Source organism: Capricornis sumatraensis, chromosome 21, assembly GCF_032405125.1.
Source record: "Capricornis sumatraensis isolate serow.1 chromosome 21, serow.2, whole genome shotgun sequence".
In the NCBI taxonomy this organism is placed as follows: domain Eukaryota; kingdom Metazoa; phylum Chordata; class Mammalia; order Artiodactyla; family Bovidae; genus Capricornis; species Capricornis sumatraensis.
Genome location: NC_091089.1, coordinates 56,267,321 through 56,339,409, shown reverse-complemented (window position 1 = coordinate 56,339,409; position 72,089 = coordinate 56,267,321). Strand labels below are relative to the sequence as shown.

General features: G+C 38.6%; 3 protein-coding genes across 10 annotated transcripts in view; 1 reads left to right on the top strand and 2 right to left on the bottom strand.

The window, feature by feature from the left end:
- C21H18orf54 (chromosome 21 C18orf54 homolog) overlaps positions 1-13,608 on the bottom strand; it is a 17,622-nt gene extending 4,014 nt beyond the window's left edge. Inside the window, exons 1-6 of one of the 3 annotated variants that reach the window (XM_068993944.1) lie at positions 13,332-13,608; positions 11,285-12,067; positions 10,798-10,948; positions 8,230-8,332; positions 1,693-1,824; positions 1,269-1,339 (exon numbers count right to left, since the gene is read on the bottom strand). In XM_068993944.1, the coding sequence (XP_068850045.1) occupies positions 1,269-1,339; positions 1,693-1,824; positions 8,230-8,332; positions 10,798-10,948; positions 11,285-12,067; positions 13,332-13,608 (1,517 nt within the window). The remainder of the gene's footprint in view (positions 1-1,268; positions 1,340-1,692; positions 1,825-8,229; positions 8,333-10,797; positions 10,949-11,284; positions 12,068-13,331) is intronic. The other 2 variants (XM_068993945.1, XM_068993946.1) reach the window with 2 other exon arrangements.
- A 5,968-nt stretch (positions 13,609-19,576) lies between these two features.
- On the top strand, positions 19,577-36,625 carry STARD6 (StAR related lipid transfer domain containing 6). Its single transcript, XM_068993668.1, has 6 exons — positions 19,577-19,666; positions 19,864-19,913; positions 23,129-23,255; positions 26,625-26,742; positions 30,236-30,329; positions 36,424-36,625. The coding sequence occupies exons 1-6, from the start codon at positions 19,577-19,579 to the stop codon at positions 36,623-36,625; spliced, it is 681 nt and encodes a 226-aa protein (XP_068849769.1).
- Positions 36,626-44,601: 7,976 nt separating this feature from the next.
- On the bottom strand, positions 44,602-68,112 carry POLI (DNA polymerase iota). 6 transcript variants are annotated; one of them, XM_068993723.1, is made up of 10 exons: positions 67,962-68,112; positions 66,012-66,134; positions 62,807-62,971; positions 58,909-59,061; positions 56,906-57,142; positions 55,814-55,992; positions 54,913-55,001; positions 52,420-52,550; positions 47,168-47,373; positions 44,602-45,573 (listed from the first exon to the last, which is right to left on the bottom strand). In XM_068993723.1, exons 1-10 carry the CDS (start codon positions 68,110-68,112, stop codon positions 44,758-44,760), a joined length of 2,250 nt encoding a protein of 749 aa, XP_068849824.1. In that variant the 3' UTR covers positions 44,602-44,757. The 6 variants fall into 6 exon arrangements, with proteins under 6 accessions (XP_068849824.1, XP_068849825.1, XP_068849826.1 ...); XM_068993724.1 differs by having other exon boundaries at positions 68,010-68,112; XM_068993725.1 differs by lacking the exon at positions 56,906-57,142 and having other exon boundaries at positions 68,010-68,112.
- Between the last annotated feature and the right edge of the window lie 3,977 nt (positions 68,113-72,089).

The following is a 72,089-nucleotide window of genomic DNA, read 5'->3' as shown; positions in this document are numbered from 1 at the left end:
ATGTTTTTAAGAACTGTGGAAAGCTTGAGGTCATCTACTTTAAATTTTAAAGCAGAACGAGGTCTTTATCCAAGATAATCAACTGAGGCACTGCACCACTATCATTAATGAGAGTAGTATTAGGAACACAGACTAGAATCTGTCTGGTCTGAATTACTAGCCAGGCAGCTTTGGGCAAGTTACTTTATTACTTGATCTGTATTATGAAACAAATAATAGTACTTACCTCACAGGGCTGAAAAAAATCACATGAATTACATACAAAAGCACTAAGAACACTGATACTTGGTAAATGTTCAATAAAGGTTAGTTATTAGTATCATTACTCACTGAATCCTATTAGATATGAAACATTATAGCCAAGACTATGGCAAGCAACAAAGAAAGAGGGATTATTTCTACCCAGAATAGAGGCAGAAATTCATACATATTTTTTAAAGTATGAAAACAAAAATGATATACATATCTTTCTCATGACAATTATAAATTTACATGTCTAGGGTTTCACTTTTTTACTGCTTCCTTACATAAGAGAATCCTAAGCAATTCTGAAAGGACAAAAGGTAGTCAGTATTTCTCTAGCCCACTTACAGCCAAGCAAAATAATGTTACAAAGTAAAAAATTTTAATCTTAGTGTTTACTAAACTGCATATTCCATCTTTTGAGGACACCTCATATTCACATAACCAAATCCATAAAATATAACCTTCTCGTCTATCAACATCATGACTATAGGAAAGACTGCATTCTTTCCAACTTTTAAGATAATGTAACTAAGAAAATAAGTAGATTAACACCTTAGGGCATCTGGACCTATCTTCCAGGCCATTATATTCCCTTTAGAATTCTTCGGAGACATTATCAAACAACGATATGATTACTTATCTCTTCTAGAGAGAACACAGGACAACTCGTTTCAAGCACAAGCTGTTCGTCCAGAATACCCACACCAATGCTCTCTCAAACTGTTGATGTTACTCAGAAGGGAAAAAGAAAATTTCTCCAGGACATTCCCATCTATTATATTTTAAGTGTCCACAGTTATCTCATTAAGCCCTAAGAATATTTTAAATAGAAAATAGCACACGTTTAAGAGAAAAGTCTCAGGGTTAAACAACATGCTCTAGGAAGCTTAAATATACCTAGTACATGTCTTCCTTCTTAGAGCTACTTAATTCCATCCTGTAACCTTCTGATTTCAATCAAAGCAATGACTAAAACAGATTTGTATTCATAGCATACTCAGAAATTAACAGAAAACACTTACTTTTGAAGTGACCTAGTAATAGGAGCCATACTTTCCTTCAACTGTAACTTAGAGAGATCATCTTCTGAGATCTATTATTGAAAACACCAAATATAATGAAAGAGTGAAAATATTATATAATTACAAACATAAATGTTATTTAATATGTGATTAATAAGAACACATTAAAAATATCATCTGTATTCCCAAAGAAATAAATTTAGTAAATAATTTTCAGTAAAGCTTAAACTTTTAATTCCAAAAATATAACTTTATTTTGCAACGGTCCTAAAGTATGCCTCTAAATGTTTGTTCACTATATACCATGCTTATTAACATAAAACTAGAGGGAAAAACTACAAAAAGATCTAGGAGGAAATCATATCCTTCACAGATCTCAATGTGCATCCATAGATTTCAATTCATAAATTACGTTTATGCTTACTTGTTTAATTTCTCCTTTTGGCTCTGCAGTTTTATTCTGATTGAAACTTTCTTGCACTGCTTGAAGATTAAATAACATTTGCTTCAGGGCTTCAACAGGTCCATGATGTTTCCCTCCAGAAAGGGTACAGCTCTAAAGTTAAAACACATGAATAATAAACCACTCAAATTCATAAGGGAAAAAGTTATATTCTGCATTATTTCCCCACAATATAAAATTAATGCAAAATCTAAATAATACATGTCAAAAAAGTGTTTTACCAAATCAAAACTGTAACTCAACTTCCTCTTTCCCAGTCCCCAGATGGAGTCACTTAAAGACAATCATTATTAAAATGTTGGCATATCCTTTCTAGCCCTTGTTCTTTTACAATGAATGGTGCGTGTTTACATTTGCAACACATTGATTTACCACATTTAAAATCATAGATTTTTACAAGTGAAAGGTCCTTAGAAGCAGGTAAGCCAACATGCTCCTTTCAAGTGTGTAAATGAAGCTGATATCAACTGAACAAGAACTAGCATTTCAAATACACAATGGTGTTCTCTTCATTCTAAGAAAGGAAGGAAATTCTGATACAACATGGATGAACCTTGACAACATTACACTAAATGAAATAAGTCGATAACAAAAAGAAAAATATAATATGATTCATCTTATACTATGCTATGGATTGAATCTGTGTCCTCCCCCCAGACCCCACCCCACCCCACCCCACCCCCGAAATTCATGACCTAACTCTGAATGTGGCTGTATTGAGAGATAGGGCTATAAGGAGGTAATTAAGTTTAGTGAGATCTTAAAGGTGGGACTCTGATATCTATAGGATTAAGAGACCAAGGAAAGGCCATGTGAGGACACAGTGGGAAGGTGGTTTGTCTGCAAGTTAGGGAAAGGGCCTTCACCAGTAAAATAATAAGTTAGCATCTTGATCTGAGATAATCCCACCTCCAAAACTGTGAGAACTGAATATCTGTTGTTTAAGCCATCTGGCCAATGGCATTTTGTTATGGAAGCCTCAGCAGACTAAAACATACATGGTTTCCAGAATAATCAAGTTTATCAAGAGAAAGTAGAACGGTGCCAGCAGAGGGTAGTAAATAGGCATGGGGGTAAACAGGCAGGGGTAGTTAAGTGTTTAATGTGTACAGAGTTTCAGTGGGTAAAGATGAAAAAGTCCTAGCAATAGATAGAGATGATGGATACACAACAATGTAAAGATACTTACCGCATGGAACTATATACTATACCCTTAAAAATGGTCAAAATATTATGAATACTTTACCAAAATTTTAAAAAAGAAGAAGAAAAAGAAACAGCATAAGGATTCAGTTTGGTTTATACTCCTACAACCTCGGAGACAGCACTTGAGGCGTTATCTCTAAACGATATGCATCCAGTCACTGGTTTAGAAGAAATTCTAGTTGCCTAATGCTAATCATAAAAGTTACAAAAGCTTGCCTCTGAAATTTGGTGTCTGCCTTAAGTGAACCTTTCAGGCAAAATTGTGGTCAGAGTACCAAAAACAAGAAAACTAAAAAAAACAGATTATATGAACTGTTCTGTGTCATTCATGAATGAATGTTTAATAAATGCTGTTCAGTATGTTTGATAGAATTTGTTCTGAGACTTGGCATTAAATCCTGGGAGTGAATGCCTCTGAGCACATCTTTTGGTATAGCTTTGACTCTTAGAACTATAGTAATATTTCACATATTCAAAAAACAACCACTTAAACCACACAAAATGTGGGAAAAACCCAATTTACACAATAAGAAAATGACCTAACAGTATTACAAACGAACAACATGACCACACTGAAAGGAGCTGAGCAGAAAATTATTAACCAAGGTAACTTTGGAAAAGAATACTTTGACTGGATATCATACGGCTAAAGACAAAAAGTGTGTGTGTGTTAGTCACTCAGTCGTGGCCGACTCTTTGAGACCCCATGGACGACAGCCCACCAGGCTCCTCTGTCCATGGAATTCTCCAGGCAAGAATACTGGAGTGGGTTGCCATTTCCTTCTCCAGGGCATTTTCCCAAGCCAGGAATCAAACCTAGGTCTCCTCCACTGCAGGCAGATGCTTTACTGTCTGAGCTACTAGGGAAGCCTCAAAGACAAAAAGCATCACACATAAACAATATAACATAGCTAGTAAATCTATTTCTTACAGCAATTCTGAAACTATGCATATGCTAAGCCTGAAAAAACAAGTAAATCTATTATAGATAATAAGGGCAGAGATTCTTACCAGAGGAGAAAGAAGTTACAAATAAAGAACAGAAAGGGCTAAAACTAATACCGTGGTATTGAACTGGAATTAGTATTAGTATGAACTCATGATTTTATTCCTACACACAAAATATATTAATACATATATAAATAGATATAGAAACATGTATACCTGTATATGTGGGTTAGTAAACATGTTTTCTAAGTCTACCTGCTAAGAAAGTCTAGCATAAAGAACAACCCAGGAGCAATAAGCACAACTCGCGCCTAGGTCTTAGTTTCTAAACACAGTTTCCAAATAAAGAGAAACCATGGCTCCTCAAAGAAGTCCTCAAAAAATGATAGGGACATGTCAAAAGGACACAAGAGCCAACTGAAGCAACTCTTATGGCCTAAACTGGAACAATTTAAGCAGCAAAATAATATTATATTGTAAACCTAGAAAATAACACCAGGCTTCCCTGGTAGCTCAGACTGTAAAGCATCTGCCTGCAGTGTGGGAGATCCAGGTTCGATCCCTGGGTAAAGAAGATACCCTGAAGAAGGAAATGGCAACTCACTCCAGTATTCTTGCTTGGAAAATCCCATGGACAAAGGAGCCTGGCAAGGTACAGTCCATGGGGTAACAAAGAGTCGGACACAACTGAGCAACTTCACTTTCACTTTTCTTTCTTTCAAACCAAGAATTAAATATCTATAAGTCCCCAGATTTAGAGAACGAACTTATGGTTGCTTAGAGGGTTGGGGGGGATGTTGGAGGGAAGAGATAGTTAGGGAGTTTGGATGGACATGTACACACTATCTATTTAAAACAGATAACCAACAAGGACCTATTGTACAGCACATGGAACTCTGCTCAATGTTATGTAACAGCCTGGATGGGAGGGGAATTTGGGGGAGAATGGATACGTGTATATATATGGCTGAGTCCCTTTGCCAGTCACCTGAAACTTTCACAAAATTGTTCATCAGCTATACCCCAATACAAAATAAGAAGTTTTAAAAAAATCTGAGTCCCAATAAAAAGTTTAATAAATGGGGAGGGGAGGAAGAGCTCATTACACAAGAATTTCAACTAATAATTGAGACAAAAAAACAAGATCCACCAATGATGCTAAAAACAGTGGATAGAAGTCTGAGACTATTAATACTTGCACAGTCTCATAGCATCTCCTCTAAGATATTTATTAATTACAAGGGGAAACTGTAATTTTACTAAAAAGAAAGCCAGTAGGCACCGTATGTTCAAGACTAATATCACCAGTACTAACATATTATTATAGTTTTATCTATAATAAATATAAATTATCTATAAATAAATATAAAAATAAATTTCTATGATAATTACGTATTATCGTATCAGTATACTACTCTGGACTGAATGTGTGTGCCCCCTACAATTCAAATGTGCAATTTGAATTAATCCCAACGTGACAGCACTTGGAGGAGGGGCTTCTATGAAGGAACTAGGTCATGAAGGTGGAATTCTCAAGAGTGGGATTAGTGTCCTTACAGGAAAAGACACAGAAAGCTTGCTCCCTCTCTGCTCTCTGCCACATTAGGATACCAGAAGATGGCCACCTAAAATCGAGGAAGCAGGATCTCATCAGACACCTTCATCTGAACTTCTCAGCCTCCAGAAACGTGAGAAACAAATGTCTGCTGTTAAGCCACCTGGTCTACAGCATATTTACTACAGCAGTCTGAACTAAGACGCATCATCAGTATTATCAATGACATCATGACCCCTCTGATATGATGCACTGAGAAGGGCACAGCATGACTTCTGTTGGATTCTTGCCAAAAACTCATAACTCCATTCTAATCACGACAAAACTTCAGATAAACCCCACTGAGGAACAATCTACAGAAAAAAACCAACTGACTATTAAGTCTTCAAAAGTGTCAAGATCATGACAGACAAGACTGAGGAATTGTCAAGACTGAAGCAGATTGAGGAGATATGACAACTAAATGCAATGCTACATCTTGCAACAGGACACTGGCAGGAAAACTGGTGAAATCAGAATAAGGTCTGTGGTTTCAGTAACAGTATTTTGCCAATGTGAAAATTACACTATGCTAAGTGAGATGTTAACATTAGGGAAGCTGAGAGAAGGGTGGCAGGAACTATCTGTATTATTTTTGCAACCTTCTATAGATTTAAAACTATTTAAAAATTTAAAACCACAGTGGTAGTGAGGTGGTGTGTGTGTAAAGGCAGAAGAAAAGGAATTGGCTGGTTAGTATTTAATGGTCTTCTCTGGTGGCTCAGAGGTTAAAGCGTTTGCCTCAAATGCGGGAGACCCGGGTTCGATCTCTGGGTCGGGAAGATCCCCTGGAGAAGGAAATGGTAACCCACTCCAGTATTCTTGCCTGGAGAATCCCATGGACGGAGAAGCCTGGTAGGCTACAGTCCACGGGGTCGCAAGAGTCGGACACGACTGAGCGACTACACCTTCCCTTCCTTCCCTTCCCTTCCATCTCAAACTTTACAAAATTCACACAGATTTGTTCCTTTACCAGAGTTCACTTCAACTAAGTAAACTGTACCACCCACTGCTTTAGTTGTTTGGCTCAAACATCTTGGACTTACTCTGAATCTTCTGTCTCCATCCTACCCAGTCACCTTAAGAACACATCACAAATCTAACTATATCTGACTACTTCTAACATTCCCACCTAACCCAAGCCTTTACAATCCCTATTCTGGAAGATGGCTAAAGCCTCCTAACTGGGTTCCTTGTCCTTCTCCAGCTCCTCTCAAGTCTATGTTCCATACCACTGCCACTTTATATTTTAAAATGTAGATCTGCTCATTTCATTCCTCCAAAGTACTCCAGGCACTTTTCATCTCACTTAAAATGTAAAATCTTCATTCCATTGCTTACATACCGACACGATCTGACTCCTGGTTACCATCTTATCTCTTTACCATTCTTCCTTGCTCATTCTGACTGAGCTACACTGACTGGACTCTGATTTTCCTTGAACATTTTTCTGCCTTGGGGTTTCTGTACTTACGATTCCCTCTAAATGAAAAGTTATTTCCCTATGAGTATATGTACGACTTACTCACTCATTTTAGGTTTGGGTGCAAACATCACCTCAGAAGAGAGGCCGTTCCTGCCCACTCCAGCTACAATTTCTCTGCCCTCGTTTCTCTATCTCAATCAGTTTTTCTTCACAACATCTGTAAGACTCTCCTTTATACATGGGCTTCCCAGGTAGCACAATGGTGTAAAGAATCCATCTGCCAATGCAGGAGACACAGGTTCAATCCCTGGGTTGGAAAGATCCCCTGGAATAGGAAATGGCAACCCACTCCAGTATTCTTGCCTGAGAAATCCCATGAACAGAGGAGATGGGTGGGCTGTAGTTCATGGGGCTGCAAAGAGTCAGACATGTCTGAGCATAGCACTTATGTATGACTGTTTGCTGTTGTTATTCAGTCACCATTGCCTATTTCATTTTGATATAGCTCCTCTGTCCGACTTGGAATAAAAAATCCAAGAGGCAAGGATTCTTCTCTTATTCACTATTAGGAGTACAATTCCTAGAAAAGTGTTTGGTACTCAAATTTATCTGGCAAATAAATATTTGATAATTAAGTTTCACTTACCCAGCATTTGCTATAGTATCTTATTAGAGCACTAAGGTCAGACATGTTCTGACAACCTCTACTTTCTCTAGTAAATTTCACTGAAGGAAAAGATATATATTAAAATTTTTAGCTAATTTTTGTCTGGAATGTTCAATCTCTCAACTCTTCCAGATGTCAGTATCTCAAAAGTGTATTCAATATTTAACAGCCGTGAATTAAAATTATAAATATTATAATCATTCCTTATGTATTTACAGTTTATTTCAGGATTACTTGCGAGATGTACATGTGCTGATTCTTTAAAGCTGAGTGATAAATTTCTCATTTTAAATTAAACAGATGTATAATTGTATCTTAGAAACACAACTGTCAATAAGCAACTGCCCTATGGGAAAATATAATTTACTCTGTAAGGTGCTGTTTTACATGTTTTCCAGGGGGGAAAAAAAAAGAAATCACTGTAATGACAATTTAGGCTCCCCAGAGAGTTCAATTCCAGGTCCCTCTACTTCAGAATACTAAAATTATCAGTAATTCTAGGAGTGATGGTCTCATGGATATGTGCTGGGGAAAAGAGGATTTGAGCCATTTTTTGTTTTAATTATAATTAATTATAATATCCAAATAACTTAAAGAAATTAATAAATTAGTCATAACTATTCCTTTAATAAGATAAAAAGATTTAATGTCACCCACCTGATTATCATCATTTAAAAAATCTTCAAGGAATTCATTAGCATACTTTGTCTTTGGAATTTCTTGAGGACTATCATCAGTGTTAACAGGAACAGGAGATTTGCTAGGATTTAAGGATACAAGACAGCATATAAGTTCCCAATTGATAAAAATTAGACAGTATATAACTGACTGTTATCATTTTAAATAGTCACCATGAAGTAACCATTATAGATAGGATTCCTATGGATGTTGCTTGATAATTTCTTTTTATCTTCTCCCTTAACTTCTTCCTTCATCACTCCCTATCTCCTTGCTTCTCCTGTAAAGCTTTAAGAAAAAGATAAAGAAACTGAAGACATTAGTCTTTAATTAAATAAATGAGCCTTCAAATATATGTATCCTCCAAAAGCACATTTGTTTGAAATAAGCAGTACATTTTCCAATTAAACATTTTTGGTAACTCAATATTAATACACAAAGCCCCCACAAATTTATAAGTTTCTATTAAGATGGAACTACATGCTTCTAATCAAAGCAACAGGAGAGACTTCTCCTCCAGGACTGGCACTAAGGACAGAGTGAAGTGGGAGAAGGGTTAATGCTGAAACTAAGATTCCTGTGCAAATCCCAATCCCACTCATGGGATGACTTCACAAAACTTCCCCTTCACTTCAGTTTCTACATCTGCAGTCCTTATCACATACACTACATAAATTTAACTCTCCATATCTGGGACATTTAAAAGAAGTTCAATAAATAAATGTTTTTTTCTTAATGTTCAAGGGGAAGAAAAGTGCATCCCCAGCAAAAGTAAAAATTTTCTCAAAACAAAATTCCATTAGCTGCAGAGAATAAACTCATTCTATCTCTCTCATTTATATATCAATATGTGTATCTAACTTAAGTATTCATACATCTAAGACTCTTAAAACACTTGAACATCATAATGCAAATTTTTTTCTCAGTAATTAGCTGTTCTTCATTATTCACTCATCTGATTTGTAATTTACTATGAACTTTTTCTTGTTCCCAAGTAGTTTTTCCTCCCATTCTTTACCAAAGAGTTTGTACATCCACCAACTATCATCAAAAAAGCATTTATCTGATTATAAAAAACGAGTGCTGGATATATATGGAATCATCATACTATTCCTCTACTTTTGTATGTGTTTGACATTTTCTATTACAGAAAGTTATACCAAAAAAACAAAAACAACTTTCTGGCTGTGGTTATTCTTTTAGCACACTATTACCTAGTCAATTTCGTTTTTGATGACAGATTAATAATTTGTCAATATCACACTGAAGTCAGATCTATACCTTATCATACCGTCAATAATTTTATATAAAACATATCCATCATAATATGATGGTATACAAATCAGAAGTCATAGTATCTAATTACAAAATACATCTAGTATATTCAAAAGCTTTACTCAATTTAAGCACCTCTGATATTTGCTCACCCTATAGGATTTTACAAATACAGACACAATAAAACCAACTGATAAGAAAATAAGAAATTAGTAAATATGAAAAATAAGAGAACTGTAAGAATTAAGCGAACTAATTATTAATCCTAGTTGTTGCTGATGTTTTTTTAAACACATTAATGAACCAACAGTTGAGAAATGAAGCTGAACAAACAAAAAATATTCTGGATGATCACCACCACTATTACAATTTACAAGGGAGTGTCATAAATCAGAAACTGTCCTAAGTACCTCATATTTATTTTCTAATCAACTGAATCCTCACAACCCCAAAGTAGAAGCAACCTGTACAAAATCTCAGCAAGGAAATGACAGAATCAAGATTCTAAACTGCAATTACAGTTAAGGTCCACATTTAAGAAAATAAGATGCTCAACTGAGAAGTAATCAAAGAAGGAGTCAGGAAATAAACTCTAAACAGAATGAAGGTTTAGACAACTATTAAATTATCAGAGCCTAGGACAGGATTTAGGATTACAAAGAATGCATTTCTGACATGGAATTAATATCACTGAGAAAAGCAGCTTTCCTAGATTCTTCCTCTATACTCACATTCATGGGTGAACACTTTTTAAATTATTCTGAGCAACTATATCACAGAGAGGTTTAACACACAAATGAAAACAGTCTTAGAAACTTCAAACATTTACCATACAAAAATTGTACCATCATTTATGAAAAATAATGATTGAAAAATATTAAAATGTAAATGATGAATATTCTAAAATATAAAGAGAATATAGAGGGAGATAAAACTTAAAAGTAAAAAAAGAAAGCAGTAAAATTTTAATAGCCTTCTCCATTTGCAAAATAGTTGCTTTGGGTTCTAATTCCTATTAAACATATATCAATATTTTATAGTGCAACGAAAGGATCATTTAACAAAGACAAGTTATATAAGGTACCTAAGGTTATCACCATCTTGTGGTAACTAATGAAAAATGCGATCTAAAGCAAACAACACTGGAAGTTATGCTCTATAAAAATACCATGATACTACCATTGTTAATTATCATTAAGTTACTTAAAGATGAAATCAGATGTGTACATGGCATTCTTCATTTGGAAAACTGAATGCTGCATTTTAACTTACAAAGTAACAGGAATATTTTCCCATGATCTTTCCGCTTCAAGTTTATCTAATGAACAAGGACTGTCATCCTTTTTCATAGACTTTGGTAACTCTTCAGTACAATGCTCTAGATTTCTCTTGGCCTTCAGGATAAGCAATTCAATTTTGTCACCTAATTTAAAAGATTACATTAATTCTTTAAGAAAAAAATAAATGCAAAGCAGAGTAAAATATTATAAAGGCAACAAGAATTTACATTATTTGGAATATAAACATATCCAAAATAGCAAGCTATGTTAAAATGTGACATCTGTTATGACACAAAGAAAAAAATAAGACATTTTTCTAGTCACAGAATACGACATAAATAAAGGTGATAAGAGTTCAAAACAAAAACATCATTTGAGCATTATATCAAGAATATAACAGATTCTAGATGCTAGTCAAATTTACAGCACTTTCTTTGGTTCTTAAAAACAGTAAAAACACAAAAAAACAGAACAATTACCACTGAATGGCTTTTTGGATCCTGGAAGAAGTGGATTCTCACACAGACATTGGCTAGGTTCAGGACCACATTTATATTCATTCAGTAATCCTTTATCCTCACTCAAGGAATGTGCAATGTTTGAAGGTTCAAAAGAATATTCAAAACAATCTAATTTATTCATTAGCTGAGAAGTTCTTTGTGCCTGGTAACTGTGCCTAGGAGAACACTGATCTTCTTTACACATTTGATGTATTCTTTGACTATCTGTATCAGGTAACAAGTCTTGATTGTAGAGCCAGACTGGGTACTTGAAGTCCGGTATACTAGTTATCCCTGAAATATTAAGGTCAGACTTCTGGCTAGTGAGCCATCTTGGGTAATTCTTTTCAAGATTGTGTTCTGAACTGTCCCTAAAAGATAATTTTTTGGAAAAAGATAAAGAGGGTACAGAAACGCTTTTACTAGCCCTATTCATGAGTTTTGGGTTTTTCAGCCTGCCACAATGCCTTCCTTTTATATTTGTGTATACAAGTGGGGTAACTAAGTTATCCTTGCCCTGGAGAGCAGTTGGTTCTCGAAAATTCTGATTCTTTTCTCTGTCAGATGAACTCAGTCTTCCAATGTGTTTCCTGTTTTTCTTGCTACTTCCGTGACCTGATTCAAAATAAGTGAAAGAAAATGATCCATCTGCTGGAAGCTTTAATAGATCATCAGTTGTTAGACTAATGGAGTCTACGTCATTAAGAGTCTGTCCTCTATAGGATAAGGATGAATGTCTTTTGTCATCAAGATTTTCAAAAGCTGAAAAACAAAGCAGAATTCTGTTTATCTTCCTGTATCACATATAAAAATACTTCATAATATTCAACAGTAAATGAGAATTGAGAATTAAGAATCATGTTTGCTGTTTTTCCTTAATCTTTACTCAAGCTTTGATTAAAAGCCTGAAAGGTATAGGTTTATGTAATAGGATGTGTTTTTTTTCCTTCACATCTCTTCAATTTAACCTTGATACACTTTTTTCTCTCCAGCCTCCTAAATATTCACGTATTCTTTAATTTACAGTTTCTTCATCTAGACACACCCAAAGCACTAATACACTCACATGAATACCAGTCACTCAACTGGCTGCAACACAGGAAAAAAACAAGTCATTAAATTAGATGAAAAAATAATTTGCTTTCTTGCTTGCTAACCCTGAAATAGCATTCACACACACAGAACAGCTGTTCTAATTCTCCTCTTCTGGAATATACTGCCCACTTCTTTCTAACAGTTGATGTAAACTTTTTTCACCCTAGGGGTCAGTCAAGTGTTAACTGGGTTATCAACAGATGCATTTCCCAAACTTGTTTTCATGGACCTCGATACCGTGCTGTGCTGTGCTTAGTCAGTCATGTCCGACTCTTAGCAACCCCATGGACTGCAGCCTGCCAGGCTCCTCTGTCCACGGGGATTCTCTAGGCAAGAACAGTGGAGTGGGTTGCCATGTCCTCTTCCAGGGGATCTTCCCAACCAAGGGATCAAACCCAGGTCTCGCGCACTGTAGATGGAATCTTTACCAACTGATCTACCAGGGAAGCCCCAATGGACCTCTGACCAAGGAATAATCCTTAACATCCTGTGAATGTTACCGCCCCAAGAATACAGACAAGAAGAGGAACACAGCCCTATCCTCTCAACTGAACTGATCAAGTATAAATTCTGAAAGGCTGAGATTTGTTTAAAGTCATTAAGCTAGGTAATGGAAGCTAGAACCACCAACTCAATGTTCTTTCCATTACACTGTAACAGAATGGCTTAAGGGTTTAGAATCAGCCATCTGCTATTACTAGTTGCATTTTACGAGCTTCTACTCCAAAGTCAAAAGAGGATCTTTACCCCAAAACTCCAGAGAACCAAAAAATCACAGAATCATTTAAGAAATATATACAGATCACAACATTACAAGTCATTTTTTACTCCAAAAGAACAAAATGAAGCATTTAGTTTTCTAAGACTACTATACATCTCTCAAAATGCTTTAAATCAACAGCAAAAAAGAAAACAAAGGATAAAAGCATACCATTGTTTGGTTTACAAATGTAATTGGAGAATTCCGGCATATTAGCAGGACATTTAACAATGTTAATCTTTCCAGTGCTTGCCCCAAGACACATTTGGCTTAGATCAAAATCATCAATATAGGCCTGTAGAGCCTGAGATGCAGAACTGTACAGTTTATCCTTATACTGAAAAGAGCCAGAGTTAGAGGAATTACTGCCATTCAGGCTGCAGCTTAACAGAGAAGATACTGAAGATTGCCGAGAACAAACTCTGTGTTTTGTATTTGATTTTGCCATGGCTTCCTCAAAATTGGTTACTTCTATTCATTTCTCCTAAAAACAACTATAATACAAAAAGAAAAGATTAAAGTTCCAATTAAAATGAGTAATAGGCCACACACAGAGAAACTACTAAATTTGTATAAGCTTTTTACAACTTTAAAAAATAAAACCCATTATCTATAAATTATTTTTAGGCAATGCACATTATATATTTTCCATTTTAATTACTGTAAATTCTTTCATCATCGATTTAGAAAACATGTACTGAGCACCTAATATATGCTCAATTATATATACAAAAACCATCTGATGAATGATGCAGGGAGCTCAGATCTGCTGCTCTGTGATAACCTAGAGGTATGAGATGGGGTGGAAGGTGGGAGGGGATTTAAGAAGGAGGGGACATATGCATGGCTGATTCATGTTATATGGCAGAAACTAACACAATATTGTAATTATCCTCCAACTAAAAACAAATACATTTTTAAAAAAATCATCTAAGACTATATAGAAAGTGTCAAGGGAAGAATACTCACTTTTTTAAAGTCCTGTAAACTACTGATGTAGTCTTTTATGCTGATACACTCTGTGACATCACAATACGTAACATTCCCCTATACAAAATATTGTTCAACTCATAAGCCCACCACCATACACTACACACAGTAGGTGCCTGATAAATTTTTAAAAGGCATCAAATGACATAGTTGAAACAAGAAGGAAAAATGGAGACTAATTATCCACTTTCAACATTTTAAATGCCAATATGTAACTTTAGGCAACTTTTTCCCAAAAAACTTAAGCAAACAAAATAATTTACAATATTCATCGATAAAGAAATAAACTGCAAGTCTTACCGTGAAACAAGCTGGCAAAATGTTCTTTTCCTAAAATAATGCAGTTTTAACAATCCTTTTCTGACATTGGTTTTTTGATACTACCCTATTTTCAATTCTCATGTAAAACAGATTCAGCCCTCCTCTCCAAGGAGACTTAACAGTATGGAAAAATTGCCTCAATGCCCTCATCTTTTTTTCCATTATTAAAACTGAGAGAATTTCAGTCTACATTAATCTAGCAACAACAGTATCTATATTTGAAAACCTAAGAAGTAACAGAATGAACAGGGACTACTTCAGTAAATAACATGATATTCTTTTAGTTAAATCAATGGATTTTCTGAAGTAAAAATGAAAGCTTAATGTCTAGGACTTATCATACGCTATGATATTATAACATGTTTCAGTTCAGTCACTCAGTCATGTCCGACTCTTTGCTACCCCCACGGACTGCAGCAGGCCAGGCTTCCCCTTCCATCACCAACTCCTGGAGTTTACTCAAATTCATATCCATTGAGTCGGTGATGCCATTCAACCATCTCATCCTCTGTCGTCCCCTTCTCCTCCCGCCCTCAATCGGGGGTTATAATTTTGGGAATGTTTATGTTATAACAATATTTAATGTAATCTTAATAGCTGTCAAATTTGATTTTAGAACACGGAGAAAGCCTTCAGTTTAAGACGAGAAAAAGGTCAGAGTTTACAGTAGTCAACTGAAGCATCAGTAGAACATAAGATAATTGTTATTTCCCCCAAATGCTCTGATACTACTGGTATACCTTCTAAAGACTGGCTAGACCAAGTCAGCTTTGCCCTTTCTTCACCCCTCTAATGATTTTAAATCTCAAGTAAATATTTCTTGGATGACAAACCTGACCAAACGTTTCCTCCCTTATTCCAACACAGCACAGATTACCAATTTTATATTTTCTTTTACAAAATCTTAAAAACAAAACCCTAAAAGGGAAAGCTCTTGGATTACAGTTCTCAGTGAGTGGGTAATAATATTTATCTTAATTCACAGGAAGCAAAAAGAAAACCCAAGACTGAATTATTACTGGGCAAAGTTTCCAAAAGTACACAAAAGAAAAAAGTTTAAGTCAACTCCTGGGCACCCATCATTCTGCATCAGTGACCAACACAACCACACTCTTTATCCACTCACTTTTCCTCACGTCCGCCACAGAATTATTTGGAAGCAAATTCGCTGTCTCTTACCGTTTCTTCCGTAAACATTTCAGCACACCGCTCCAAAAGGAAATCCATCATTCCGACGAATATAATGCTGAAACGACTGGCCAGTGGTTTCAACTACCTTTGATTCAAACGCAGAACGTACAGCGTTAACCAACCAATATGGTAATAGTTCACACGAAATAAATGACTGAGCGGCTCTGTGATTTATGTTAGGAAAATGAACGTTTGTAGTTGCCGCAAAAACAAGACTTAATGACCCTGGAAAGCGAAGATCGCTGGCGCCCCTGCTGAGGGGCATCTTCGGGTTCAAAGCTTGCGCCCTAAATGAACTAGGACCCACCTCCCTCGGCGATTCCAGCATCCCCCGCCCACCCACCGCCGCGGTCACAGACAGTTTCTCTAAACCGTTATCAGACAACAGGAGTGGGCGGGCCGAGTCTTTGCGAGGCGGCGGCCCCCGAAGCCCGAGAGCCTCCCTCCCCGCTCGCTTCAGCCTCCGGAAGCGCTCGAGGGCCAGGTCAGGCCCCCTCCGTCCCATTCCGAGCCTCTCCTCTTGAAGCTGCCCGCTTTCCACCCGGCCTCTCAGGCCGCGCCTTGCCTCGGAGACGCCGTCCCTCTCCCACCCCACCATCCTTCCCTTAGCCCTCCCCTCCCGTCCCTTCAGGCTGTCAAGGAATGGGCCGAACTCACCGACGAAGGGCCAAAAAAAAAAAAACACGAGAAAAGCGCACACGTCCACAACTCTCCACTGAAAGCCTTGAGCTGTCACCGGATGGGAGACGCAACAAAGCATCCCGACCGGGTTGCCGCCCTGCCTCCGCCTCAGCTCGCTCGGATCGCCCTCCGCCGTCACAGCCCAGCACTACGCCCGCGCTCGCTTTCAAACTTACCCAACATGGCGCTGACTTACGGTGCGCATGCGTGGTGCTCGGAAGAGGGCGGGGCGAGGGGCGGGGCGAGGGGGCGGGGCGGAGAGAAAGGGGCCGGATCGCGATCGCCGCTGGGAAATGTAGTTTTGCATTCCGGGGTGCGGCGATCCCAAGCTACCTCAGTGTTGCTGACCCGCACGCGCTAAGTCCTCCCCGTCTTGGTTACGGCTCGGTGCGGCCGGTCTCCACTGATGACAGGCTCAGCTTCCTTCGGCCAGTTTCCCGAGACTTCAAGAGGGGACTGGGCAGAAAGGGGGACCTGGAACCCTGGCGGCTTCTGTTTCAGTCTTTTGAGAACCAGCCCCTCTATTCAGTCCTCCCTACACGCTCGGCCTCCCTGCTTTCAGAAACCCGCTCCCAGGATAAGACAGCCACTCGGCCCGGGGGGCCGCTCCCCAGACCACGTTCTTCCCTCCCTCTGTCTGCGCCTTCCCCTTCCCTTCCGTGAACCCGGCTCCCCTGGTCTCCCCACCAGTTCCCTCGCGTTCAAAGCAGACGCGGAATTGGAGGAGGGAGTTGGGCCCGGGATGCGACTTAACAAAGTCCTTGGGGACCTTGATTCCCAGGGAAGAATGGCAGTGACCCAGCACGGATTGGGGACCCACTCAGGCAGCCCAGAAAGAGGGAGATTATACAAACAGATGTAAAGAGCCACTTAACAACATATGGGAACCTGTTTACAAGGCTGGGACAGGATGTGAGGTGCGAAGAATCCAGTTTCAACCGAGTGGTGTTATCAGAAAAAGATGCCATCTCAATATTGGTTTTTGTTTATTTTCCACTGACCCTGTGGGTGAAGATATCCTTGATCATTACCCCATCTGAACATGTTCCTGCTCAGCCAGTGTTACATCACCAGGTAATACTGTCCAACTGGAGTCTTGCCGTTGGCTCTTTTCATCTCGTCATCCTCTCTAGCCCACTAGGCTTAACCATCCCCCTTTTTTTTTCTTGGCAAACGAAAAGGTCCAGAAGCTATAAAATTTAGCTGAGTGGTTCAGTTAAGCACATGTTTGTTGTGTCAGTAAGCAGTGCTAGCGATTTGAAAATGAATAAGACAAAGTCCTTGCAGAAAGCTTATATTCTAGTGATATGTTGCAAAAAATCTGCAATTTCATGGTCCTTCAGTATCAAGTATGTTGTTGGTAGGAAATAAAGGACTGTGATATATACGCTGGGAGAGGCCCAGGTCAGGGACCAACCAAGGATTGTTAGTGGCATGAGCTTAAAAACTTAAGACATTTTAATCCACATTTCACACTTAAGTCTCTTTTAAGCCTGTCCTTTTAAAAGATAATTTCTTAAAAATTCTTTTCATAAACATTATCTTTATGTTCTTACTTTTTCTTACATTGAGGAAGCATAGTATATGTTTCCAAATGAGTACATAAAGTACAAATCAAAGACACTGAAAAAATATTAAGGAAATTATCAAATATATTTTCTAATTCATGGATCAAAATAATTCTGCTTCCACTTTTATTCCTTCACAGGTTAAAAGATATGGAGATATCCATCAGGATTTGGAGAAGAGTCCCAGTAGTTATTAAAAGTCTGGATTAGATCTACTAGGAAAGGTAAAGAAACCAAGAGTCTCCTAAGAAGAAGGAATTATAACAGTTTACCAACATTTTTCAAGTATAGATGTCAATTAGGTGCTACGCCTTGCTGAAGAACTAAAACAAGAGAAAAGTAGATTTATGATCCAATCTAAAGGCATTTAGGTGAGAGCTGGAAGACATGTGCTGATAATTAAACTGTGAGAAGGTTTATTCAGGCAGCTCTTAGGAGAGTTTTTGGTTGGTTGTTTTTAGCTAGATTTAAATATGTCCATTTAAAGAAAAAGCAAAAACTAACCTTTGCTCACCAAGAAGGGTCTGACACTGTTTCAATCACTTCTACATATATGAAATCACTTAATCCTCATAATAACCCCATGAGACAGGTATTACGATCCCCCATCTATAGAAATGAAAATTGAAGTCCAAAGGCTAAGCAGTTTACCCTAAATTATAAAGTTGGTGGTAAATGGCAAAGCCAAGATTTGAATCCAGTTCTGTGTTGTCATTCTTTCCACCACACCAGCCATCTTCCCTTAACTGAAAACTGGGTGATGGGCCAAAGGACCAATGAGACACCACCTTCCTGAGCTCGTTCAAAGCAGAAACAGGATCATACTCAACTGCTTTTGCCACAGATACCACAATATTTAACCCTTAGCAAGAGTTCAATACATCTGTTTGATCTGAATGGATATGAACTTGATCCTCTCTGAAGAGAATATTTAAGCAAAGACACTAATGAGGAGGAGTCAGTTGTGAACACACTGACGAAGAACATTACAAGCACAGGGAGCAGCAAGTACAAAGACCCTGAGGTAGGAAGTTGCTTGGTTGTATCTGAGGAACAACCAGGAAGCTCAATATGATTGGTGCTAAGAGGGAGAGAAGGAAACAGGAAGAAGTTGATTTTGCAGAGGAAGCCAGGGGTCAGGTCCTTCAGTGCCTCTGCCACTCACTTTAAAAGAGATAAAGCCCCAGTAACCCCTGATCAACAGATTATGTTGCTTCACAGGAGAAAGGAAGCAAGACTTTCTTAGAAATAATATGTGCCAGGTAAAGGGGAAAGATGTTTAAGTGCATTGTTTCATTTAATCCTCACATCAGTTCTACTGAGTTAGGTATTATCCCAGTTTTACAGTTTGATAAAATGGGGAAAGAGAAATATTTAAATAACGTGGTTTACAATTTGTCAGTGGCAGAGACAGGATTTGACTCCAGTCTCTGACTCCAAAACTAAAGCCTGCTCTTTGTAATATATCACATTTTCTCATTTGAAATACTGAATAAAAAAGAAGAGATGCATGCATGCATGCATTCAAAATAGAATTATTGTTCATTGCTATGTGACAGACATTTAGAAGTAGTATTAAAATGAAATACAGCATTTTAAAAAATCTTTGTATGATTTCTTTCTCACCAGTCATTTGCTTTTAATACTTTGCCTATTTGCAGGTAGATGGACTATAAGGCACTTGCCCAACAAACTGCTCAAGAAATTTTAGGTTACTATCAAGATACATCAGGCTGGAAAGTGGTTAAGAATTCAGTAAGAAAACAAGTTAAATATATTTCAAGAGTTTGTTTTTTAATGGAAAACAAATCATTGCAAAGACATTTTTTAAAATATTTTCTTTTACAAACCAAAAAAACATTTTACTTTCATTTTTTTGTTTGTTTTTTATATTTCATTTCTTTCTGTATCTGACAGCTAATTTATTTGTGGATTTTTTATTCCTCTTTGAGAAAAAAATAACTGTTTCCAGCAAGGCTTCTAAAAAATTCCATGGAAATCTGTGAGTACAATTTCCTATTTATAATCATGGTTTTGAATTCAATGACATTGATGTATCTAGAATTCATTGCTGCTGCTGCTGCTACTAAATCACTTCAGTTGTGTCCGACTCTGTGCAGCCCCATAGACGGCAGCCCACCAGGCTCCCCCATCCCTGGGATTCTCCAGGCAAGAACACTGGAATGGGTTGCCATTTCCCTCTCCAGTGCATGAAAGTGAAAAGTGAAAGTGAAGTTGCTCAGTCGTGCCTGACTCTTAGCGACCCCATGGACTACAGCCCACCAGGCTCCCCCTTCGATGGGATTTTCCAGGCAAGAGTTCTGGAGTGGGTTGCCAGTGCCTTCTCCAAGAATTCAGTGCTACTTCATTAGTAAGAAGACATTATTTGATAGTGAACAGGAAATAGAAATTACTTATAAAGTCACTTTGTTGAAACGTGGATTAAAAAAAATAGACTAATATGTGCCATCGAATTTTCAAACTTGAAGGTAGAAAAAAAATCACTTCTAGTGAATACTTCACAAAGCTAGGAAATTTACACTTCAAGAACTAATTACTATAAAAAGATTGGTATTTTCTTATTTTGTGGTCTTTTCAACATTTCACCTTTCCATTAAGTGAACCACTTAAAGATAAAGTTTATTTCCCCAATATGTTTCTCTTGCAAATAGATATTATTTTTTCTGTAAGTGCTTTTAAGGATATTGTGTATGTATGTGTGTACACATGTGTGCACATTTAAGTTGCACAGTTGTATCCAACTCTTTGCAACCCCATGAACTGTAACCCTCTAGGCTCCTCTGTCCATGGAATTTTCCTGGCAAGAATACTGAAGTGGGTTGCCATTTCCTCCTCCAGGGGATCTTCCTGACCCAGGGATCGAACTCATGTCTTCTGAGTCTCTTGCATTTGCAGGCAGATTCTTTTATAATTTTTTCTGTAAGCTGCTTTTAAGGATATTTTTTAGGAACCTGTTGTTTCAAATTCAAATACACTAAGGGAAATTGTGCAGACATTTTTTAAACCATATTTTTAAGAGTTGTTCATGTATTGATCATGATATGTTATTTAGAAAACCAAATTTGATTCAGTTTCTTTTGGGGGCGGGGGGCGGCGCGGGGGGCGGCGCGGGGCGGGGCGGGGCGGGGCGCGGGGCGGGGGGTGGTTGTTGTTCAGTGGCTCAGTCGTGTCCTACTCTTTCCAACCCCACGGACTGTAGCACGCGAGGCTTCCTGGTCCTTCAACATCTCCCGGAGCCTGCTCATACTGAGGCCATTCAACCATCTCATCCTCTGTCACCCCTTCTCCTCCTGCCTTCAATCTTTCCCAGCATCAGAGTCTTTTCTAATGAGTCAGTTCTTCCCATCAGGTGGCCAAAGTATTGGAGCTTCAGATTCAGCATCAATCCTTCCAATGAATATTCAGGGTTAATTTCCTCTAGAGTGGTATCATCTGCATATCTGAGGTTGTTGATATTTCTCCCAGCAATCTTGATTCGAGCTTGTGAGTCATCCAGCCCAGCATTTCACATGATGTACTCTGCATAGAAGTTAAATAAGCAGGGTGACAATATACATACAGCGTTGCCTTATTCCTTTCCCAACTTTAAAGCAGTCCATCACTTCATGTCCAGTTCTAACTGTTGATTCTTGTCCTGCATACAGATTTCTCAGGAGACAGGTAAGGTGGTCTGGTATTCCCATCTCTTTAAGAATTTTCCACAGTTTGTTGTGATCCACACAGTCAAAGCCTTTAGCAGAAGTCAGTGAAGCAGAAAATTGGAGAAGGAAATGGCAACCCTCTCCAGTGTTCTTGCCTGGAGAATCCCAGGGACAGGGGAGCCTGGTGGGTTGCCGTCTATGGGGTCGCACAGAGTCAGACACGACTGCAGCGACTTAGTAGCAGCACCAGTGAAGCAGAAATAGATGTTTTTCTGGAATTCCCTTGCTTTTTCTCTGATGCAACAGATGTTGTCAATTTGATCTCTGGTTTTCTAAAACCCTGCATTTTCTAAATCCAGCTGGTAAATCTGAAGTTCTCCGTTCACATACTGTTGAAGCCTAGTTTGAGGGATTTTGAGCATTACCTTGCTAGCACGTGAAATGAGTGCAATTGTATGGTAGTTTGAACATTCTTTGGCATTGCCTTTCTTTGGGATTGGAGTGAAAACTGACAGTTTAATTATAATACAGACAGGCCCATTTATTATATATATTGTCTATGGCTCTTTCACTGCTGCACTAATAAAGTTGAATAATTACAACATAGAACATGAAGTCTGCAGAGCCAAATTATTTACCATCTGGCTCTTTACTGAAAAGTTTTCTGACCTCTGCTTATATCATATTACATTCTTAAATTAAGAATAAAGGCCACAAGATGCTGCACAACCACACAAGCGTCTGTCTCATCAGTAACTTGAGGCTTATGATAAATAGAGCACGTAAAAGTTTATGAGAAAGAATTTAGAAAAATTATAAATGAAAGTAGTCCCTTTAAAAAGACAATGATAGGGACTTCCCTAATGGTCCAGTGGTTAAGCATCCACCGCCCTATACAGGGGACATGGTTCAATCCCTGCTTGGGGAACTGAGATCCCACAAGCCATAGGGCAACTACACCCACTCCCCATGACCACTGAGCATGTGCACTCTGGAGACAAGCCAGACCTACAGGGAAGCCCACACACACACAGCAACAAAGAGCCCACCTGGGTGCTGTGACTAAGACACGGTGCAGCCAAATAATTTAAAAAAAAGACAACTATAGAAACAGTACAAACAAAATTTGTTGAAAATGAATTTTTAAATAATTTATATTAACTATTGCAATGCATATTTAAATAAAACTTACTGGCTTCCCTGGTGGCTCAGTGGTAAAGAATCCGCCTCCCAATGCAGGAGACACAGGCTTGATCTCTGGGTCAGGAAGATCCCCTGGAGAAGGGAATGGCAACTTGTTCCAGTATTCTTGCCTGGAGAATTCCATGGACAGAGGAGTCTGACCGGCTGTAGTCCATGGGGTCACAAAAGAGTCAGACATGACTTAGCAACTAAGCAACAACTTACAATTGAATATTAGTATTTTAAATTGCTAATATTACCTTCAAATTTTCTTTATATTGTTAAATTAGTATGCTTTATACTGTGATACCATATTTTCAACTTAGGCTAAATTCAATTAAATTTTGAATTTTCTTTATTTTGTTAACCATAGATATCGTGTTGAAGGGATGATTCCAGAATCAACATCTAAACTATCTGATTTCCTCTTCAAACCTGAAAACAGAGTCAGATGGGACAATTCATTGAAAATGTACAACATGGTACTAAAGATTGATTCGGTAATTTATTGTTTAATGTTGGACTTTTACTGTATTAATGCACTTTTAGCTTTTATATCGTAGTGATTTCAGTTTATTACATCTGTATTTTATATATTCAAATCAAGTTGAAATCTTTATAAAAAGCTTAAAACTTTTTTCTTTATTAAGAGTTCAATTCCAGTTAGCTTTATTCTATTTTTAGTGCATGCCACATTCTGAAACTGGTCAGCTCTCCTGCACACGTGTGCCTTTGGTTATTGAGAGGACTGAACTCGTGGATTTGTCTCCTCCATCAAGGGGAAAAAAAATTCAGCATGCCTTGTTGATAGAAGTCAGCAGATTTATCATAGTCATAACACACTAGATAACATTGTAGATACTGTTAAGGACTTAACAAATAGCATGTAACTTTTTAAAAGCATGTGTGAAATAACATTATGATGGTTGTGGTTTTAGAAACACTTTCAAATACATTATCTCAGAGATGAAAGGGAAGAATAAAACTAGAGAAAAGAAAAATAGAGGTAATGGAGTAGGAAGTTAAAGTCCTAGAGGTGAGAGAAGGAAGACAGAATGCAAGAGGCAAATAGGGCAGAGAAGTGCAGAGGAGCAGGGTGAGGCGAGGCCACACTGAGAGCACAGGAGGAGGGATGCGGCGGGAAGGGGGAGAAACAGAAGATGGGAGTCGGCTGAGGGACTCAGAACTCTTGTGCAGTACCGCGTCACTCCAGTACTTATGAAGCCTGCTAGACGTCACGATACGTAAATTACACCTTAGTAGGCTGTTGTTAAAAAGTGACTTCTATATTTTGGCTAATAATAATTTTATTAGAAGGAAATGGTAAAGGTGAAGAATGTTGGTGGAATGCAAACTTTTATGATTTTTACAAACAGTTGCATTTGTAATATTCCAGATTACTGAGTCTGGTTCTTCAAGTCTCCAAGCCCATTTCACTCATCAGACAAATGTCCCACATAACTGCCATCATTTTACCGTTTATTTAGAACGCTGTAGGTTAACTGTACCTCCTTCTATTAAACTGATTTTAAAATGTGGGATGAGGGTGAGGTTGTAGAAAACCCCGGGAAGGTAAAGTAGTTTCATCTTGTAGAAAGGCTCTGGAGTTCTTGTCCACAGAGAACACATGTCTGTGACCCTCTTGGGATTTGAACTTGGTCTATCACAAATGAAAATGCAAACACTGTATTGTTTCATTCATAATTGTATGATACTAATTATACAGTTTCATTAGCATTTCAGATATTTCAGGTTTTTTTCAGATATTCAGTTTTTGCTGCAAGTCAGCTACAGTAATGGAAAGTATAGTAGATTTGGCATCAAAAGACTTGAAAACATATTCAGAGAAATTTCAGTTCAGTTCAGTTCAGTCGCTCAGTCGTGTCTGACTCTTCACCACCCCATGAATCGTAGCATGCCAGGCCTCCCAGTCCATCACCAATTCCCAGAGTTTACTTAAACTCATGTCCATTGAGTCGGTGATGACACCCAACCATCTCATCCTCTGTCGTCTCCTTCTCCTCCTGCCTTCAATCTTTCCCAGCATCAGGGTCTTTTCAAATGAGTCAGTTCTTCACATCAGGTGGCCAGAGAAATTTAGATTTGCCCAAGGTCAACACAGTGTATGGTAGAACCAGGACTTATACTGATCTCCTGATTCAGATTTATGTCTTTTTCAGTATACCATAATATCTCTGAATCACATTACATAATGAGAAGACTTTTCCTGCCTTCTTATGAATGTTTGTAGCATTCATTTTGCAAGGGTGCATTTTAATTGACTCATTCACCCCACTGGTGAGGAAGGGATTCCTGCTCTAGGGTTATGGCGGTGGTCAAACAAACACTTGACACCAGCACTTAGACAAATAAGATCTACAGCCATTTATTAATACTAATTACAGCCCAGGAAAGGAAGACTGTTAAGACTTCGTTAAATTAACATTTGTTGGTGGGCCAGAGGATACCAGTGGTGAGCCAGGTTCAACAAATGACCACAAAAGAAATTGAAATAGAGAAGTTTATTACAGTCCTGGAGGAAGTGCACAGCACACTTCAAGGGCCCCGTGTGGGGAGGTCAAGGCAGGGTGTACACAGAGGTGGACTCACACCTTTATTAGGGTCTGTGGGTAGAGTGCTTTGGGGTTCCTAGGCTAAGGCCAGATTGATCATTTGGAACCAAACAGGGCAGGATTTTGGTAAACACAGGGGGTCTGCTCTAAGGGGCTCACAAGGGGAAGGTCCTGGGAAGTGTGGGAGACTGCTGATCAGAACGGCTGTTGGGGAAGTCATATCAGGAACTTACATTCGCTTGTGACTCTGCAGGCTATTATCTAGGCTATGCTTAAACGTGAGAGAGCTGGTGTTTGTTTAATCCCCCGCAGGCTGCTTGGCCAAACAAAATGGAAGCTGGGGCAGCAGTACCATGGAGTAGCTCAGCTAAGCGCTCCAGGACACACCATGCCCCGCAGTGTGACCGCGGAGCTGCATTCAGGAACAGAGTTAATAACCAGGGGTTGTGCACGGCAGGCTTTGTAGTATCAAGAAGCTGAGGTGACCCCTGATTCTTGCAGGAGGAGCTGATTCGTTGTTGGACTAATTCTACAGGGTAGCAGGGAACTAAAGCCCACTACTCAGGTATAAGTAGGAGCTGTGTCTTGTCCTGCTGATAAGGAGGGTTGTTGGACTAAGGGCTCTTGTCTATGGGAACAGAGTGAAGAGAGGATCTTGCCGTTTGGCCATTCAAGACCCAATTTTAACAGATGTCAAAGCAGCAACATACTGGTCTTTAATTTTAGGCTTTACACCACAGGCTGCTAAGTCAATATATTATTCTGAGTATATTACCTAGTCAGTGTGGAGTAGCAGACACACTATTGTACTGGAAATCTGGGAACCCGGGTTCTAGTTCTGTACATCTCTCTAGTTCTACATGTAACTTAATGTTAGGCTTCAATTTCTTCATCTAAAAATTCAAATAGTAACTAATATCAAGATTCTTTTCTAACTTTATTGTATTTGCAATTTATATTAACCCCTTGTTAGATATATGATTTGCAAATATTTTCTCCCACTCTGTGGGTGGCCTTTTCATTTTGTTAATGGTTTCCTTTGCTATGCAGAGGCATTTTAGTTTAATGTAGTGCCACTCTTTTATTTTTGCTTTTGTTGCCTTGCATTTATAATTACACATCTAATATTTCTTTAACACTGAAAATGCAAGCTGACTTGGTGGTAAATTCTTAAAACCTCAAAGCCCTGCTTTTTCCAAAAACAGGCCAACCTTAGGCAGTGAAAGTCTTTGGGGAGCAGTACAAAGAACAGATATTAAATAATTGCTGTAATCTTTATGATTTGATTTGTTTCAGGATACATTCCTGTGTCATACCATTACACAAAGTTTTGCCATGGGCTCAATTTCCCCCAGAGACTTTATCGACTTAGTCTCTTTGAAGCACTACGAAAGATATATGGATGTTATCAGTTGTAAGTTGAAACAATTTGCCCACACTTGGGAATTACTATGAGTCATTAATAATTTTTTTTCTTTTAACTCACAGTTTGAAAGAATATTTTCAATTAATTATTCTTGTATTTATTTGGTGAGTCCAATAAATACATGTGTAATGTAGGTAAGCCTGAAGTTTTTAACCTAATTCTGGAGGTGCCATTTACATCATAGCCAAAGACTGTGGCATCTCCTGGCCTTTTTGCAGCATATACCCTGCAGCACTGAATATAGATAGATACTTGCAGGCTAACCCTTCACAGCATACATCACAAAACTACCAAGAAACAAAATGGATCTTTGGATATATACTTCTATATTTGAATATGTAGAATGGGTATATCTAAAAACTGATAAAACTCCAGAAGAAAATTCCACTAGATAGCTCTCATAAATGTGCTTACAATTCCTTTAAAAACTGAAAGTTTTAACATACTCTTATCCATTGCTTGTTGCTCAGTCACTAAGTTGTGTTCAACTCTTCGTGATCCCATGGACTGTAGCCCACCAGGCTCCTCTGTCCGTGGGATTTCCCAGCCAAGAATACTGGAGTGGGTTGCCATTTACTTCTCCAGTCCTTATCCTACCCCCACCCCCAGCCAAAAATGTGTCACTCTGTAAAATGCAAATGTGTAACCACTTCCTATTTGCCTTATTCACTTAAAACATACAGTTTACACCCCAGAGATCTTTGGACTCCTAGAACTCAAGATAATTTATGGTGAAGGAACTCTGGTAGGACAGTAGTACACTAGGGTCCTTTTCTTTCCTCTGCAATTCAATTTAATCTCGCTATTCCTATGTGAATAGTTTCCCCTACTGTAACTACTTGGGGACAGGGACAGTTAACTGTTGCTAATTACTCTTTTCCACTTGTAGGACTCTTTAAGCTTCAGAGTACAAGTCTGAGTAATAGCTCTGCTAATAGTACTCATGCGCACAATTAGCTCTGTTGACTGTATATACCACTGGGGACTGATGTTCACCACTTTCACATATTTGTCTCACATATTTTCATACAGCTTTCATTAATCATCTCATTTTCAAATGAGGGCACCTAAAAACTTATTCACTGCCTATAACACAAAATACTGTCCATTTGAATCAGAGATCTCTTCAGCTCAGTTCAGTTCAGTCAGTCAGTCGTCTCCGACCCTTTGCGACCCCCTGAATCACAGCACACCAGGCCTCCCTGTCCATCACCATCTCCCGGAGTTCACTCAGACTCACGTCCATCGAGTCAGTGATGCCATCCAGCCATCTCATCCTCTGTCATCCCCTTCTCCTGCCCCAAATCCCTCCCAGCATCAGAATCTTTTCCAATGAGTCAACTCTTCGCGTGAGGTGGCCAAAGTACTGGAGTTTCAGCTTTAGCATCATTCCTTCCAAAGAAATCCCAGGGCTCATCTCCTTCAGAATGGACTGGGTGGGTCTCCTTGCAGTCCAAGGGACTCTCAAGAGTCTTCTCTGACACCACAGTTCAAACGCATCAATTCTTCGGCGCTCAGCCTTCTTCACAGTCCAACTCTCATATCCATAACATGACTACAGGAAAAACCATAGCCTTGACTAGATGGACCTTCGTCAGCAAAGTAATGTCTCTGCTTTTGAATATGCTATCTAGGTTGGTCATAACTTTTCTTCCAAGGAGTAAGCGTCTTTTAATTTCATGGCTGCAGTCACCATCTGCAGTGATTTTGGAGCATCCAAAAATAAAGTCTGACACTGTTTTCCCATTTATTTCCTATAAAGTGACGGGACTGGATGCCATGATCTTTGTTTTCTGAATGTTGAGCTTTAAGCCAACTTTTTCACTCTCCACTTTCACTTTCATCAAGCTCCTCTTCAGTTTCTGCCATAAGGGTGGTGTCATCTGCATATCTGAGGTCATTGATATTTCTCCCAGAAATCTTGAATCCAGCTTGAGTTTCTTCCAGTCCAGCGTTTCTCTTGATGTACTCTGCATAGAAGTTAAATAAGCAAGGGTGACAATATACAGCCTTGATGTACTCCTTTTCCTATTTGGAACCAGTCTGTTGTTCCATGTCCAGTTCTAACTGTTGCTTCCTGATCTGCATACAGATTTCTCAAGAGGCAGGTCAGGTGGTCTGGTATTCCCATCTCTCTCAGAATTTTCCACAGTTTATTGTGATCCACACAGTCAAATGTCTTATTGATCTTTTATTGTCTATCTTGAAACCATTCTATTTGTGTCTCATTTTTGATGGTCAGAGGGAAGGTCAAAAAGAAGTATAGAGGATAAAATCCATGAATAGTTATAATCAGTCATTCAGTGATCACTACTGAATTTGCTTTTAAGTGATTTTCTTTGAATGAGTTTTTGATGAACACTGATAGTTTTCTTCTTAATGTTTCCACTGTTGTTTAGCTTACTGTGTACTTTGCTTTTAGCTAAATGTTTTGCATTCATTTTCTCACCAGTGAGGAAACTGAAGTTCACAGAAATCAAGTTACATAGCTAATCAGCAGCTCAAGTCTTTCTGATTTTCCAGAATCTGTGCTAACTATCACACTGTTTGCCTCACAAAAGACCCATACTTGTTTGTGGAATGTAACAAAATTTAAAAAAAAAAAAGACAAATATAATCTCCATATTTTAAACAGAGAAAAAATATGTTAATATAAATTCTGGCAGTACCATTTTGCCAACATCACTGGCTCTATTAAGATGATGGAACAGATCATGAAAATGGGAAATGCATACACATTTCCCACATTTTGTCTCCTAACTAGAGCTTAATGTTGTATTTCCTACTGAAGTGATTATGTATATTAAAATCATATAGGAAAATTCTCTGATGAGCAGGATTCAGTTGCACAGACTAAAGAAATACATATTTTAAAATGGTTTTAGGAAGAGTATCTATAATTACCATAAACGTGATGATAATCAGATCTTCTCCCTTCTACCTTCACATGCAGTATTGCAGCTACACTGCATAACTCCTAAAACAAAATCTACTGATTTTTAATCATACAGTGAAGTTAGCTACAGGGAATTGGCAGAAAAGAGCATTTAAACTGCCTCCATTGACAGGCTAAATAACACATCAAATATTTTATTTTAAAAGTGGTAAACCTAAACAATCTATCCTAGTAGATGAGTTTTTTTCTTTGTAACTTCTGCTTCAGATCTCAGAAAGTAAATAAATCATACTTTTAACAGCTCTTCCTGTATGTAAAAGGTAGCAGCATCTTGAGAAGTGCTAGCATGAAAAAGTTGGAGAGGACAGCAGTGATCCTTTTTCATGCTAGTACTTGTAGCATGGTACTTTTTCATTTTTGGCCTGTGTACTCACTCAAGTGTGCAAACGTGCATACCTATGTTAAAATTAATGTCAGTGTCAAATCAAATGCTGTGTCACGCATTTTTGAAAATATGCTACTGGAAATAGAATTTTTCATCTTTGTGACATAGGTTTCATTTTTATGTTTCTTTTGATCACTTAGCTACTAGTGTGGATTTTCCAGCATATCCTCCATCCTCAAGTTACATCCGAGGTTATAACCATGCTTGTGGCTATATGTGTTTACCTGTGCAAGAGTAAGTGTCATTTCCATATATTTATTGTTTAACCATTTTTTAGTTCAGTTTGTAACTTGCTAACTAACTCACCAGAAATATTTTCTGGTATATCCTGTTGTGGGGGAAAAAAAAATGCCCCTAAAAACAACTTTTAAAATAATTTTTCAAGTATTTTTCATCTTAAGTATAATCAAAATAGATAATTCCCTGCAAAGTATAATTTGCGGTTTCTGGCACTAGTCACATGTTCACAGACATCATCGTGCCCTCCAGTTAACCTTACCCTGATGCTTTGTGTTTCTCCATTAGTCACTTCCGTGAATTATTAAAGGATTTTTGCAAATGAAAAATAAATTTCTCTAGAAGTATAATAGTTCCATTTATCAGCAATGAATCATGCTTTACTTTGAATATATTCTTTCCAATGGACTACTCACTGTGAACAGATACCTGCAGAATAAGCCACCCAGTAGGTAAATTCAGAGAGGGAAGAGCTGGAGAAATTAGAGATGAGTCTCTGCCCACAGGTGGCCAGCCACTGGATAAGATGGTGACATCCAATACACATATTCTGTAAATGCATATATATATTAATTCATTATATATCACTCTACAGCTTCCTTACATATTTGCTAAATGGACTTTACATTTAATAAAAGATACTGGCACCAAAAACGACATGTAAAACTTTCTATTGGTCAGATGTAAACCACTCAGTAGGAGAAAAACGTGTATGTGAAGGAAGTCAAAATAAAATGACATTTAGACCCATATTCCTTAGTATTTTCTACTGAATTAGAGAACTGAAAGAAATCCACAAATATCTACATTGATGGACAGGATCATTGGTTCAGATGATGATGATGACGATGTAGTGTTTCTCCCCATCTATCAGTTTTGATCATATAGCCAAGACTGTATTCTCCACAGCAGGAAAGGATAAAACAAGAGTAAAATTATTACTCCGTATCAGGTAGGTGAATCAGCTGCTAGTGGGGACTCTGGTTGGGAAGTTACACCACCTAAAGTGTGCTTCACGGGCAAAGTCCCCTTCTTGGCCCTTGTCACCATTCCCTTTCCACTGCAAAAAAAAAAAAAGAGAGAGAGAGAAACTAATTTAGATATTCTACCCAGCGTGGGAACTCTGCCTAGCAACCTGCTGGAGAAGGATACTGACAAAAAAGTGATTCTTCTGTACCTTTTCCTTCTGTGCAGCTCAAGTCCTAGAGTAAATTTATAAAACATATTATCTACAGTAAGCGTACTCTCCAATAAATCTTGAAAAAGCTTTGTTAAGTGTGTAAAGCCCTAGTAAATTCACATAGAGATTTAAGGCCATACAAATTGCTAATGAGTCCAGCCATTTACAACAATGTAAAAATAGTCTAAACTCTGCTTGGAAAAGGGTTTAAGAAAATAGATGCTCATATGGTTGGTTGGAGCAGTGGTCTTCAAACCCCTCTAAGAGAATTTTGTAAAGTCGTATATTGCCTTGCACATTTTTAAGTTGATATTAAAATTTTGCATAGCATTATATCAAGAGGGTGAAATTTCCAGCATACTATAAATCTTGACACTTTAAAAAAATGTTTGTATCACCCTTTTAAGTGCATTCATCAGCACCTAAATACCGTAACAACTTGAAACCTACCACTACATTATCAGTTTCAAAATACATATATCCTTTAACAGTCAGAAATATTATAACATTCCTTTTCTCCTTGATCTGATATTTTTTACTCTTTTTCCCTTGCATAATTTTACCCAAATAAAATATATTTTATGCTTTGGGTTCTTTTATCAATCAGTGTTTATGCTTTGGGTTCTTTTGTCAATCAGCGTTTATGCTTTGGGTTCTTTTATCAATCACTGTTTATTTTCTATCATACCTCTATAAGAATAAGTACCTAATTTTTAAAATTTGTTTTAATTTCTGTGACCCTAAGTATCTAACACTGAAGACGCTGAACAGTCCTGTGAAGACCTACAAGACCTTTTAGAACTAACACCCAAAAACGATGTCCTTTTCATTATAGGGGACTGGAATACAAAAGTAGGAAGTCAAGAAATGCCTGGAGTAACAGGCAAAATTGGCCTTGGAGTACAGAATGAAGCAGGGCAAAGGCTAATAGAGTTTTGCCAAGAAAACACACTAGTCAAAGCAAACACCATCTTCCAACAACACAAGAGAAGACTCTACACATGGACATCACCAGATGGTCAACACCAAAATCAGATTGATTGTATTCTTTGCAGCCAAAGATGGAGAAGCTCTATACAGTCAGCAAAAACAAGACCAGGAGCTGACTGTGGCTCGGATCATGAACTCCTTATTCCCAAATTCAGACTTAAATTGAAGAAAGTAGGGAAAACCACTAGACCATTCAGGTATGACCTAAATCAAATCCCTTATGATTATACAGTAGAAGTGAGAAATAGATTTAAGGGACTACATCTGATAGACAGAGTGCCCAATGAACTATGGAATGAGGTTCATGGCATTGTACAGGAGACAGGGATCAAGACCATCCCCAAGAAAAAGAAATGCAAAAAAGCAAAATGTCTGAGGAGGCCTTACAAATAGCTGTGAAAAGAAGAGAAGTGAAAAGCAAAGGAGGAAAGAAAAGATATACCCATTTGAATGCAGAGTTCCAAAGAATAGCAAGGAGAGGTAAGAAAGCCTTCCTCAGTGATCAGTGTAAAGAAACAGAGGAAAACAACAGAATGGGAAAGACTAGAGAGCTCTTCAAGAAAATTAGAGATGCCAAGGGAGCATTTCATGCAAAGATGGGCACAATAAGGACAGAAACAGCAAAGACCTAAAAGAAGCAGAAGATATTAAGAAGAGGTGGCAAGAATACACAGAAAAACTGTACAAAAAAGATCTACACGACCCAGATAATCACGATAGTGTGATCACTCACCTTGAGCCAGACATCCTGGAATGTGAAGTGAGGTGGGTCTTAGGAAGCATCACTACAAACAAAGCTAGTGGAGGTGATGGAATTCCAGTTGAGCAATTTCAAATCCTAAAAGATGATGCTGTGAAAGTGCTGCACTCAATATGCCAGCAAATTTGGAAAACTCAGCAGGGGCCACAGGACTGGAAAAGGTCAGTTTTCATTCCAATCGCAAAGAAAAGCAATGCCAAAGAATGTCCAAACTACCACACAATTGCACTCATCTCACACGCTAGTAAAGTAATGCTCAAAATTCTCCAAGCCAGGCTTCAGCAATACATGAACCGTGAACTTCCTGATGTTCAAGCTTGTTTTAGGAAAGGCAAAGGAACCTGAGATAAAATTGCCAACATCTGCTGGATGATTGAAAAAGCAAGAGAATTCCAGAAAAACACCTATTTCTGCTTTATTGACTATGCCAAAGCCTTTGACTGTGTGAATCACAACAAACTGTGGAAAATTCTGAAAGAGATGGGCATATCAGACCACCTGACCTGTCTTCTGAGAAACCTGTTTGCAGGTTAGGATGAAACAATTAGAACTGGACATGCAACAACAGACTGGTTCCAAATAGGAAAAGGAGTACGTCAAGCCTGTATATTGTCACCCTGCTTATTTAACTTCTATGCAGAGTACATCAAGAGAAATGCTGGGCTGGAGGAAGCACAAGCTGGAATCAAGATTGCTGGGAGAAATATCAATAACCTCAGATATGCAGATGACATCACCCTTATGGCAGAAAGTGAAGAAGAACTAAAGAACCTCTTGATGAGAGTGAAAAAGTTGGCTAAAAGCTCAACATTCAGAAAACGAAGATCATGGCATCTGGTCCCATCACTTCATGACAAATAGATGGGGAAACAGTAGAAACAGTGTCAGACTTTATTTTTCTGGGCTCCAAAATCACTGCAGATGGTGACTGCAGCCATGAAATTAAAAGACGCTTACTCCTTGGAAGGAAAGTTATGACAACCTAGACAGCATATTGAAAAGCAGAGATGTTACTTTGCCAACAAAGGTCCGTCTAGTCAAGGCTATGGTTTTTCCAGTGGTCATGTATGGATGTGAGAGTTGGACTATAAAGAAAACTGAGCGCCGAATAATTGATGCTTTTGAACTGTGGTGTTGGAGAAGACTCTTGAGAGTTGCTTGGACTGCAAGGAGATCCAACCAGTCCATCCTAAAGGAGATCAATCTTGGCTGTTCATTGGAAGGAATGATGTTGAAGCTGAAACTCAAATACTTTGCCCACCTGATGCGAAGAGGTGACTCATTTGGAACGACCCTGATGCTGGGAAAGATTGAGGGCAGGAGGAGAAGGGGACGACAGAGGATGAGATGGTTGGATGTCATCACCAACTTAATGGACATGAGTTAGGATAAAGGCCAGGAGTTGGTGATGGACAGGGAGGCCTGGCGTGCTGCAATTCATGGGGTCGCAAAGAGTCAGACACGACTGAGAGACTGAACTGAACTGAACTGAGACATTGTTACAATTTACAGATACCAAGTGTCAACTATTTGATCCTCACAAGAACTCCATAAAGTAGTCCTCTTACTATCCCTATTTTTCAGAAAAGAAAATGGAAACCCAGAGAAATTAAGTAACTTTCTCAAGGTTACACATAGGTAACAGCAAAGCTCAGCTTCAAACTATGCATTCTGGTTTGAGAGTCCATGCTTCTATCACTTACACTCACTTAACTAAAAAACGTGGGACAAAAGGCCTACTCTAGATATCCCATCAGATAGAACAACATCAAGTCTACTTCTACTTTGCATTTTTACGAATGTAAGTGTAGGAAACCTTGTTCACATGAACAGGTGGGTTAAAATGGAGAGTAGAACGCTAGTGCCATCATGCAATCCCTTGACATTCTTTTGAGTTATAGTCCATATTACGTAGTGACCTATAATAAAAAATTGTTTGTAATGACTTATCAGCTGACAACTCAATTAGATCCTTAAATTTTATTTAAAGGAAAGAATTGACATGGTAAGGTTTTATTACCATCATCTGTCATTCACTTTCTTAATTCACTTCCAATTGATTGAATTTTTCCTCTAGCAACTCATGTTTATATTTATATGCCAGGATAAAGCACCTTAGTACTATTTAGTCTTAGTTGGGGGAGATGAGAGACATCCCTTGGTTCTATAAAGCAGAAGGTTCTATAAAGAAGGCTGGTGTGATCAGGCTGGTAGAACAAAAGCTGGCATGTCCATCAGAGATATATTCTCAGATCAGTTTAAGGAAAAGGTACATGGAAGTCAGAGATTTGAAAACTTATTCCCTTAAATGTTATTCAGCCTCTCATACCCCTTGGAAAGTCTTCATATCCTCTAGTTTGAAGTTCACTGGGTTAGAATATAAAATACTACAGTCTTCTTGGAGATAACATTTCAAAATGTTAAATACACAAAAACATTGACCTAGAAACTCAATATAAATATTTCTAGAGGTGCAAATGGATATATTACAAGATGTTTTATTATAGCTTTATTTATTGTGGCAAAAAGTAAGAAATAACTCCATGACACTCAACAGAGGACTGGTTAATAGAATATGAAATACCATATGCAATCATTAAAAACAATAAGCTGATCTGTATAGACACAGAGGTGCATGTATCATACTAAGAGGAAAATGAAACTAGTTCCAGAAAAATAAATGTCTCATTTTTGCAAAAGTAAGAATGTATATGTACATGTATATAGGGTACATAAACATATGTGTACACACATGTTATCTTTGTATATCCATAGATAATAATCTGAAAAGATACAGTCAACACTGTAAATAGTGACTGGGGAACAGAATGAAGGGGAATTATGAAAATGCTCTACTGTTTAAATTTTCATAAGCATATATTACTTTTATAATTTTAAAAAGTCAATAAATGACAAGAAAGAAATGATAACTAAAACTGAAGACTTTAAGATACAGTTTGATTACTTAATATTTTTATGTAAAATAATTTTGAGTGTGCAAATCATTCCACGTTTTTTCCTTCCTTCAGTCACTATTTCCCCTGTCATAAGCATAGTGTTGGCAATCAATGGTAAATAAGAATCCTGCTCCTTATAAACTTTAAATTCAATAGATAAACTTAAAAATTCTTTATATTTTTTAACTCTTCCTTTGTTTACAGGAATCCAGCATATTCCAAACTAGTGATGTTTGTTCAGACAGAAATGAGAGGAAAATTGGCCCCATCAATAATTGAAGCAACCATGCCTTCCAATTTAGTAAGCTTCATGCTCAATGTAAAAGATGGAATAAAGACACAAAAAATTCCATCAAGACGTGGATATCATCATAATGGGCATTCATCATTCCTAAAGAAGAAATGAGGCCATTTAAAATCATGTGTGGCAGTTACAGCCTTTTGCTTTTAAGTCAATATGCATAAATACTGTGACACTCTTCTAAACAGTATTCTTGAACAAATTACTGAAGGTACTTTGTGAAAATAAGACCACACAGTTGTACAAGACAACAGCATTAAATATAGTTTTTAATCTCATATAAGAATAATGTTAAATAACAAGGGTTCTTAATGCACTTTTATCTTCTGCTTTTTCCCCTGGAAAATTCTCTGCAAAAAGCATCAATAAGAAAGCATATACAATCAGAAGTCAGCATTAATTAAAGATTAAAATATACTTTAAATTGTTTTGCTGCTATTGCTGCTGCTAAGTCACTTCAGTCGTGTCCGACTCTGTGCAACCCCATAGACGGCAGCCCACCAGGCTCCCCCATCCCTGGGATTCTCCAGGCATTAACACTGGAGTGGGTTGCCATTTCCTTCTCCAATGCATGAATTGAAAAGTGAAAGGGAAGTCGTTCAGTCGTGTCTGACTCTTCGCGACCCCATGGACTGCAGCCCACCAGGCTCCTCCGTCCATGGGATTTTCCCGGCAGGAGTGCTGGAGTGGGGTGCCATAGCCTTCTCCGTTAAATTGTTTTACTTACTGCATAAACCGATAACTGTAGGAAACATGAACGTAAAAATTGAAAAGAAGCCGCTAGAATGTTTGACAGTTGATATCTGGAATGTGCAGGCTTCCCTACTGAATCAGGTGTAAAGAATCCACCTACCAATTGGAGATGCTGGTTCGATCCCTGGGTCAGGTAGATCCCCTGGAGGATTGCATGGCAACTCACTTCAGTTTTCTTGCCTGGGAAATCCTATGGACAGAAAAGCCTAGCAGGCTGCTATTCATGAGGTCACAAAAATCTCGGACACCTCTTAGTGACCTGTCGGGGAATGTTTAACAGGAGGATCCTGCGTGCTGTTTCTCACAAGTCCTTTGTTTCTTTTTAAGCAGAACAGCACGCTGCTCCCAGGACCTGCGGTCATTGTGTGAGACAGGCTTGAATCTCCTTTAGTAAACATTCTCTTTACAACAAAACTGCTCAGTCCTGATCCTCTTTCTTGAGATATGGATTGTCTCCTGACCTTGTGATCATCATCATCACTTCTTCCCTTGGTAATGGTTACTGTACATTTGGTTTTCTGATCTTTATCACTGAAGAAAGAAACTTCTTGTACTACAGCCTAAATATACTCAGAAAAATCATTAAAGAAACTTTACTCCATCAGAGCTTGGGTCCCCATATCTTTCTTTCTTTCTTTCTCTCTCTCTCTCTTTGGCTGATTCCTTGGAGCGCAGAGACCCATCTTGCTCACTCTCCTGCCCGGGCTTCTAAGACTCTCTCGAGAAGGCGCCCTGTGCCTTTACCCTTGTCAAGAGGGCGCCCGTTGCCTTCATGAGAGACTTAAGTCCTGTGTCAAGGACTTTGTCAGTTTTCTGCACAAAACAAGGAGTATCAGCCTCTTTCTCTCTTTCACTTTCTTATCGTCGCCTCCAGACCGCCAGGTCCTGGTCCATTAAAGGACCCCAACAGTGACCAAACAACAACAATCTGGCATCAGGAGCTGAATCATGAATCAATTTCTGGTCTGGCCAGAATGTAGCAGCCCATTCCTCCCAAGTCTTTCCTCCTAAAATTAGATGACCGTGCACTCACCAGACAAGCATAGGAAGACTCCAGCTTAGATGGAAAGAAGGCTGCAAACTGGTCAAGGACCTGGGAACCTGAGGAATGTCCTAGCAGAGACATTCTCTGGGTTCCCTTATTACCATCTGTATATTCAAAACGGGATGCTGCAGAAGCCTCCAACCTGGCACTGCTTAACGGCAGGTAGAAATCAGAAGAGGTGGGAGAGACTTTAGGAAAGAGGCTGTTACCCTGCTCCTCATGTAGCAGTGTCCACACACAGAAGGCTGGTCCATATAACTGTAGCCAAACAGCAACCTAAAAACCACAGCCGCCCCGCCTCCTGGCATCTGCAAGGTTGAGCAGGAGCTCCCTGTCCACCTTCACCGGCAGAGGCAGGTTCAGAGCCTTGGTATCCCGGCCAGGGTGGTGGCAGTGACAGCCAGTGGTAAAATGAGCTTTCAGCCCCACCTGGCAGCACCATGAATTACCAGCTAGTTCAAGGAAGGGCTGCTCACCAGTCAGCTCTCATACAAGAAGTCTGGGAATGCACAGTACAAAACTCGTGATACTTGAGACCGGGGAGGCTCTCTACATCAATTCTGCTTTGCTTGCAGCTCCTTTCTGCCCCAGTGTTACAAGCAGGACAAAGAAGGGTAAAAGCTAAGACATTTTACTTGATTTCACCCTGTTACGGTAGCTTTTTTGGAAACCCCCTCATTTAGTCAAAGATGCTCACATCTCATTAGCCAAGAGTGGAACACATGCTTGCTATTTAAAGGTATTCTAGCACCTGTGGTAGAAAAAGCAAAAGGGGTGGGGGTGGGGTTCCACTGGAGTGCAGAAATAAAATAGTGCAGCTTCTATTTATATTCCTTTTTCAAAAAAGTAAATCACTAATTACTAATATATACTGTGTACTTTGACTCCAGTGTCACACCTGGCCCTTTATGAAAGAGTCCTGAGACACATACATCATACATGTCATTCTGAGGAGTAAGAACAAGTTCCACAATGTGGAAGTTCTGAAAGTGACTGTTGGCTTTCAGTATATTTTGAAAATTGGGTTTTCTATGGGTGTGTTTAAATTGACAGTTTTAATGAAGGAAAAAAATCCCTGGAAAATGGAGAAATGACTTTAAAAGATTTCTATAAAGCAACTAAGGACTGAAAATGCAAATAATGAAAGCAAAAACAATACAGCAGAGCTGACATTTCACTAACATGAGCTCTCTGCAACATCAGAAAGCAAACAATACCAGTGTATGCAGTTAATCTCACAAGCCAGAAAAAGTACCAAGACTCTGTGAAATATAAAATTGCATCCACTATCAACAAAAATGAGTTTCACCCTAGATGTCTTTCACATCTTGAGATATTGAACAGAATAAATTTGTAATTTTAAATTCTATAAAAATATAAGTACATTGAATTAAATATACATTTTGATCAAATAGATGAGTATTAAAATCAGAATCTGTCCAAATCAAGGTCTCTCCTATTACCACCATCGTAGGATGAACTGGGATAGAACGATAAATCTGAAGTTTTATCAAAAGATATTATAATTTTGCTTAAATTTTTCTGAAGTCCACATTTTAAAGTTTGACAGGGTGCAGGAAAAAATAATTTCTCAGTTTTGTCAGCTTCTAGAAGATACCTGAAGACACTATATTGCACACCTTCACCACACAGATTCAAGTGGCACATATGGTATGTCAAGGCTGCATATTGTCACCCTGCTTATTTAACTTCTATGCAGAGTACATCATGAGAAACGCTGGGCTGGAAGAAGCACAAGCTGGAATCAAAATTCCCAGGAGAAATATCAATAACCTCAGATAGGCAGATGACACCACCCTTATGGCAGAAAGTAAACAGGAACTAAAAAGCCTCTTGAAGAAAGTGACTATGCCAAAGCCTTTGACTGTGTGGATCACAATAAACTGTGGAAAATTCTGAAAGAGATGGGAATACCAGACCACCTGACCTGCCTCTTGAGAAATCTGTATGCAGGTCAGGAAGAAACAGTTAGAACTGGACATGCAATAACAGACTGGTTCCAAATAGGAAAAGGAGTACGTCAAGTCTGTATATTGTCACCCTGCTTATTTAGCTTCTATGCAGAGTATATCATGACAAACGCTGGACTGGAAGAAACTCAAGCTGGAATCAAGATTGCTGGGAGAAATATCAATAACCTTAGATATGCAGATGACACCACCCTTATGGCAGAAAGTGAAGAGCTAAAAAACCTCTTGATGAAAGTGAAAGAGGAGAGTGAAAAAGCTGGCTTAAAGCTCAACATTCAGAAAACGAAGATCATGGCATCTGGTCCCATCACTTCATGGGAAATAGATGGGGAAACAGTGGAAACAGTGTCAGACTTTATTTTTCTGGGCTCCAAAATCACTGCAGATGGTGACTGCAGCCATGAAATTAAAAGACGCTTACTCCTTGGAAGAAAAGTTATGACCAACCTAGATAGTATATTCAAAAGCAGAGACGTTACTTTGCCGACTAAGGTCCGTCTAGTCAAGGCCATGGTTTTTCCTGTGGTCATGTATGGATGTGAGAGTTGGACTGAGAAGAAGGCTGAGCGCCAAAGAATTGATGCTTTCGAACTGTGTGTTGGAGAAGACTCCTGAGAGTCCCTTGGACTGCAAGGAGATCCAACCAGTCCATTCTGAAGGAGATCAGCCCTGGGATTTCTTTGGAAGGAATGATGCTAAAGCTGAAACTCCAGTACTTTGGCCACCTCATGTGAAGAGTTGGCTCATTGGAAAAGACTCTGATGCTGGGAGGGATTGGGGGCAGGAGGAGAAGGGGACGACCGAGGATGAGATGGCTGGATGGCATCACGGACTCAATGGACGAGAGTTTGAGTGAACTCTGGGAGTTGGTGATGGACAGGGAGGCCTGGCGTGCTGCGATTCATGGGGTCACAAAGAGTCAGACACGACTGAGCAACTGAACTGAACTGAACTGAACTCCTTGGAAGGAAAGTTATGACCAACCTAGATAGCATATTAAAAAGCAGAGATATTACTTTACCAACAAAGGTCCATCTAGTCAAGGCTATGGTTTTTCCACTGGTCATGTATGGATGTGAGAGTTGGACTGTGAAGAAAGCTGAGTGCCAAAAATTGATGCTTTTGAACTGTGGTGTTGGAGAACACTCTTGATCCAACCAGTCCATTCTGAAGGAGATCAACTCTTGGATTTCTTTGGAAGGAATGATGCTAAAGCTGAAACTCCAGTACTTTGGCCACCTCATGCAAAGAGTTGACTCATTGGAAAAGACCCTGATGCTGGGAGGGATTGGGGGCAGGAGGAGAAGGGGACGACAGAGGATGAGATGGCTGGATGGCATCACCGACTCAATGGACATGAGTTTGAGTGAACTCCGGGAGTTGGTCATGGACAGGGAGGACTGGCATGCTGCAATTCATGGGGTCACAAAGAGTCAGACACAACTGAGTGACTGAACTTCTTTGTACATAAATTCTGGGAGTTTTTTCAGTTATATGGGTTTCTTCAGAATGAACTTTGATTTAGGGTCTTTGACAAATATAAAAAATCCTTTTTTAAAAATGGCAATCTATAATAATTGTTTTAATAAGTTGCTCTCAACTTTGTCCTCCACTTGAAGGTTGTTTTAGGATTTAACTGAATAAAATATTTTCCACTGCCACTTTTTTTCACTAATGCTTTCTTCACATACTTTATCTTTTTCATAAATTAAGGTGACTTCTGTACATTACTGTAAATTATATCAATTGTTACAATAATGATGTATAACAGACAATCACAAAACCTCAGAGGCATACAATTAACTTTATTTATCCCAAGTCTGGCACTGGCTGTGGGTCATCTGAAAAAGGACGGCCTGGGCTGGAACAACTGGAGTGACATCACTCTGCTTCCTGAGTCTCCATCCTCCAGTGGGGATAGAGCTGTTCTCACAATGAAGGCAAAGGAGCAAGGAAGGAAGTGGAAAAAACCTCACGTGCTTTTTAAAGCCTAACATCCCACTGGCAAACCATGTCACTTGGCTAAACTCATAATCCATAAGCAAGGAAATAAAACCTGCCTTTTTAGTGAAACTGTTAAGTCACGTGGTAAAGGAGCATGAATGCAAGAGCTGTGGAAGTGAGACCGTTAATCTCGATGTTTGACATATGCTCACAGCTCACTTTGCCACCTTGTTAACCCGGGTGGCTGGAGAGTAAGATGGCAAGTTTTCCACTTTAGTAGTTCTGGTTCTCTGTGTTTCCTTTAATTTCTGCTTGCAACCTACCCATCTCTCCTCTCTAAAGCTCCACTCCTTTCTTGCATGTAGTACTTTAACCCATATAGCTGAAAGCCACCAGGTGGCGCTTTAGACATTTTGCATGGAGACGACCTTTCATCCAGTTCAGTTCCGTTCAGTCGCTCAGTGTCCAACTCTTTGCGACCCCATGAATCGCAGCACGCCAGGCCTCCCTGTCCATCACCAACTCCCGGAGTTCACTCAGACTCACGTCCATTGAGTCCGTGATGCCATCCAGCCATCTCATCCTTGGTCGTCCCCTTCTCCTCCTGCCCCCAATCCCTCCCAGCATCAGGGTCTTTTTCAATGAGTCAACTCTTTGCATGAGGTGGCCAAAGTACTGAAGTTTCAGCTTTAGCATCATTCCTTCCAAAGAAATCCCAGGGCTTATCTCCTTCAGAATGGACTGGTTGGATCTCCTTGCAGTCCAAGGGACTCTCAGGAGTCTTCTCCAACACCACAGTTCAAAACCATCAATTCTTAGGCACTCAGCCTTCCTCACAGTCCAACTCTCACATCCATACATGACCTTTCATTAGGTATGCTTTGTTTTCCAAGATACCATACACAGCTGTTTTATCAAACGTTTCATAAAAGCTTTTTAATAAAGCAACTTCCTCATCATTCTTCCAGCCTCAGCTAACAGTTTTCTCAACTCCCTACTGAAGCCAAAAGCACACTTTCAGGCATTTGTTGGTTGGTGACAACTCCCCACTTCTTGAATTTTGTAGCAGTTAACCTATTAACAAAATAATGCCACAAAACAAATAATCACACATTTTTTTTTTGACGCAGAAAGAATGTTTACCATAAAGCTATCGAGTATTTGCACCACCTCAACATTCATATTAACTGTCAATACCTTTCCCTACTCAATAACTGAAAATTGTTGTCTCCAGTATACAGCTTTCATAATTATTGATTAGTGCAACATTTTACTTTGCAATAATTACAAATGCATACTTTGACTAATGGAACTTGGTGACATCTAGAAAGAATGCTTACCTATATTTGAAAGTGAACAATACTCAGATGCTCATAATAAATCTAAATGTGATAATAAATGCTCATAATAAATCTCAATCAGTGGATTAACACTGATATGATGTTAACCTACATAATCACAGAGCTGCTCCAGACTAGTGCTGAGCCATACTTTGGAGTCTTCTAGAAACATCCTCTATGTCTTGCAAATTATAAAATGTCCACAATCTTATATCCAATTTTTAATCTGGAAGGCAAAAAGGGACAACAATGGGGAACAGCAGATACCATCAATGTAGTCACTGTGTGTATCTGTTGGGGTATGATAGCCTTAATCTCATCTCTAAATCTTCATCTACAAAATTGTAGAGAAGATTCAAACACATCCAATCCCTTGCTTTTTTTAAACCTTACAGACGGGCCAGAAGAAGTGGACTTCTATTATCTGACAGTCCTAAAGACAGATCACTTTGAATTTCTGGTGTCATCCTTCCCTTAATCAGCTTGTATGGAGAGTTCCTTCTAGTTCTTTACAACATATATATTCCACCATCCAATTCCACATGGGGCCTGTGCCACACAACTCATTCATTCAATATTTACTGAGCACCCTCTGTGTGCCAGGCATTGTGGTAGGTTCTAGGTATACTAAGGAGCATTAATTGAATATACACTGCTTTGGCATTTTTTAAAAAATCAACTTATCAAATGGTACATATTACCAAGACCTATGCATTTTTAGCAGCTTAGCTGGCAATAGAATTTTTTTATGGCTATTTCCTAATGAGGTGAATTTCTTGAGCAACTCTGTACTTCATAGGAAAAAGCCCTGTTCTTTGCTCTAGTACAGCAATGATTTGCTACTCTATTTTTTATACATAGTCATATATATCTTCCTCCCAATGTTTCCATGATGTATGGAAAATATACTAATGCTGATCATGATATTCTTTTTATTGAAAAGCAATATAAAACACATTAGGAATGAGAGGAAGGTAATATTTTACATTATTTCTGTTATATTTTTATGCTTTGTGCCAGAATTTCTTCCCATAACTATGTTTGCTTTATCTGGAACATTTCACATTACATTTCTACATTATTGAAAGTATTAGTGTTTAATTTAGAAGAGCTTAATAAACTGCTAATCTGAGAAAAATGGTCTTTCCCTTTTTTGGAGCACGCTCATTTATGTACAGTGTGGAAATCTGATCCCGTTCTCTTCCAATCAGCCAACAGTTCTTTTTGTACCTCTTCAGGCAGTTCATAGAAAACTTCAGGATCAATGTCAGAAGGAAAAGCAATTTTCTCATCAGGAGACTCTTGCTCTCTATTTTCTTTAAGTCCTTCATGACGAGAGACTGTGGCCACTGGTTGCTTATGGCTGTCTGTCATGCGGTTTTTGGAGAAAAGTTGCTCACTCTGCAAATTTGGAAATGAATGGAAAACAGATACAGCAGGGTTTGTATTTGAAAAGTGGAATCCTTGAGATTCTTTAGGTCCTTGACTCATTCGTTCATCTTTTAAGCTACTGTCTAAATAATGTGAATAATCTTTTTGGCTAGACACATACGAGGAACTGCTACCGCCTGATGTTCCTGGTTCACAGGGAGATACAGAGGAGACCTGTTTGCTATTAGGTACGTGATCTTTAGGATTTAAGGAACTATCCTGTTTTTGTTTCATAGAAAAGAAAGACAATACTCCTCTAGAAGCATGTAAAGGACAACTCAAACTTCCTTTTCCTTGAACTTTTTCTCGAGATTTTCCAGAAAGGATTTCTTCTTGAATATCTACAGGAAGCTGCTTAAAGACTTCTTGGTCAATATCCTCAGGAAGTAAGGAGAGGGGAAATTCATTACTGTCTTTTTCTTTAGAAGAATTTGTGGGATCTGGTGGAGACTCCCCAGTTCTTGTACTTTCAATCCTTCCAGTTGATAGAAAATCCCGATTTGTTTGCTTGTCTTTAGAAAAATCCTCCATATGACAGTCTTTCATTTTCTAGAATGTAAGGATAACAGAGTAATTTAGGTGTCTGATATCTTTTAAATATTCATGCTGCTGAAGTCTAAGTGTAGCTATTATGGGACCAATATGCTTCTATCCTGCTCCATAACTTCAGTCCTTCCGGCCAGTTCCAAACAACTAGAAATGATTAACCCACCACAATTAGTCACACTGCTCTGTGGACCTTTGCTCACTGTTCCAGGAAGAGGGCTTCCTTCCTAGACAGCACTGAGCCAGAAGATAGGTATGTATCTGGAGACCCGGAGAGGACCTTAACAATCATGTATTCAAACTTCCAGTTGTGAGGATAACAGAATGGTGGCCTATGCAAATGATGACTCACCAATGACTCAATCTAAAACACGTATGTGCACAGATAGGATCAAGGACTGGTTTTCTAAAATTCTCTACTTTGAAGTGTAACATTTAACAGAAAGAAAAAAAAAACTTCTACGGTAAAAATCTGATATCATTTATAAAATGTAACATTCTTCTATATGTCCCTGAAATAAAAATTTTAAAACATCTTCCATCTTAATGTGCATAATTTTCCCTCTAGTTTTAAGCACCATAAAAAGTGTATAGATAGTCGAATATAATTCAAGAAACATCAACACAACAGTAATTTCAAAGAAGTAAAAGCAGAAGAGATTTGTGCCAAAGTATTGACTGAGCACCTATTGTGTGCCAGACATGAACAAGGTACTTTCACTTGTGTTTACACCTCTAACACTACTGTGAGTTAAAGGCCTTTAATCCTCATTCTACAGACTAATTTTAAAAAGTAAACATCTTTTAAAATTTCAGTTAATAATAAGGGTCACTGAAAAAAAGTACTTTGAAGAGGGCACTAATTCAGTATTTCCATAACACTATTCTGTTCTCACTATAGGCTTAAATGTAATAAAAAATATTACTAAAATTATACTAACAATAAAAATAAAGAAAATAACAAAAACATTTAAATTAAGAGTTAATGGTAGGCATAAATAATTTAGTAAAAGATTATTTTTTAAATCATCCCACATTTGGTAAACAAAAGTTTACAGAATGGCCATCTGTATAGCATTTTCTTTAATCATTTGAAATTAAGACTGACTTCTGCCTATTACCATACTCTTAATTTCTACAATTATAAAGTAAGCATTTATACTTTATCAATATTGCTACCAGAATTCAATATAATTTCAAAACCAAGAAAATTTAAATACTTGAACAAAAACGTTGGTGTGGGGGAGCTGCTGGTACCTTATGTATAAACTGACAACAAGATTCGATTTCTAGTTATTTGAAAATATTTTCATATGTGCTCACCATCATATTCCTATATACTGTTAAAAAATGTTTTAACAGTTCCAAAACAGAGTACCTCTATCAAGGTTTTCTCTTTTATCCAGTGACACTTATGTTTTATTTTTAGACCACAGCACAATATACTTAAGGCTACTAACCATAATATGAAAGATACTACTAATATATATAAGTAACTCATTCAAATCTCATCCCCCCAAAATCTCTAAATTATATCAGTGAAACACAAATTTATATTTGTAATTTAACTAGACAAATCCAATAACAGTGTACTTACAAAACTGCGCTTTCCAGTGTGTGAAGTTGTTGATAATGAAGGTGTTAAATAATAATCAATAGTCCCTTTCTTAGCAGTATTTCGGGATTTAAGGTTGCAGAAGCACACACTTAATAGGGTAAGATGAAATGGCATCTTCACATTCACCATATTTCGAAAAAGTTTCATAAGGATATCAACCATTGGGGCCATCACATCATAATTTCCTAAATAAAATGTGTAAGAAGACAATATCTAAACATACTATGTCATAAATTAATGTTAAGAGCTTAATCTAATTTATATTGCCTAGATTAAGAAATTAAAATCCTAGGTAGATATCATTGGGACACCATGACATTATATACTGAACTGGGACATCTCAACATTAACACCAACTGCCAAATGAGTTGAACTTTCCAGAGGATTTGAAATGTTGAACTTTTAGTTGTGGGAGAATGTGGAGGTTGGAAAATCTCCACATAAAATTAAAACTGAACAAAATGGTCAAAAATAATCATTTTGAAATTCTGGAATGAACCAAAGGTGACAAAATTGAGAAGCACTGACTTATGAAAAACAGCCAGAACTTAGGTAAGAAAGTGGGGACAGCAGCCTTCTTGGCTGGGGTCGTTTGTATCCCCCACTCACAGAGGGCGGTTGGGATAGCAGTTTCACCAGGATGAGGCCGGCTGTCAAAGCCAGCAGCTTTGTTGCCAGCAAAGACTGACCTGATTGGAGGAAGAGGGCAAGAGCCCACAACCGGCCATGATGCCAGAAAAATGAGCAAACTTGCTAGGAAACAAATGAGATCATGTGGCTCTTGAGCCCGGGACTGCAACTGTGGCTGGGGTGAGTGAATGATCAGTGGGCCAGACATAACATTCAACCAGGAGATCTGGAAATGAGAGAACCACAGCTGACTGAGAGCAGAGAAGGCCTAAGCTCGCCACGTGTCTCTGCCTAGAATGGACAAGCATACCTGGGAGACGCAAGAGGGAGGAGCGCAAGACAAAAGCCGAGGCAGTCCGAAAAGAGCCTACGTCTCAAAAGTGCCCTCCAACCCAAGCACACCGCCCTGCACAATTCCAGCCTGTGGTATGGGAGCAAACTTTTGACCAATTATTGTCTAACTACCAAACTATGCAGACAACAGGGTAACCTCCTAGGAAGCCAAAATAAATGTTTTTAATTTCAAAAAGAACCTAAGCAGAGAAATCAGGGCAACACATCACAGGAGAGGTAGATTATGCAGCTTAAGTCCAGACAAGTTACAAACAAAGAAAAGGAAAAAAAATGCCCACAGGGGAAAAAAATCCAAATTGAGAGTTTTACATTATCTAAAATGTCCAATCATCAACAAAATATTACAATACATACAAAGAAACAGCAGTGTGATTCACACTCAGGGAGGGAGACTAGTCAATAGAAACTGACTTTAGGAATGGTTTAGCAAAGACTTCAAAGTTGCTATTATTTTTCTCATAATTTTTTTAAAATTTCATTTTCAAATTTTCGGGTGCACTGGGTCTTCAATGCTGCACTTGGGCTTCTCATTGCTGTGGCTTCTCTTGTTACAGAGCGCCAGCTCTAGTGTACGCAGGAGTTGGAGCGCACGGGCTTAGTGGCCTCATGACATGCGGGATCCTCTCAGACTAGGGATCGAGCCCATGTCCCCTGCAATGGCAGGTGGATTCTTAACTACTGGACTATCAGCGTGCCTACATGCACACTAAGTCGCTTTAGTCTTGTCCCACTCTTTACAGCCCCATGGACTGTAGCCCACCAGGCTCCTCTGTCCATGGAATTTTCCAGGCAAGAATACTAGAGTGGGTTTCCACACCCTCTTCCAGGTATCCTCCCAACCCAAGGATCGAACCCCTGTCTCCTGTGGCTAACACACCTATAGGACAATATCAAGCATATGTGCAATGAGACTCAGAAGGAAGAGAAAGAAAAAGGAAAGAATATTTGAAGAAATAAGAGCCCCAAACTTCCCAAATTTCATTAAAAAATTTAGTCTACAGAATCAAGAACCTCAATAAATTCCAAGTAAGATAAACACAAAAACCACTGGAGACGCGAATGGCTACCCACTCCAGTAGTCTTGCCTGGAGAATTTCATGGACAGAGAAACCTGGCAGACTCAGGCCATGGAGTCACAAAGAGTCAGACATGACTGAGGGACTGACACACATACAGTCAAACTGCTAAAAAAGAGGTAAGTGACTCATATAAAGGAGAACAAGGACACGACCATGCCTGGTAACAATTTACTGCCTCTCAACTCTGAAGCACACTTAGTACCTGCTGTGATAATGGGGTAGACTCTGAAATTTTCTTTACATTAAACATAATTCTTAACCTTTGTCAGTAGAGAGAAGTGGAGGATCACTAAATTAGAAAGGGGGCTTCTCTTCCTGCTGCAGTATACTGTTTTTCACTCTTTCTTGCTTCTGTGACCTGGTCTGTATACAGTACATACTTGTGGAAATACCTACTAGTGCTCTGCCATACCACATGTGAGTGGAAGGCTCAGTCCCTCAGCAACCCCAGCCCCAGTCAAGCCTAGTGACCGCATTCCCACGGCACCACCAACTCAAACACTGCACACAGCAGGCCTGTGCCTTGCCTGGAGTCCTTCCACACACCCACCTAACAGGCTTGCCATGCCTACGCGGGTTGTTTTCTCCAGCTCTTCCTATGCAGGCACCATACCCTCCACCTTTGTACTAGCAGAAGAATGAAGATCTCTTCAGTATGAACACCTACTGATCTCAGCTTGCCCACATCCTGAAGGAATGTCAACAGAAGCCCTCCCAACACAGGCGCCTGCGTACCCCAGCTCACGCGCTGCCCTGCCAGGGAGCAAACTCCCATCGCCCCAAGGCCACCCATGTGCCCACCAGTCAGCCGCAGCTCCTCTGGGGGGTCAGGGGGTGGTTTCTCTTGGCCCAGTAACTACGGAGCAGCTCTGGGCCAGGTAACTCAAAGGATCTCTCCAGCATCCAGTGTTCCGCAACCACACCTTCTCCTGGAGGGGAGGAAGACTCTCTCTCCAAGCCTGCTCTTCCTTGGCTACTTTTCCCTAGCCCCAGGGCACCTCTTAAGGGTATCTCTATACCTTTATAGTTACTCCCTATCATAGTTTAGTAATTTTTGAAACCTTCAGTGTTCAAATTTCCCTGTGGTTATGCTTTCTTGATTGAAACTAGTGACAGGAGTCTCTACTGATTAAACTATTTAACAGCTGCCTTTTCATCAAAAATAATGGAACACAAAGGAATGGAATACCATACTCAAAGTATGCAAAGAAACCAATCAAAAATTACATATCCAGACAAACTGTCATTCAAAAAATGCTATTTTAGAGGAAGAGGCCACAAATTTTAGTTCAATAGAATGGTATGACAGTGCTGCTCAACTCTTCTTTTCAAATGTAAATCCTGAAACATGCTTCAGGACAGACCATAAGCAAGGCAACAAAAGAAGGCTCAATAAATATAAGAGGATTGAAATTACTCAAAGTATCTACTCTGGTCAACATAAAGACAAATTGGAAATCAACAATGAAAGGTTATTTGAAACATAATCAAATATTTGTAAATTAAACAGCAAATTTCTAAATAAATTTAGGGGTCAAGGAGGAAATCACAACAGATATTAAAAACTATTCTGAGCTTAATGGATAAGAAACACAACACAACTTAAGGAATACAGCTAAAGAGAGCACTGCTTAAAAGGAAATGTGCAACTTTAAACCTGAATTATTAGAAAACAGGTAAGTATAAAATACATAAAGTAAGCTGCCCATCCTAAGAACCCAGGAGGAAAAGGCATATTAAACCTAAAGCAAGCAGAAAGAAGGAAATAACAAAGATCAGAGTAGAAATAAATGAAATACAAAGTAGAAAGAAAACTGAGAAATTAATGACACCAAAAGCTGAATCTTTGAAAAGATGAACAAAACTGATAAACCTTACTAGAATCACAAAGGAAAAAAAGTTATCAAAATCAAGAATGAAAGAGAGGATATCATTGTAGACCCTATAAAAATGAAAAGAATTACAAGGGAATATTAACAATTCATGATAACAAGTTAGACAACCTGGATGAAATGCATACGTTCTGAGAAGATACAAATTACCAAAACGGACTCAAAATGAATAGAAAATCAGAATAAACTCATAACAAACAAAGAAATAAAATTCCTTAAAAAAAATCTTTCCACAAACAAAGCCGAGGACCATGAACAGCCAAAACAACTTCATAAAATAACAAAGCTAGAGAACTTACACTACCTAACTTCAAAACTTACAACAAAGTATCAAGACAGGGTGGAACCGGAATAAGAATAAACATACACATCAGTGGGATAAGAAAGGCAAAAAAGAAACCCTTACTTTATTATGGTCAGTTAGTTTTTGACAAAGATGCCATGGCAATTTAATGGGGAAAGAAAAGTCTGTTAACAAATTCTATGGAACAAGTGGATACTCATATGCAAAAGAATAAACTAAAACTCTTACTTTACACAACACATAAAAATTAATTCAAAGTGGAGTCAAATATAAATCTTAAAAGTATAAAATTTCTGAAAAAAAAAAGCATAGGAAACATTTATAAATTTTGCATTAGGCAAAGAATTTTTAGATATGATATCAAAAGTACTATCCATAAAAGAAGAAAAAACAATGAAAGACCACTACATAGTCATGAGAATGAGTCAAGAAAATGATAGTATTAAAACATAAATGAGAATATGAAAAAAACTGAAAGCCTCTATACTCTGTTGCTGAATATCTGCCTTGTTATACTTACTTTGGAAAAAAATCTGGCAGTTTCTTAGAGTTCAACTACCTGACAGCCCAGAAATTCCATGCTTTGTAGTCTACCAAAGACGCACAAAAGCATATATCTGCCTGATGACTTGCACCCAAACGTTCACAGTCCCATTTTTTAGAACAGCCAAAAAATGGAAACAATCTAAATGCTCATAAAGAAATCATCTCACGCCATATAGTTAATTATCATAGTTTGGTGTTTTCTTTGGAGTTGGGAAGCATTCTCAACAGGGCATTTACTTTTATTATCTATTGAAACAAAAAAAGTTTTCTAATGAAAATTTCTTTTAGAAAAAAAGTACTTAATAGCTCACTAACTCCATGTGAGGATTACTCATTTTTGGATCATTTTTTGAACTCAAAGTTTGTTTTTTTAAGAGTTCAACCTGCCAATGAAATGATCAGAGTGCCACCTAAATGGTCCGTTACCTGCCCCTAACTTCTGAACTATGTGAGATGGAATTGGGCACTGACGACTCTCCCGGTTACAGAGCTTCTCAGATGAATACCGACGGATTACTAATCTTATTGTATGTGGCTTCCTTCCATCTTGGCAGACTCTAAAAATAAAGAGAAAGAGGAAACAAGGAATTAGAAAAAGTTTGGTGTTTTTTTTTTTGGATGATCGACTATACCTCATTTATTTAAAGGTGCCAGACTGAGTAACTGTAACAACTATAAATATAGTTGATAATCAGGCAGTAGGCAATACGGGTCCCTGAACAGCTCAAGTCAACTTCATAAAGTCTTCATAATAAAACTCTTGAAATTTTAAATGTAAGGCTCTCAGGCCTCAGACAGAATTGAGTGCTATCAGGAAAAAAGCAGAAATAAGATACAACTATAACAAGCCATTTTATTATCCAAATCTAAATCATAACTAAAAGTAACATATTAAAATCAACAGGAAATTTAAGAAACTGAGAATCATTTACTGACAGAAGCAAATATATGAAAAATGACAAATTTTTTACACATTAAGAAGACTACAAAAAGAAAACAAATATTTAATGAAATTATTTGTCAAAAAGCACTTCTCCAATATATCCAAGGGAGTCAGTAATATCACCATTATATGGCATATTAGAGCAATAATGTGAAAGGTCAATTATAGAATATATTTAGGAAAGGAAGCACTCGTCCACGAATCTTAAAAAGTGATCCATCCAAACTATCCTGCTTTTGTTGTTGAAAGCAAAAGTTTTAATGCCGTGGAAAATCTGCTTAAAAAGTAGAAAATCTAATCACTAACAGAAAATAAATGTCATCAAAGAATAACATTTACCTTTCTATATGTATGCCAATGCACTAAAAGATCACAAACATGAAATATAAATAGTATTAAGCATAATCAAATTGATTTTGAATTAGAATATTTAGATTTTTGTAATAAGCATTTTTGTCTTATTGCTTAATCACAAAACTTCTTGACTGCTGTTTTATTAAGATAATAAAATATCTCAATTGGTTCCTATTAACATTACTAGTTTAAACATCTTCCAGCTAAACTTGTTCTGTTAAGTTAATATGCAATTCAAAGAGTATAATTTGGCTCCTGTAACTAATTAAGACGTACAAAAAAAGGGGTTATACTCTAAGCAATCTTAAGGCCAGTACCTAGAGAAAGGATTAAACAACGTCTGATTTTATACCTCTTACATATCTATAGTATTAATAATCATATGCTCAAGAACAGTCACGCATACTCAGATACTTTTTTTTTTGCCAGCTAGATGGCATTATATACCTTAGTCACTGAAATAAGAAGCCACTGTATAGAAGAGAGCATGCCAAGCAAAGATAAGGAGATACGGTTAATAGTATTTCATAGGTTTAGGGCATCTAGACTCATTTCTGGGTCGATTTTCTTCAAATAAGGGAACCTATAAAATGTATAATTCTTGTGGTTTCCCTTTGTCTAGAACTGTTTCCAGTAGCTAGGCATTTCATAATAGTCTCACTTAGCTGAAGCAAAGCAGATGACCCAGTTTCACCAGCATTCTCGAAGGCTTGGCCTGAGTCATATCCCTGAAGCTGTGTCATACAGTCAGCCAGCTGCGTGCAGCAAATGATGAGTTGCATGGCCTTGCTCAAGACATGAGAATTGCAATGCATGTGGCAGCAAAGTTGAAGGAAATTTCGCTTTATCAGTTTTCTGAAAGTAGTCATCCAAAAACGATTTTTTTTAGTCACAGAGGCCATCCTAACATCATTACGGAAGCACACTTACCCAAAGCTGTTAGACCCCTAACACCCCATTTTGAGAAATCAAAGAAATGGGAGGAAAGGAAGTAACACTCTCCTATGGAGTATTGAGAAATAGATATATGATGGCAAAGGAGCATCAGAAAACGAAATGTCTTTTAGTTTATGCTATGCTACTTGTATACTCATAATTCCAATTAACACTCTTCATGTATTTAAAGGCCAGTAACCCTGAGCATACACACAGTCACCCTCACTGCTCACACACAGTCCCATTAAGTTATTCCTTCGTCTGACTTTATAGTCTGAGGCACAGGAGATAAAAGGGTTCTTCTGCTTACATCAATTTGCTATCCTCAATCATCACAAATTTGTAAGTGTAGCGATTCCAGAGATACCCACAAAACTCCCTTAGGTAATGATCAGCAGCTTAAGATCCGCAGTAAACCACAATGTTACTAATATTAAGACCAATGGAAGTAGATGAATTAAATTTAGTTAAGGACATATGTTACTAGCTGTGTAATACTTTATAATGTAGAGAGGTTCAGAGATAGATGATCTTTACATGCTTAGTCTCCAGTTAATCTGCAAATTCCAAGAAAGAACATCAAGTGTATATATATACTATACATAGTATATATATAGTCAATATATAGTATTTCCATGCACTGTACACAGAATCTGTAAGAGGATATGGCAAAATGGAAAAATCACCTGTTCAAAAGACTAGCAAGTAGTTCTTCAATCTTAGTTTTAGCTTCAACTTCTGATGAACATCTAAATGAATCTTCCTCACTAAAGGACTACCAAAGAAGCACAAATAAGTATTAATATAAACCCAAATAAGCATATCCAATTACCAGTGTATATGTCAACTAAATAATCAACACTTTCTTTACCTCTTATGCTTAGCTTGAGCCATTTAGTTCACTTTTATATTAAATCTTTTTATCTGCAAGTTGTACTCCACTAGAAAGTGCACTGGAAATCAAGAAAATGACAAAGCTCTAGTACCAATGCCAAGCTTTAATGTGTGATTACAGTGAGACTCTTAATTTCCTAGGACTTGAATCTCAGTTTAATCTTGGGCAAGTTACTTACCCTTTCTAAAATACAGTATCTTCATCTTAAAAAAAAATTACAGGAGGAAAAGGGAGTAAGGGAGGGAGGGAAAGGAATGAACAAACGTTAATACTACCTACATGAAAGGTTTATGGTGATGATTCTGGGATAATATATATATATTATTATCTCACAGGAAAAAAAAAAATCACTGTTACCTGGGTGATTATAAACTTTCTCCACTTCCTAAATCATTAGACTACTCTGAAAACAATATTTTTACAAATTATTTTGCCTCCTAAATACAATACAGGCTATTAAAATTAAGCAATAGTCAAAGTGGCTAACTTGAGATTTAAATACTGATTCTTAGATTCAATTTAATAATATTTTTTAATTTAATATAATAAGTAGCCTTCTCACAGGAAAACGATCACGTACTAACCTAATAAGCAAGTTGGAACGGTAAGAATTCAGTAGTAGAACTGGAAATCTTTATCTCAAATAATGCGACCACCAGTACTCCATTAAAATAAGCAACATCTTCACATACCTGAGGTGGTCCTGAGGGAGTCACAGGAGAGTCATCCTCTCCGAAACTGAGCTTCTGGATACGCTGAGCAACTGAAATTCCTAATTCCTTTTCTAATATTTTGGATGAAACGGTCTGAAGATCACGCACACTACTGATGCCCAGTGCTTCCAGACGTTTGGCCATTTTATAGCCAATACCTAAAGCAAAAAGAGCTGCATGTAGTGTTACAATAGCTTTTCTCTTTAAAATTAGCTAATTAAAATATTATAAATATATCAACCACATCTTTTGATACCATAATTTTGGATACCATTGGTATTTTTTTTTGAGACCAAACTTAAAATTTAATGCCACGGAAATGAATTTTAATACATACATTACTGATAATCTATAAAAATGTAAGCATTTGATCTTCAGAGATACAAATTTGCCCAATGATATGAATAGGTCATTGAACCCCTCAAGAAAATCAGTTTCCTCATCTTTAAAATAAAAAGCGGACCTAGCTGCTTGAGAAGGTCCTTTGTGGCTGTAATATTTTATGTACAATCCCAAAATAGAGTTAGTGAGAGACCAATTCCCTTCTCTAGAGGAAGGGACAGTATTAAAGCATGAACCAGGTACTAAAAATAAAGGACCGCATGTTTCCAGGTTATAACTTCCATGATCATATTCAAACAATATAAAAGCACGTAAAACTAGAAAAGTACTTTCATATATATAGATTCCTAATATAGATTCTCTCCAGAAAACGTCAGGTTTTGGGGGGGCTTTTGGTTTTCACCAAGAGCCAAGTACTTTCCTGATGGTTCAGACAGTAAAGAATCTGCCCACAGTGCAGGAGTCACGGGTTCAGTCCCTGGGTTGGGAAGATCCCTTGGAAGAGGGCATAGCAACTCACTCCAGTGTTCTTGCCTGGAGAATCCCAGGGACAGAGGAGCCTGGCGGGAGTCCACAGGGTTGCAAAGAGTTGGACCTGACTGAGGAACTCACACACGCAAGAGCCAAGTACACAGACTCCATAAGAATTAATTATGCATAACTGTAATATTTAAACTTAAAAGAAATACAGTAAAACCAATATACGTTTTTCAAATATATTTGTCTTACCAGGTATTTCCTTTATGTGGTTCAAACTATGAATGAGATCTTGAGAACTTTCAGGTAGTAAGACTGTTTGTTGATTTGGTTTAAAGACGCCAGAAACTAATTTTGCCAATAATTTGTTAGATGCCACTCCAGCACAGCCAGTGAGACCCAGCTGTTGGTACATGGCTTCCCGCATCTCGGCCGCAATATGAGATCCAACAAGGAGTCTGATATGCAACGTGTCACGTGGGTTTACAGCTACAGAAAACAGCCGATGTTGATAAAAGTCATCGTCAAAACGTTGTTTGTTTTTTAACAAATGAGTTTTTAAAAGATAAAGGGCTTAATCTATATCCAACCCTACCCCTCAACACCACCACACTGCTGCACACTTAACTAATCTCTTTGGCTCTTCACAGCAATTCTGTAAAATAACTATCACAAGTGAATTCCAAAGGCCTGTGATAGCAAATACATACTGAGAGTGCTGAATGATTAACAGATTACAAAAATTGATCTCTCATAAAAAATTCCTACTGGCACTACCAGAACTTTTACTCATGTTTACTGGGAACTAAGCATAAAAGTAAAAATGTTACATTAATGATATAGCTAACATTTCAAAGATTTGAATTTAAAGTTTTCACACCAGTGGTGTGTGCTACTAAAAACAATTTTGGATTTGTATACAGTTTAAGACATCTTTTATTAAAAGTATAGGGAAATTGCTATATGGAAACAAATTTCCTTAGATGTGAAAATGACACTAGAGTTACATGACACAGTCCTGATCCTCAGGAGTATTTACATCTGAAGTGCCATGATGTCTATAATTTACTTTCAAATGCTCCACAATCTATCAAATGATCAATAAACAATAAGCTAAAACAAATGTGTAAAATGATACAAAAGGAGTATCTACAAGGAACGGCATAATGACTATTCTCACTGTACTGTTCCATCAACTCCTCTGTAGGTTTAAAAAAAATTAACAAAATCTTATGCGAAAGAGAAAAGAATCATGAAGAATTAGACTTCGTAGGCCATAAAGCCAAGGTCTCTATAATATGTTCTAACCAGGAGACTCCAAGTTTGCTGTAAAAATTATACAGAAACACACCTGGAACCTTCTTGTTACCCAGACCTTGTAAGTGACAAAAGAGCACAGATACAAAGGACACGTGAAAGCTTCGTATTTTCTTATAAAAAAGAACTGTAGCTCCACCTCTTTTCTTCTTTAATATCAGAGAGGTGGAGAATGACTGGAGATTGATCACAATAGCTCTCGAAAAGGGGAGTAAGAGGAAACACAGGCAGGCTGAGACCCAGGAGCAAGTAGGTCAGGACAAATCTCATACAGAAACACAAGAGCTTGCCTTCTACGTGGTAGGGTCTAGAAGTCACCAGCAGTCACTAGATGTTTGACAGCCCAAGGAGATATGCAGTGGAGCTGACTGCAGCTTATTTTCAAACACAATACTGCCCTGGAAATATCATCAGTCACTGGCACTTCAATTGTGAAGTAGATGAATTTCAACTGATTAAATATGAGCGTGCAAAGGACAGTAGGTAGGCCAGGAAGCTCCCACAAGGGCTAACATGGGAGGCTCCTGGGGCCCTGGGAGAATAGAAGCGAACAAGCAAAGAGGCAACAATGGCAAATTTAGTCTACCTAGAATTTTGCTTAAGATGGTTTTACGAAAACCAAAAATTACTCCAAGAAGCCAACTCCTGTAACTTAAGGATGGCCTAAAAGAGGTATGACACTTAAAAATGGTTAACACAGGACTGTGTCAGAGAAATGAAAAGTGCCCAAAGCACTGAGCTGTATGTCATCAAAATACCATTTTCTGCCTGTTTAATATGGAATAACAATATCTAATTTTAATCACCTTAGATGGCTGAACTATGGCAACAAAAGCCATAAAACTTTTGAAAGACACAGTCAACTCACTGAACTGATTGAACATTAAGAAATGCAGGTACTTTGAGTTACTAAATAGAGTGCATAAGAACCCACTTACATTGATTATTGTATACATGGCCCGACACAGTCAGTGCTGAGAGCTCATCACTCTGAAGCTGCTCTAGTCTCTTCTCAACCATTTCTGTTAGATCCACAAAATTTTCATCAAACCCAAGTCTCTCAACAACTGGACTAAATTCTTCCAACAACTCTAAATTAAAATAATATTGGAGCACAGATATAACTGATTATAACTAGAATAGATTTAACTCTTTTATTTATGCTTAAAAAATAACAAAATAAAGGTTTTACATATATTCACAATTACACAATATCTTGAATAAAGTCAGTTAACTGGGATTTTTTTTTCTGTGCCATATTCTGCACAAAAGCAATATTTTCCAATAAAATAAGTCCAAAAATAACATTCCCTGGGCAGATACTCATAGCAATATATTTATCACAATCTCCTACACCAATAATTTATCTGTAGTACATTAAATATCAATGAACATAGTTAATTATAATCTTGAAGCAGTAGGTCATAGAGTCTGCTTAGAAAAGTAAAGTAATAATATACTCAAGCTATATTTTTCACTAGAATTTTAAAAAGGCAAAACAAAATAAAACTTAAATTTCCAATGAATACTAAGTCAAAAAGCAAAGTTCCTTAATACAAAATATACTACAATGCAACACTTTGACTAGTCACCCTCCAACTCATTCCATAAGGACAGAGACGGATCATGACTCACATGTATCTGAACGTCCAGCCTCTAGCACAAATGCCACTCCTTATGTCAAATGTTTCCTAAATTGAACTGAACCAAGATTTGAAATAAGTTCAAAAAGACGATCAAGTCTCATTTTTAGGATTAAAACTAATAACTTTGAAACCATTAAGAAGAATTTTCACTTCTCTCTGAATCATCTACTGATACCAGCTGGGTAGCAGAAAATAACTTATTAGTCACTTATTATACAAAAACACTTATGTGCTAAAAAAGTCCTATAATATGGAAGCTCTGTTTTATTGGTGCTAACACTGATAACAGCAGGGTAAAACAATTAATAAAGGAACAGTATGATCTAGTGACCTTCAAAAATCACTTCCAACCTACCAAGAGAAAACAGAGGGAAAAACTGACAATGTGTCTGACCATATAAAAGAATTCTTTGAATTTCCCTCACCAATTTCTGCTTTTTTTCTCCCCAAAGTATATATCTGATGTCTAGCAGTAACAGGTAAAAAATAAAAGTTTATCAAAACAATACTACAATAAGGAAAATAAAGGACAAATTTTAACTACCAAGCAGAAAAGCAAGTTAAATACAGAATCATGTACAAAGCTGGTGGACTGCTGAACATGGACTGATTACATTAGTTCTATTACTAGGTCATAGGAATAAATCACTTATCCATTTGTGAAGTTAACCTTTTTGGCTGTCAATATGTCAATTTCATAAACAAGATGCATTTATTAAGCCTTATGATTACACAAGCCAAAGGAGTTTATAATTACAGAAAAAAATGGAATACTGTAGAATAAAGGTATGAAGTAAACAATAAGGTTATATGTCATAAATAGTTCTGAGGTAATTCAGTATAGGACTATTAGGCTACATTCCTATTTCAACTCCAAAAACACCATGAAAAAAATTAACAAAATAACTTTTTATCAATGTATAAATCATGCTTAGAATATTTCTTGTTATTATATTAGTGCATTTTTAATTCTTTCGAGATACTAATTTATAAATTAAGAATCAGTGTAAAAACTGAGATTCATGCATTGATTTTCTAGTATGATACTTTTCACTGTGAAGAGTTGCAGTGGTATAGAAATCATTTAGACTGATTTGTCTGACATTATAAAGGAAAAAAGACAAAACATGTAGATAAATGACCAAAAATACATGAAAAAAAATGCTCTAACTTCTCATAGAGAAATGCAAATCAAAACAATGATTTACTTTTTTTTTTCCAACTATCAGGCAAAATCTTTATGAATATCTAATACTCTCACACATACTAACAATGTGCTGGGAAAACCTGAAGTGCATCATAGAGCAGTATGCAAATTTCTAATGCAAATTATCTTTGCTCAAGCAGTTAACCTTTAGGAACTTACTTTAAGGATAGCTTCACGAACGTATGTGAAAATTTCTATATGAAAATGTCTACTGAAGCACATACTGATATTTTTTAAGAGCAAAAAATTGGTAAGAGCCTAATAACCCCTCACTATAAGAGAAACCACATAATTTATCATCCAAAATGAGATATTTTTTGAATGAAAGGAGATGCAATTAATGATTACATAAGGACAACAGGCATAAAATGAGATATACTGTCTTCAAATCAGTAAAGGAATGGTTAAATAAGTTTGGGACAAAATAGAATACTGTGCAGGCATTAAAAAGAGTGAGGCAAGAGTTATATGGATGATGTGAAAGATCACCAAGAACAAAGATGTACAACTATATGTATTACATCATCTCTATGTACAGAAAAAGTTATTTTCTGAATATTCAGATATATACATATAATTGTGCACAGATACACAAGTGGTATTTTGGGAGTACAGTCTTGTCTTTTTTGCTTGGCTATCCCTTCTTCCCTCATCCCCCTGTTTCAGCACCACCTCTGCCCCTCCAGAAGTTACCCAGGGTTAAATACCTAGTATACACCCTCTCTTCTTTCTCTTCCTAAGTGTACATAGACACATACACATATGTGGGGGAAGGTGTTTGGGTCACTGTCTTATACATATGGAAAAACCTGATAACAGGTTTTTGCATCTTGCTTTTTACCCACTCAACAAGGCATACCTCTATGAATCAAATGAAATGATACCATTTGAGCTATTTTTAATGGCCATATAATATTCCATTATAGAGAAGTCTTAAATTCATTTAGCCATTTTCATCCTGATGAGCATGTTCTCATTCCATATTTTTAGCAATTATGAATCATGCTATGAGACATTTTTGTACATATATGTTATCATTTTATTTCTATTTGATAAATCCCTAGCAGTTATATTATTGGGTTAAAGAACATAGTATGTATCTTTAATTTCAAAAAATGCTGCTAGATTGCTTTTTTTAAGACTGTAATACTTTGTTTCTACTTTTTCTCACATTCTTATTTTTAGTACCAATGAATTTAAGCATCCCATTTTCACATTGTCCAGTTTGCTTTTTGTCAACTGCCTATTCATATTCTTTGTCCATTTCACTTAAGCTTGTTTCCTCATTAATTTGTAAGAGCTCTGGGACAGTATATTTAACCCTTTCATCTGAAAACTGCTACAAATAACAAAAGAACAAATAAAAATAATAGCAAACAAGTAAAAAGCTGATTCTTATACACTTTAAAATGATATCTATTTGCCATATGCCAGTACATGTATGGTTTCATTTTTCCTATAATTTACTAAAACAGCAAGATTCAAATCCAAACCTTAGTAAGGGGGAGTTTATCCACACTTATACATAAAAATCTAAAAAAAAAAAACTAATATACTCATTATCTCTGCTAACAGTTCCTAACAACTTTTTAATTATGTTAATCAAACATTACAGAAGTCTCTCTCAACTACCATTAGTACATTAGAGTACAGCGTATTTCTTCACAGTTCATTCAAGCTTGCATTTAAATTTATCTGGTTTTCTTCAGTTTATCTTCTTCCATCTTCTCACTTTAAAATTTTTTTACATTTTATCATATTTATATAAACATCACCCATGACTGAGTTCAATTCCTTCCAACTATACGTTTTTTCACCATTTACTCATAACATATTGTCATTCTCACATAAATTTTTTTTTAATGAGAAAGCCCCCAAACAAGGAAACTGACTTATGCACTTTACACTTACTGAACGATCATGTAGTTAACAGGCATCCTATATAAAATTTAATGCTGAAAGTATATTGCCCATAATCTGTACCTGTAACCTTGTATGACATCTCTCTGTAACGAGTCAGGTCTTCTCCATTAACTAATACTAGCTGTGGACATTTTTCTTTTGCATCTCTGACACTCATAAGTTTCTTAACTCCAAGTTTCCTAGCTTCATAGTTGCAGGTAACCACCAAATATTTCTGCTGAACCCCTACAAAAAACAAACATTTTTTGAGAAAATTGAAAATTAAAATTTACTTATTCCATATTATAAGTTATAATACAATGTTTTGATAAGAATAAAAAGCTCTATCTCAGTTAAAAAATATAGCCTCCATCCATCAAAGTTCTATGAAGTACAATTTAACAAATCAGGGGCTTCCCTGGTGGCTCAGAGAGCAAAGAATCTGCCTGCAATGTGGCAGACCTGGTTTCAAACCCTGGGTTGGGAAGATGATCTGGAGAAAAGAATGGCTACCCACTCCAGTATTCTTGCCTGGAGAATTCCATGGACAGAGAAGCCTGGTGGGCTATAGTCCATGCAGTTGCAAAGAATCAGATATGATTGAGCAACTAACACTTTCACTTTTACCACAAATCAACAATTCTATGAAGTCTTCAGCAAGAAGATACAGATAAAGTCCTTCCAGGATTTTTTTCCGATAAAAACCCAAATTATATTGAATTAACTCTATATAACTTTATATATAACTCTAGGCCATGTTTTACCAAAAGTAAGACAGATCAAAGTAACTGAATACAATTAACTACTGGTCTCTACTAGAAAATCTAACTTGTCTTCTGAATAACTTCTCAATTAATATAAAGCTATGTTCTGTTACAAGTGCCAACCTACAACAGTTATTAGTAATCTTCCCCAGTGAATGTTCTAATGACTGAACTTTTCTTCACAGTAACCTACAGAAAAGATTAGACAGTGAAGTGGCATTATGAGCCCCCTCATCAAAAAGATTAAGTTATGATCATCTACACGCTGCTTAAAAATTCTAATTTACCAGTGACTTATAATTGCTAAAACTGTTTGCTTTTTTTCTAAAATTCTCATATTATAAACAGGCAAAGGAACATTTCACATATTTTTGATATGTCAAATGATGCCCCAAAACAGAATCAAGGGGTCAAAAGTAATAAATTATGCTTCATCAGTAAACTATATTAAAAAATCAGATTAGTCACTTCCTTAACTAAAAAATCAGTCTTTTAAGGCAGGATTATATGGACTCACCATTGTGTCACCAGCCCAAGTTAAGTAGTCATATATTTGGTAATGGTGGCTCAGCAGTGAAGAATCCACCTGCAATGCAGGAGACTGGCACTCGATCCCTGGGTTGGGAAGATCTCCTGAAAAAGGCAACCCACTCCAGTCTTCTTGCCTGTTGAATCCCATGGACAGAGAAGCCTGGTAGGCTACAGTCCGTGAGGTCACTGAAGAGTTGGATATGACTTATCGACTAAACAAATTAAAATGCAGTAATGAATAATTACCAGGAAATAAGGAATATTATGCTGACGGTTTCCAGGAGAAAACAACACAGCCTTTCATTTCTATTAGAAAATATTGTTGTTGTTGTTTAGTCATTAAGTCCTGTCCATCTCTTTTAGGACCCTGTGGCCTATAGCCTGCCAGATTCCTCTGTCCATGGGATTTCCCAGGCAAGAATATTGGGAGTGGTAGCCATTTCCTTCTCCAGGGAACTTCCAGACCCAAGGATCAAACCCACATTGGCAGGCAGTGGATTCTTTACCACTGAGCCAACAGGGAAGCTGGCATCTTAATTACACAATCCCTCTTTACTAATCATTACTTACACAACATCTTACAATGCTGCTGCTGCCGCTAAGTCGCTTCAGTCATGTTCGACTCTGTGCGACCCCACAGACGGCAGCCCACCAGGCTCCCCCGTCCCTGGGATTCTCAAGGCAAGAACACTGGAGTGGGTTGCCATTTTCCACTCTTACAATGCTACTAATTAGAAATGCCCAATGAAGAAAATTCAGGTTCCCTAATCCTAACTCCTTGACATCTTTAGGAAATTTTGAAGACCCTAGACCTTGGCACAGAGAAGGCGATGGCATCCCACTCCAGTACCCTTGCCTGGAAAATCCCATGGACAGAGGAGCCTGGTAGGCTCCAGTCCATGGGGTCACAAAGAGTCGGACACGACTGAGCAATCTCACTTTCACTTTTCACTTTTATGCATTGGAGAAGGAAATGGAAACCCACTCCAGTGTTCTTGCCTGGAGAATCCCAGGGACAGGGGAGCCTGGTGGGCTGCCATCTCTGGGGTCGCACAGAGTCAGACACGACTGAAGTGACTTAGCAGCAGCAGACCTTGGCAAGCCAAAATGTACTCATCAGTCATCCTCTGTTCCTTAGTAAACTAGGCTGAGCTGAATTGGGCTTTATCAAAACCAAAGTAGACACCAGGGGGTAGCAGCAAGTGACCCAAACTGCTGTTGATGCTTTTCAGTTCAGTCGCTCAGTCGTGTCCGACTGTTTGCAACCCCATGAATCGCAGCACATCAGGCCTCCCTGTCCATCACCAACTCCCGAAGTTCACCCAAACTCATGTGCATCAAATCGTCGATGCCATCCAGCCATCTCATCCTCTGTCGATCCCCTCTCCTCCTGCCCGCAATCCTTCCCAGCATGCTTTTACTCAAAGATAAATCCTTACTACATGCATAAAATTTTAGAAATTTACTTTTCTAATGTAAAAATAAAATAAGCCAAAACACAATACTCGGTAATTCCCCAATGTAAAATTTCTTTGCCTTTTATTTTAAAACATACTTATGTTTTCATGAAAAGCTTGTACTATGCATGCCTTAATATTTTGGGTTGTTCAAAATCCAGTTATTTTGTCACACAAAATCCAACTATTTTGTTACACAATTCAATAGTTAATTTCAAAAGTAGAATAGTTGAAAATGCCTATTAAAATTTTTTAAAAAGGTTATTCTTGAGGTAAAATGGCTGTAAAATTTCAAACATTGAGAAAAAGACTAGAAGTTTATTGTGGTCTTCCTGTTTATTTGGTTAATTACACTGCTTCTCTCACATTTGCCATTTAGTAAATGAGGCTCATAAAGTTTACATCCAGTAGTGAAATAAAGATTACTGTCTATAATGCATCACAGAACTGCTGCCAACATTAATATGCTTAATAAATCAGAATAAATAACAAATCATATCATACAATGAAAATAGTATCAAAGTCCAGAATTACCTAAAGGTTTGTCCTTTAGTTCTGGATTGGAGATCATTTCTACTTGTGCATAAAAGCAATCCAGATCCACGTGTACTATGACTCTACATGAAGAACTTCCTGCTGGTTCCAGCTCATCATGAACTGTGGCACAATATGCAACCAAATGAAAAAAAAAAAAAACACATTCAGCCTGTTTATCACCTCTGAGCAACTGCCAGTCCCTTAAAACATGGCAACCAAGAAAGAATATAGAGTGATTTTTAAGTTTTTTTCCCCTGGATTTATTACATGTCTCAAAGAATCTAAAACTTACAAGGATATGAAAGAAACTCCACCTACAAGAGAGTCCTCAGGCCTGTTTACTATTTCTTGGTGTACTGCATTTTTCTCAGGATAGTAATAAGTTTTAAGGGAAAAAAACCTTTTATCAATAATGGAAGACGCAAGAGGTAATCCTAGGACTTTGAAGTTTATAGGAAAATTTAAAGTAAGTTGGAAAGGGCTGAAAAGTTTATAAACACAAATCTTCCAACCAACTTAAAAATTATCCTTCCCTGGTGGCTCCTTTTAAGATTTAACCTGCCAACGCAGGAAACTGAAGTGACTTAGCAGCAGCAGCAGCAGGAGACATGGGATCAAACCCCAGGTGGGAAAGATCCCCTGGAGGAGGAAATGGCAACCCGCTCCAGTATTCTTGACTGGAGAATTCCATGCACAGAGGAGCCTGGTGGGCTACAGTCCATTCCATGCAATCACAGAAGAGTCAGACATGACTTAGCGACTAAACAACAACAAAAAATTATTCTAAGTGGCATGTCCTTAAAAAAAACAGCCTGAAACACAAAACAGAAGGCAGAATCTATGGGTCCCAGTGGACTATATTTAGCTCCCATGAGATCAGGATTATTCGGTTCAATGCTGAATAGCCGATACCTAGACTACCAATGGCAACCCACTCCAATACTCTTGCCTGAAAAATCCCAGGGACGGAGGGAGCCTGGTGGGCTGCCGTCTATGGGGTCGCAGAGAGTCGGACACGTCTGACGTGACTTAGCAGTAGCAGCAGACTACCAACAAATACTTGCTAAATTTAAAGACTGAGTAAATATTTCCTGGATTTTAAAAAGTAGTTCACATCTTGGTGGAGGGGGCAGAGGGATAAGACAGGAGATTTCAGCTATTAACAGCAGTTAAAAACAAGGCAGGCTAAAATGCCATGTGGTATCCTGGTTTGGAGTTTGGAACAGAAACAAATTAACTGGAAAAAAAAAAAAAAAAAAACCCTGGTAAAATCTGAATAAAGCTTGTCCTTCTGTTGAGTATTAATTACTATGCCAACGTTACTTTCTTTTGACAAATGTATCACGGTGACGTGAGCCATTCAAGTCGGTAAAAGTTATCTGTGCATCTCTCTGTATATCTGCAAGTATTTAATATTTTTAAAGCTTTTTTTTTTTTTTAAGCTTTTTAAAAACGAAGGGCTGGGAGGCTGGGAAGGAGAGAGCCTTGGCCCCAAACCCCGGTGGTTGGGCCCCGAGGCTGGAAGCGGATCAGCAGAGAGGCGGCCACTTGCAGACCCGGCCGGGTTCGGTTCCGAGCCGGGCGGTCCCTTCCGGGCTGAGGCCGGGCCGCAACCGCTGCCAAGTGAGCGACAAGGTTCCCGCTTCCGCAACCCTGAGGCCCCCGAGGCCCCTTCCGCTTTCGCGGGGCTGTTTGAGGGGAGACGAGCGCAGCCTCCATTACCCCACTGGACGCGCCCGGCCTTCCCCTTCTGGGCGAAGCCGCCCCTCTCGGGGACCTTGGCCTCAGAACACCAAGCGGCGAAGGGCCGCCCTCTCGGCGGAGCCGGGAAAACGCCAGGACGCGGGCGGGGAGGGGACGATCGCTCTCCAACGGCCCCGGCCGCCGCCGCCGCCGCCGCCGCCCGGGGCGCCCGCCCTCGTCGCCCCGCCCCGCCTGCTCATTTACACCAAGGGAGGTCGTCAAGCTCGTCAGGCTCCAGCGCCCCGGGCCAGCCGCCGGGCGCCCCCGCCTCCGCCCGCTCCATGGCCCGAGTCGAGTCCGCTTCCTCGTCGTCGCCGCCGCCTGCCTCCTGGGGCTCCACCCCCCGCTTCTCCATTCCCCCGCGGCGACCGCCCACCGAAAGGCAGCTTCCGGCCGCGGCCGCCCGCGCTCCGCGGGGAGCAGCGGGGCTCGCACCTGCGCAGTGTGCGCTTAGCCGCGGGCTACCCTGATGGTCGCAAGGGCTGCAAATCCTCCTGACCGGCGTCTGGGACTTCTCTCCTGCGTAGCCTTGAAGGAGGGTTTACCATCCCAAACAGCTCTTCCCACCCTCCACATGCGGTCTTCGGAGTTACGTTCTTATCACAAGTTTTAAATGTTTATTTTTATGTAGAAGGCAGCTTGTTCTCCCGGTCAACTGTTAGAAATGCTAACCCGGAGATGCTGAAATTTTATGGTGATGGGGGTGGGGGAATCGATGGAAATTATGGTGAGAGCCAGGCGACCTTGTAAACTGATTGTGTTAGTTGCTCAATCGTGTCCGACTCTTCGCAATCCCATGGACTGTAGCCCACCAGCCTCCTCGGTCCATGGGATTCTCCGGGCAAGAATACTGGAATGGGTTGCCATTTCCCTCTCCAACTAATATGGTTAGCTAGTATGGTAAAATTTGCGTTTTGTTGTTTGACTCAAAGATACTGTGACACTGCTGTATTTAAAGTGGAAAACTTAACAAGGACCTACAGTATAATACAGGGAACTCTGCTCACTGTTAAGTGGCAGCCTGGATGGGAGGAGAGTTTGGGAGAGAATACGTGTATAGGTGTGGCTGAGTCCCTTCACTGTTCACCTGAAACTATCGCAACATTGGTAATTGTCTGTGTGCCTGTGTGCTAAGTCCCTTCAGCCAGCTGACTCTTTGCCACCCTATGAACTGTAGCTGGCCAGGCTCCTCTATCCATGTGATTCTCAGACAAGAATATTGGAGTGTTTGCCAGTTCCTTCTCCAGGGGATCTTCCCAACCCAGGGATCAAACCCACATCTCTTAGGTCTTGTGCATGGGCAGGCAGCACTCAGTTCAGTTCAGCTTGGTCAGTTGAATCCCACTTTTTGCCACCCCATGGACTGCAGCACACCAGGCTTCCCTGTCCTTCACCACTCCCAGAGCTTGCTCAAACTCATGTCCATAAAGTCAGTGATGCCATCCAACCATCTCATCTTCTCTTGTCCCCATCTCCTCCTGCCTTCCATATTTCCCAGCTGCTGCTGCTGCTGCTAAGTCACTTCAGTCGTGTCCGACTCTGTGTGACCCCCATAGACGACAGCCCACCAGGCTCCCCCGTCCCTGGGATTCTCCAGGCAAGAACACTGGAGTGGGTTGCCATTTCCTTCTCCAGTGCATGAAAGTGAAAAGTGAAAATGAAGTTGCTCAGTCGTGTCTGACTCTTCTCGACCCCATGGACTGCAGCCTACCATGCTCCACCGTCCATGGGATTTTCCAGGCAAGAGTACTGGAGTGGGGTGCCATCGCCTTCTCCGATATTTCCCAGCATCAGGGTGTTTTCCAGTGAGTCAGCTCTTCCCATCAGGTGGCCATAGTATTGGAGTTTCAGCTTCAGCATCAGTCCTTCCAATGAATATTAAGGACTGATATCCCGTAGGATTGACTGGTTTGATCTCTTTGAAGTCAGAGGAACTCTCAAGAGTCTTCTCCAACACCATGGTTAAAAAGCATCAATTATTCAGTGCTCAGCTTTTATTAAAAAAGCTAAGATCATGGCATCTGGTCCCATCATGGCAGATAGATGGGGAAACAGTGGAAACAGTGACAGACTTTATTTTGTGGGGCTCCAAAGTCACTGCAGATGGTGACTGCAGCTATGAAATTAAAAGATGCTTGCTCCTTGGAAGAACAATTATGACCAACCTAGACAGCATATTAAAAAGCAGAGACATTACTTTGCCAACAAAGTTCCGTCTAGTCAAAGCTATGGTTTTTCCAGTGGTCATGTATGGATGTGAGAGTTGGACTGTAAAGAAAGCTGAGCACCAAAGAACTGATACTTTTGAACTGTGGTGTTGGAGAAGACTCTTTGAGAGTCCCTTGGACAGCAAGTAGATCCAACCAGTCCACCTTAAAGAAAATCAGTCTTGAATATTCATTGGAAGGACTGATGCTGAAGCTGAAACTCCAATACTTTGGCCACCTGACTAGAACTGACTCATTGGAAAAGACCCTGATGCTGGAAAAGATTGAAGGTGGGAGAAGAAGGGAATGACAAAGGATGAGATGGTTGAATAGCATCACTGACTCAATGGACATGAGTTTGAGTAAACTTCAGGAGTTGGTGATGGACAGAGAGGCCTGGCGTGCTGCAGTCTATGGGATCACAAAAATTCAGACACAACTGAGCAACTCAGCTGACTGAATTGACAGCTTTTTATAGTCCAACTCTCCCATCCATACATGACTAGTGGAAAAACCATAGCTTTTGACCACTATCACCACGTTGGAAGCCCTAAATGGCTATACTCCAGTACAAAATAAAAAGTTTTAAAAAATACCATTAGATTGTATACCTGAATTTTTAATCATATGGAATAGGAATTTAATACGTGAGCTTTGGCATCTGGTAAAATCTTAAATGCATCCCTGGTGTCTGAGACAGTAAAGAATCTGCCTACAATGCAGGAGACCTGTGTTCAATCCCTGGGTTGGAAAGATCCCCTGGAGAAAGGAATGGTAAACCACTCCAGTATTCTTGCTTGGAGAATCCCATGTACAGAGGATCCTGGCGGGCTGAAGGCTATGGGGTCCCAAAGAGAGGGACACGACTGAGTGACTAACATACACACACACACACACACACACAGTCTTAAATACAGACCCTCCAATTTGCTAACTATGACATTGGGCAGGTTAAATAACTGTTCTGAGCCTGTTTCTTCACCATTAAAAAAAAAAAGTCTTGAGTGTATTGAGATTAAACGAATAAATGAAAGTTAACATATGCTCTAATATTCCAATGAATTTAAATCACCTGGGTCATGGAACAATAGAAGGTGCTCAACAAATGCTCTTTCTCTGTGCTTTTTGTTGAGATGCCTCATGTTCCTGTGTGTGTTTCTTCCAGTAGAGAAAATTTCTATGTATGTGTGTGTGTTTTTTTTAATCTGGCATAGTATTTCTCTGGTTTGCATCGTTCTCAACATGGAGAAATTAAAATTTCCTATGTATGTATATTCACACAATTACTTTGATTTTTTTTTTTTTACAGGAGTCTCTCTTATAAATAGGAGGTGAAAACGTTGAGAAACCCATTAAAAGATATGCTGATGCATCTGTAAAGAAGGAGGAATAACAGGCAGAGGTGGGGCTCAGTGGTTTTAGTATTAAGACCCAGTCTTCCTTTTTGGGATTGTACTCTTAGACATCTGGACCAGTTTCCTATAAGTCTCCAGGATAGGATCAAATATACCAATTTAAAACTATGCTGCTTTCTTTGTGGTTGCTGTTTCTTAAGTCTAGATAACGTGCTTTCGAGTCGAGTGGCTCTTGGCCGCTTAGTGCCTCTTGGCTGTCATCAAGGGTCCAGGTGCTTGCAGACAACTAAGGTGCACGTGTGCTCAGTCGCATCCGACTCTTTGCGACCCCATTAGCAGGAGCCTGCCAGGCTCCTCTGTCCATGGGAGTCTCCAGGCAACAACACTGGAGTAGGTTGCCATTTCCTTCTCCAAGGGATCTTCCCGACCCAGGGATCGAACTTGTGTCCTCTGTGTCTTCCTGCATTGGCAGGCAGATTCTTTACCACTGAGCCACCTAGGAAGCCTGAATATCTAAGGTATTTTGTTTTAATTTCTCCATGTTGAGAACGATGCAAACCAGATAAATACTATGCCAGATTAAAATAGTTCCTTTATAAGAGCCCTAAGCTCACTTAACACTCAACAGCTTGACCAACCATGAACCAGCGTTGAAAATCAGCACCCATGATCAAGCCCTCTTTGGTTAGTTGAATATATGTCCCTCTCAATTGTGAAATTGAAGAGTGACTTTTAATTTAGTAGAAGAAAAGACAGATGGAACCTTAAAA

Bases quoted from the DNA above. Each gene is read 5' to 3' on its own strand.
- STARD6 (XM_068993668.1), top strand. From the start codon at position 19,577: ATGGACTATAAGGCACTTGCCCAACAAACTGCTCAAGAAATTTTAGGT. The intron at 19,914-23,128 runs GTGAGTACAATT...TGTTAACCATAG, and splicing joins AAAAAATTCCATGGAAATCT to ATATCGTGTTGAAGGGATGA. The intron at 30,330-36,423 runs GTAAGTGTCATT...CTTTGTTTACAG, and splicing joins ATGTGTTTACCTGTGCAAGA to GAATCCAGCATATTCCAAAC.
- POLI (XM_068993723.1), bottom strand. From the start codon at position 68,112: ATGGAGAAGCGGGGGGTGGAGCCCCAGGAGGCAGGCGGCGGCGACGAC. The intron at 62,972-66,011 runs GTAATTCTGGAC...TGTTTTTTGTAG, and splicing joins ACTAAAGGACAAACCTTTAG to GGGTTCAGCAGAAATATTTG. The intron at 57,143-58,908 runs GTAAGTGGGTTC...TGTTTTCTGTAG, and splicing joins CCATGTATACAATAATCAAT to CTGTAAACCCACGTGACACG.